Here is a 70,485-nt window from a genome sequence, read left to right on the forward strand (position 1 = left end):
GCGAGTAATTTATGGGCACGCTGTGCAAAAAAAAAACCATGTGTGGAAAAAAAAAAAAATGCCCGCGTGCGCATGAGGATGCGTGTGCGCTCACATAAGAATGGCAGCATTTACAGCTCCTCCGACAAACGCCACGACCTCGAACGGGCGTCCTTCGGCTCGCTTATCTGCCGTCTCCATCTTATCTGTCTGACGCTGCGCGCACATGTGTCTTATTTAATTCTTAAATGGAAAGTCCCGCTCTTGCGGTTGATGACATTTGATCTCCTCGGTTTTAACGAGAGAATAAGAGACAGACGAGCCTCGGCTCTTTACGACATCCTCATCCTCCCTTCTCATCAATTAGTTTCTCCACTTAGTCTTCCTACGACGGCGGCCATCAATTTATGAAAATGTTGGGCTCCAGGGACTCCTCTCCTCTCCTCTCTTCTCGTCTCTTCTCGTCCTCTCTGCTGGTCTCGCCCACTCAGTCCTTGAAATGTATATCCAAAATAACTGCCCATCACCACAACAGCACTCTGCCTCTTCATGTCCTCTGGCTCTTTCAACTCTTCCGGCTCGGTGAGCGCTCCATTTACCCCCGGTGTGCCGGGGCTTTATTTTAATTTATTTTAACCTGACTGTTGTATTTGTAAGGGCTCGAGCTGAAGCTGACAAATGACTGCATCGGTTCATTTTGGGTGAGGGGGCGGAAGCCACATTTCATACTTGGGTGTCCAGCATTCAACAAACTTCAGTTCTCCACTTGAAGAACTGTTCAAATGCGTCACAAAGATTAACAATCAGCCCAATTTAATAGCAAAATGATATTGAAAACATAGTTTAAGGCTGCACACTTTTTCTAAAAGCGTTTATGACCCCAGTATCGTCGTGAAGAATTTTCATCTCACAAAGAGGTTTTAATGGAAATGTATTCACTTCGGTGCCTCGCGAGCGTAATAGGACACAGGGTCAGATTCAAGCAGCACAGAAGAGAGTCTGAGAGGAAGCCATCGGAGGACAGAGGAGGAGCGTGAAGTATCTGGTGGCGGCGAGGGGTATAGAAATTACATAAAAAGCAACAATGGCATGGCTGAGGGAAAATGATTTATGGAGATGTGGCGCTGCAGCAGGAGTAGGGAGTAGTGGGCTGTCTCGCGTTGGAGATAAGGAGGCAGATAGGCCGTTTCCCTGACAGACAAGGTGACAATCCGGCCTCAGTGTGTGTAAACAACCACGCCGCTATCTCTCCCTGCCCGACGATGGGGTTAACACCTCTGTCCATCAGCCGGGGCCTCCCGTCATCGCTCACGGGGCGCTCTTCTCCCCGTCCGCTTGTCAACATGCAGACGGGAAAGTCGCACCTTCTGCCAACGTGGCTGGCAGAGAGCGAGAGAGAGGGAGGAGAGGAGATGGGGGGGGGGGGGGGGGGGGGTGGCACAGGCTGCCAGAGTTTTATTAGTTCCCTTCACAGCCTCACTTGGCCCCAGAAAAGAATAATAAAAATAATAAAATAAAATCAGACAAGGCCAACAATCCTCTTTGTCTGCGTGGTAAACACAGCAGTCGTCAGGAGTCAGAAAACCCCCTCGAGTAAGACTGAGCGTCGGGGATGATACAGTAGTTTGGATTAACATCCCACCAGCAGCTCCGCTTCTTGTGTCAGCAGCGCTGGTGTCAGACCGATGCTGTGGAGTCCCCGTTTAGATGTTCACGGGGCATTAGATGAAATACATCTTTACTTTGGTCTAGTATGGTTCAGATTCAGTAGTTATTATTATCCAATGGGCATATGTCCGTAAGTTTAATTAAAGAGGGGTTAAGACTGAAAACAGTGCTGTGCTGGGGCGTGGAGACCACGGGCCCGGAAGAACGGACCGGTACGTGGGCTTGAAGGCTGTGAACAATAGTATAATAATAATAATCATATTACATGATGTATTTTACAAGTCACGTGGCAAAGTAATGCAAGTAAACGTCTTCGATTGGTCCACGCAGACGTCGGTGTTAATTCCATTAAATAATCGTCCACAATTTTCCCACGATAGAAAAGAGAGAGAGACTAACGTTTCATTAAAAGAAACCTTTGATGACGAGAAATGTGCCAAAATGTTTTACATTTTTCGTCGACGAATAAAAACTAAACAATAAAAGGTGAAAGACAGACATCGGAAACTAATAACTTAATTCCGTAGCGACAAGCACGAGATGTGGACGTGTTAAAGGTGTAGCGACGCATTCATCCAGCCTTTTTTCATGAGCGACGCCTGTAACCATGGTAATTGAAGATGGCGACGGCTGGAGCCTCGAAATGCTTCGCAGACATGAAAATTAAAAACAGAAATGAGGCTCAAAGATATTTAGTTTCTGTTAACTTAAACTAACAAAAATCTAATGACTAACAATTTTGACGAAAACTAAAACATATTTACGGCCAAAGACTCTAAATGAAATCAGATGAACATGCTGCATCGTTCCAGGGCATTGTTTCCCTCCAATAATAAATGTTTCCAGATAATGTGGAATTTATTACAAGTCATCCTGCGGGGATGACATATCAAATATCATGGAAATCCAATTAAAAGTTGTAGAGACACATCACTCAAAACTACAAAATGTCAACCCCATGGAGACGCTGAGAGAAAAGTCAGGCAATCTCCAAAGCCGGTAGGATCCATCGTCTTGGAATTTGACTTGTTTTAAGATCGGAAAAGATATTCCCCGTGTCCGTGTTTGTCCTGTTGAACGATGTCAGCATGTTCCTCAATCTCAGAAAGGATTTTTGATGAGCAAATAACAAAACACCCAAGTTGGAATTAACCAGAATTAACCTTTAACATTTGCATTAGGATCCACCGATAAGTCTCCGGGAAATAGCCGGATCCAGTATCTCTTTGAACTGTGAGAAACATTTCTCCCTCTTGGGGCCACTAGCGGGGGCTTCAGGCCCCTGGAAATGGTTCATTGAGTACTACAGGGAGTGAAAGTAGAAGTGAAGATGGCCGATGAAACCTATTGGCAGCCGCTCCAGCCATCACTGCTGCTCTGTAATTGGCACTTATAGGACTAATAAGAAAGGTTTAAATCATGCTTAGTTAAGCTTTAAAGAGCTGCTTGTTCATTAAAAAGGGCCTGCAGGTTACAAGCCACGGGTGTTTTTATGGTTTGAATTACAGCCGCAAATAATCATTATCATTAATCTCTATCTGAAGGTAATTTCTCATCTCACGAGTTGCTTCATCTCTGAGATGTTAGAGCAAGTTCCTAAAGTGGGCGTGACTCCCTCCGATTGCTTGTTTTTAGCTGATCGACAAGCCCGGTTTACTAACTAACGTTATTAGTGGATTATATGTCTTGTTTTTCTTTCATCGTGTTCTTTCTCTCTTAGTTCATTAATTGAGTAGTTTCAAGTCTTTTTTTTTTTTTTTTTGGGACAACTGGTTCGCATCCCCAAATTCAAAAGCTATGCATAACATCAACTTAAATATATTGGTACTGAAGAGTCACTTTATATTCAAAAGTTGTACCTATGTCCAAACATGAAAAAAATGTTAATATCAAATTTTAAAAAAAGACCTGTTCCAATTAAAAAATTAGGGCAAAAGAGCAGACAAATTATAATGTTAGTTTACCTTTTAATTACACCGTTCACCGTGAATACCGACATCAGCGCTTCCTCTGCATCTGCCATCGTCAACACGGGATGCACGAGGTGAAGAGGTTCAGATCTGGTTTGATCTGGTACCGAGCGTGGCATTGACGCACGGCACAAGAGGGGAGCAAATAGCAGGCGCACCAGTACCAAAGGAAAACAACGCTTTTTGCCTGGCAACACGTCTCACGTGTCATCGGGGGCCAGACTCTCCAACCAAAAGCCAACCCAAGAGAGTGACGTCTCTCTTTGGACACACACACACACACACACACGCTTATGAGACAACGCTTCCTGAGTCCAAATGTCATCTTAGTTTGAAACAGGCCGAGCTCGTAATGCCCTCATAATGATGGGCCTAACAATCGAAGTTCATTAGCAGGCTGGTTTACGGTCAATGAAGGAACCAGCTGAAACACTTGATTTATCTCGGGGTCTGTCACTTAATTTACATGTCAAGCGTACGGTTTTTTTAATCTTCTGGAGTACGTTGTCAGAGTGTGTTTATGAGCCCGCCCCCCCCCGCCCCCACCCACCCCCTGCGATGCTAAAGATAGTTCTGAGCGGTCCTTCGCGAAAGATACACTGACAACAAAGATGTCACGCTTGTGTCTCTATTCTCAGCTCAACCTGCCATCTCCAAGGCGAGACTGTCAGAACGTCAGCCCCGTCGGCCCCTCTTTTTCAACCCCTCCGAGACACGTTTTTTTTCCGACGTGGAACAAATGGTTCTGCCCGCTCCTGTTTTTTCTTTGTCCATGTGCACACACACACACCATGTGGTGGGGGAAACCAATCCACAGCCCCATGGCACACCTCTGTAATTTACTCGGGACGGCACATCCTCTCTCCGCCCCCCCTCCCCCACCCCTCCCTCTAGGCCACACAATGACCCCCACGGTTAAGTTTCTCAACCTCTTAGCCTTCACCTGGCCCCCATGCGGCTTCCCATTCAGCCGCGGATGTTTTCCTTTTGTGCTCAACCCACCTGCAATCAGTTCATCGAGGGGTCTATTTCAGCCCTCTGGTTTGTGTACGTGTCTGTTTTTGTGCTTGTATAACCACAACCCCCCCCCCCCCCCCTCCCATACAGCCTGTCTGGGCGTATTAGGGGCTACAAGGAGAGGGAGATATAATAACCAGCAGGCCCTGGTGCCCCGTCGGCACGGCTCAGCCTCCAGAAAGGCCTGCCCATCACGGACAGCACCCATGACGGTGCAGATTACGCCGTGCACACTGCAATAAGCCTGACGCGTGGAGAAGTCAGAGATTACAGCAGCAGAGCATTTTCCAACCATCTTATTTCATGCGCCCTCGTCTCCAGTTTCAGCCCCGTGGTGCAGTGAGCACACAGCGCTCTCTGGTGGTGAAACACTGACACAACCACTCAACTTTTCTTTTTTCATTTTTTCATTTTTAATCTGGTATTAAAACACATTACAAAGTCAGTTTGCGAATACCCCTCATTTGTTAAATTAAATTATTGGAAAAGTCTCAAATACGTTTTTGTTGATAAATTAATCCATGTTTGCACCTTAAAACAGAGAGGAGTGTATGTCTTCAGTCTGGAAACTAATAAATATGACACTACTTTACAACTGTAAAATACAGGCATACCAAGTTTAACATTAAGTATATATATATATGTTTTTATATATTGACTTAAACAATCAGCCCAGCAGCTCACACTATCTATCATACTGAGATAAAGCCATCGATGATCACAATAAAACAAAAATAATCCAATAAAATAATCCATATTATATGGAGCTCGCGAATGAAATCAGGCAGTAAGAGACCACTGAGAGAATAAGTGCCATTCCAATGAGAGGAGTTCAGTCTGTTAGCATTTAACGATGCACTTTTAAAAAAAAAACACACTGCCACGCGTTGTGGCCGAATTAGAAAAAGAAATGTTTTGTCCTCTTGTAGCACCTTAAAGGACGCCGCGCAGTGCAAAAACAATACAGCTTGGATGCCGCGAAACGACAAGTGCAATTAATCCCAGCCTTCTCGTCTCCGGGGTTGTTCATGGCGGCTCAAAGGATCATTCCAGGTGATTACAACTCAGGGTATTTTTGTTTGACGTTTTGGCCATTCTTTCATTTGTTTGGTTTTGATGTCAGAGTGACGTAACCAGGGGGCTACCAATGTTTTTTTGGGCTCGGAGATGTGTTTTTTTTTTTTTGTATATTGACAACAAACGTGAGACCAAAATTAAGGTTAGAACATCAGGGCCGAGAAAACTGCACACCTCTTTAAGCTCTCGATGATTTGTTTTTTGTGTGTTTATTTTCTGTTATCTCGTTGGTAAACTAGCTACTAGACTAGTCTAAACAGTCATATGAGCACAACACCCACAAATCAAATAAGGTTTAGCCAACCTGGAGATTTGTTAAAAACATGTCCAATTCTCGTGTTTGCTCTACCTCTCTCCTGTTTAGAAATACTGACACATTCCCCACATGTCAGACTTGGGTGAGCACAACATTATTGTTACAGCTAGAAATTACAGCCAAAATTACAAATATTTGACCAGAGTTGTAAGAAACCAGAATCATACTTTAAATACATATCAAAACAGAAGTATACAGTATGTTCTTTGTTGTGATTCCTCTTTGTTTCAATAAAAAAAATTGAGAGGAGCATGTACACACACACACACACACACACACAAACACACGCACGCACACACACACATACCAAAAAAAAAGGAGAAATGGCTACCCTTAAAGCTTGGTCTTAGGCCAAGGCAAATTGTGGATTTGGAAATTCTGTGTATTTACAGATTCACAAGTCTGTGAGAGCTCAGTACGAGTCCATTCCTGCTCAGTTGGATAAAATAGGAGGCGTGTCTCATTGGACCTTGTTTTCTTCCTGAGTGTTTTCTTCTAGCACCACTATCTGTACACCTGACAACTGTCCACTGGCGTCCAGCTGCAGCCCATGAACCCCCTCAGTCTGCGCCTCCTGCATTTGGCACTGCGTCTCCTCCCCCCCTGCGCCCACCGTCACCTCCATCTCGCTCTGGACCATCACGGTGTCCCCATCTCCGCCCGACTCCCCGGTCAGCTGCAGATCCATCACCCCTACCGCCTGCTCCATCGGAGCCGGGTTGATCTCGATGACCGTGTGCTCCTGGCCGGCCTCCACCTCCTGCATCACCTCCTGCTGCACCAGCATGGTGCCGTCCACCACCTGCCCTTCTAAGGGCACCATCTCTGCGCCGCCGGCCTGCTGGCTCAGGTGCAGCAGCTCTACGGGGCTAATCACCGTGCCCAACTGGCTAGAGTCTTGCATGGTGGTGCCCACCAGCGTGAGGCCCGAGGACGGGTGCAAGGTGATGGTGTCCGCCTTTCCGTCTCCGGTCACCATGTAGCGGGTGAAGAGCTGCGAGCCGGCGGGGAGCAGGGTGACCGTGTTGGACGACTGGCCCAGGGAGGTGATGGGCAGGCCCGCCATGGTAAACGGCTGACCCACGGAGGACAGCGAGATGGGGGAGAGAACGGTGTACTGCTGGGGCTGCATGGCAGCCTGTTGATTGATGGGGGAGGTCAGGAGGGTCGTCGTGGAGGTGGGCCTCTGGAGGCGAGGTCGTTTGGTCTGGCGCTTGGTGGGAGTTTTGTTTTTGGCCGGCTGCGGGCAGGAAAAGAGAGCTCGCACATGCTGCTGCTTCCTCTGTTCTTCCAACTGCACCTCCAGCTCTACACAGAGCACAGAATAAAACGTTATTTTCTTTTCACTATGAAAAATGTTATTCTGCATGTCCAAATATTGATATTCAATATCAATATTATTATTAGTTATTATTATATATAGTGTTATTTTTGTATTCTTTTAAGATTCATTTCAGGCCATTTGAATTGTTTAGCAAATAACCAGGTATTTACACCTTGTAAGTTTTTTTTTTTGGATAAAACTTTATTATTATTTACTGCTTCAGATGCTGAGATTTTAAACAGTTTGGCACGGTTTCTTCACACTTACAAAAAGGAAAGGGAATACCATGCTAAATGCTAAATGCCATGCTAAATGCATCTCACCTCCTCTCTCTGCCTCACATACACAGAGGGAACCAGAGAGCTTGTTTTACCACTCAAGAGGTTGAGTTTCCTTTGGTGAACACGATGCATAAAGAGCACGCGTACCAAGAGAATCAGCGTTTACGTGCACACGAATATTCAGATATTATTCCGGATGTGACAATTCTCCAAATTTGATTTGGGTCGTGTAAACAGCATATTCCATACGGATGTATTAGGCCTTATTCAGAATGGAGACATGTGGGATTTGCCGTTCTTATTCTGGTTTTAGGAGTATTCTTTGGACATGTTTAAAAGTGCATTCGGAATAATGTGCATCTCTTGCATAGCCGGAAAAACGAATAGCTTGAAGAAACATTTTGCATAACCTGCAACGAGGGTAAATCTCTGGAGCCATTGGTCCTGCAGAGGGACATTCAAGTCATGTTAAGTGCGTACCTGGTGATATGGGCAATTTGATGTTAATTGGAGTATGCAGAGCTGCATGTAAACGGAAATATTAGAGGAGTATTCTTTTTCATTAGCCATGTAAAAAACTGCTTAGTAGGTATATTGTCTTTTTCGAAAATAAGGGGCAAAAACCAGAATAATGTGTGCACGTAAACATGGTCAATGTGGCAGCTGCCAAAGAGGAACCGTGTTCTTGGTTCTGTACTCACTGGTGAGCGTGCTGAGGACGTGCTCCTGGCTGGGATCCGTCTGGTGCCTCCTCTTCTCCAGCGTGTTCTTGACCGAGTCGAGCAGGCCGAACACTTGGGCGAGGTTACTGAGCACCGCCACCTCCACCAGACAGGAATCTGGGACGGGTGCGGCAATCAATCAAAGGGTCACTTGGTCAGTTAGAAAAGAGGAACCAATTCAGCTCTTGTAAAACAATGAATCATTAAGTACTGTCAGAAGTCAGAACAACAGTCTCCCTTCTAAAAGCTTTCTGATGTTTGGGTTTTTTCCATCCGTCCACTTCCAACTGCACCTGAATCTGCTCCTTCTTTCTATTCGTTTCTCGTTCGTTTCACATTCATGCATATGGTCCTGCATATGGTCTGTTTTGGATGATGCTGTCCCTGCAGCCAGCGCACATTAGCGTTGTTTCCGTACCTGTGTCCTGCAGGGTGGCGGGCTCCCTGCGCTGCTGCACGCCGTTCAGCAGCTCCACCAGCTCCGTACTGATGTTGGTCACCACTTCACCCAGCAAGCCCACATCAGCGATGCCCTTCCAGAAGTTCAGCGTGTCCTCTGTGGATCAACAGACAACACACGCAAGTCTCAGTCGCTGGCGTGCCCTGCGTTTGATCTCCAACTGCAGTTATCGTGAAGTGAAGTGAATTGTGTGCTCTTTGTGACCTGAGATCTCATTCGATTCCTTCTTCTCTGCAGCCTCCAGCGAGCTTGAAATCCAGTCCATCTTCCCACTGAGAACCTCTGCTCTGTCCTCGCCCACTGTTCCGCCGTTACCCAGGACAACCTGAGCTGCAATTTACACAAAATAGCGCACAGAAATGTAAGGAAAAGGACGTAGTTGTGCAGGTAGGTTTAATCGATGCGTTACGGGAAGGACGTCAGTCTAACATGCTTTCAATATGTGTTTTTTAAAATTTTTATTTACTCATAATAAAACTGATAAACAGAAAATAGTCTGGTATTGGTAAAGCCATGACCACGGTGTGTTCTCACCTTGAGAGGATGTGGGCGTGGTCAGTCCAGAGCCGTCAGGGGGGAACCGCGTGTTGTTGATTAGAAGGTCAAACTTGGTGCTGCGACATGTGTTGGTGCACAGGGTGCTGTGCTGGTAGAAGTCCAGCTGACCTGAATCCATCATTTTTCTGGAGAGCAGAAACCATGAAGGGGTTCAAACAGTTAAAAAAAATAAAATCTAGTATCTGGTAAAGGAATCTTAAGTCAAGGGTGACTTATGAGCTTGTAAAGTTTGTTACATTAGTGAACTATGCACAAATCCAACAGACACATAGCAGCAATATCATATATTTAGAGTAGGGATGCACCGCATTGGGTATTAGGCTGATAATGACTCAAACAGCTAGATCGTGTATCCATAACAATGGGTACAATCTATTTAATCAGGTCTACGTTTATATACTATATCATCTATGTTTATATACTATATACATAGAAGACTGGAATTTTAATTCCTGTTTTAAGTTTTGACCAATTTGTTGCTACGTCAAAAAGGTTTACACTCGAATTGCACTTCTGTAAATTATGAGGATTTCTTTTACCAGGTTAAATGGTGTACAATTTATTATCTTAATAATAAATAAGAATTCAGTACATTACTATCCATGTATTTATTTGTAACATTTTCTGATGATTCTTTGTGAGTTCAACACTTCATATGATACCTTTCGTATTAGCTATGGTCATTTTAAGTAAAAGAGGACCATGTTAGCTGTAATACAGCTGTAATCAGTGTCTTTAATAGCTCCATTTCCATTTGTAGAACATCCTGGTTCCTAAAGTATGCCGTAAGTCTGCAATCCAGAATGATCTTTTTCAGTCACCAGTCAACGAGTAATGGAAAGTGTATTCAAAAGCCACGGTGGTTATTTTCATTTTTAATTTACAGCTCAGAAGTGATGAACTGACATTGAGTTAATTCACTCGTACTAAGTCACACGGAATATAGTCATTAATTTTTATATTTATTCAAGATGTATGAGTCACATCTCTGCTCGTCACTTCAGCGAAAATAACTTCTGTGAAGGTTTGCAAGCAGGCTGTAATAAATTATAATTTTGTGTAGCGTGCAACCAACCAGAACTGAGAATATTTATATATGGATTTTGGTTCACTGATCCAAATACAAGCCCCCCTCACCTTAGCATGACTCCACCCATCCTGATGGCCCTCTTCCAGTCTTTCAGAGTGGCTTTTCCAGAAATGTGCACAAACTGCTTCGGGCTGATCAGCTGGTTTTCATACTAGTGGAGAGAGCAATATGAAAACCATATTAATGTGCAGTGGAGAGGTCGCCGCAGAGACGATAAAACACCAGAAAAAAATGTACGCAAAACGACACTGCATGTATGTTGTGTTCATATTGCTTTGCTGATACTGCACTTTACATGAAGAACAAAATCAATGCGCATACTGTTGGTATTTTGAATACCAGCATGCATAAACCTCCTATGCTGAGTGTATGTGGTGTAGAACTGTGCACAACATAATAATGATAAAGTGAATCTATCACTATGGATACTATCCACTATCGCTGTAAAATATGTTCTACGTAATAATGGTGACAGTTGGGATACAGGTACATCTTTTTTTTTCTTGGTTGTTGCCCAAGTTGCAGAAAAACCTTTTTTTCCTGTTATAAATGAATCTCTCTCTCTCTAATATTTAAATATGTGACACCACTCATAATTTACTGTTTATTTCACCATCGTTTCCTAAATCTAACTAAGTATTTAATCGTCTTTCATTAAAACATAGTATTTAACCGTCTTTTCATGAACCTCACTAAGTACTTCACAATCTTTTATTAAACCTGAGTAAGTATTTCACAATCTTTTATTAAACCTGAGTAAGTATTTCACAATCTTTTATTAAACATAACTAAGTATTTCACAATCTTTTCCTCAACCTAAGTATTTATCAAGTTGGACACAAATCTAACCAGTCCGTGATTTTAGTGTTTTAACTTAAGAGCCGATGTGCCCATTGTGACCCATTTCCACTCAAATATAAGAGCATATGGATAATCGTTTAAAGCCCAATAACGAAACCCCTGCTGCAGTTGTAGACTTTATAAAACAAAAATTAAAAATGGAGATGAACACCCACCTTCACACATTTTACATTGATTCCTGGGCATACGAATTTCTTCACCAGCAACACGGCTTTACTGTCACCACACGTTATGGGACAGCCAATTTCAACGTCGTCTGCATCAGCTAGTTCTAAAAGAACGAGAAGACACACACGCATGCGCTTGAACTTGAGGAGGCCGGTGGGAATCTCGCTTTTTGTAATGCGAGCATCACTAAATCTTTCAAATATTATTCTGTTACCTGGATGTGCTTCAACGGTCATGACAGCTGCATCGGTTTCAGCAGATTCGTCCCTGTAGAGAAAACAGTTAGCATTTTCACATTTCTTTCTTGGTGATTTAGAGGTGAACTGTCTATCTTTTATGAATATCTACTTAAGCCACGTGTATGTGTGATGTGTATTCATGCAAACATCCAATACCCCAGATGCAACAACAACATCTATTGTTACAGGCGTCCCCCTCAACCTGTGTCTTGCGCTCTGATTGGCTGTCGCTCCCTAACAGACTTCCAGACAGGTCCAGATGTTTAGCACGCCTGATATCTGGAATGAGTCGGCGACGCACTGACCAGATGTGCTTGTTGAGTGTGTGAGGTCACACCTGGGCTTCGGTACATACCCAGTGGTGATTGGCTGGAGCTGCAGGATGACCTGAGTCTTGTTAGGGTCATCGGGGTCTCCTTCGCCCTCGGCCTTCACCATCACCACCTCCGCCATGGACACCGTGACCTCTTCGGTGGTCGCCATCACACTAGATTACGGAGGGCGGCTGCTTTCATAATACAGCTATCCAGGAGTTTGTTCATCTGAAATGAAGGATGCATGTATAAAATCTTATTTTAATAGCATCGCATTAAGAACCCAAGTGTGCTACGTGTGCATGTAAAATAATTTAAATAAAACGTAATACAGTAAGAGGTGTTCGCTGACGATGAAGAAAACCATAAACCAATCTTGAGTTAGAAATATGTCATGTTAATGTTTATGCTGAGAAACAGTGACAACCACTTGATCAATACCTTTAAAAAAAATTGTAATTAATATCACCGAACATAACTTTATATCCTCCAATTTCTACAAAACATTGAGCCATTTGGTTTCAATAACATTTCGTATTTCAGAAATGCTACGACCGAACTAGCGCTAGCTAAACTAACTTACATTAAGTTATTTATCTATTTATCTGTTCGTGGTGTGTGCACATTGTGATCTAAGTTACAATAATCAGAATACCGACTGGTATATTATCACAAGCCCGTTAACGTTAACTATTTATGAAAATTAAAGACAGTCCCAGATTTAATAAATAATAATTTTTTAATCAGTTTTAAAGCTGTCAGATTTCTGAGCTAATTGTAACGGTTAACGTTTGTTTTCGCCTCGCGCGTTAGTGGCCACAACCCGCCGTTTTGCGTGTTTCAGATAGACGCTAACTGACTGCGGGGGGTTAGTGGGCCGTTCACGGTCACACTTGAGCTCATTTCACCCGTGTAGCTGCGGGTAGAAAGACTCCCATTCTGCTAAAAGTTCAACCTAATTACGGCCGCCGTTGAGAAACGGACTGCTTTTTTTTCTGTCTGTAGATGATCCACAACAGCGAGTCAAGACTCGGCTCGGCGGTGGCCATTGTGGCTCAAGCAAGGGCGTAACTTAATATGTGGCAACCCGGACAATAGTGTGAACCATGCCGCCTCGAGACGGGGTAAAGCTTTGCATTTACAGTGTGACGGTTACGTGCCGCTTGTCTCTGAACCTTACGTCCCTTCGTAACTCTGCATTTTAACTCTCCGCTCCCCCTCAAAATGACGTCTCCCTGTGCGGCGGCACGTACGGCAAACAACGGCACGGCGGCGGCGTTGCCCCTCCATTCTGTGCGAGTCCGGCCCGGCTGAGCCCCCTTATCCCGCAATACACCCGAAACCCCCGGCCAAAAACGACCGCCGGTGCCGTGGGATCGTCGGGGCGATTCGCGGACGAGTTTATTTACAGTCACGTAGCGATAAAATAGCTCGTCCTTACCGTTTTATGGAGAGAAACGCAGCCCTAGATTGAGGAGAGCTGGGGCGCATGCGCACTTCGCAGATGTAGCTTGACTTCCTGCAGAACAGCGCTCGCCTTGTTATCGCGCTCCTGTAAAACCCGACAAAATGCACCCACGACTCATTTAAGTATCTCCGTTACATGTAAGAGAGTGCGAAGCGCTTCACAGTTAGCCACACTTTCTGTCCGCGCGCGCGTGTTGTTTACGGGGATGCATCTCTGCTTGTACGCCGCAGTGGTGTCACGGTGAAGTATTGTCTGAAAGCCTTGTAAATAAACTGTTTTTGGGATACTTGGGGGGGGGGCATATTTGGTGTAGTCGTGTGAATCGGCTGCGTGTGAATCATCACCACAACCGATGGCGATGAATAAATGGACATAAAGTTCCATAACATCCCGCAGCTCGGTGATCTCCCGCCTGCTTTCACAAACGTGAGAATCACCACCGAGCTCGTGTATCGTCACGGTCGGAGGGATATTCTCGATCGCTCCAACAAAACATAGTTGGAGACTCTACGACTGGTTTTATAATGTTTATAATAATATATTTTTCTTTGAACACATGAAGACGGGGCGCCAGGACAAGTGGTCACTAGCAGCCCCTGGGTTAAAAATTATGCTTCCGAAATCTCTTGATGGCGATTCCGCAGAAGGAGTGGTTATCCCCACCCCTCCTGTGCCAAACATAGCAGAAGCCCTTTTTAACAAGTTCATTGAACATCCCACCTACTCACCTGTGGCAACACGTACCTCACTCAGAGGTTTGAGAGCTGGGATGTTACCTCGGTGTACATGTGTTTTTGTGGGTTGCGCAGTGTCCAAGCACAAAAGCTATTCTTATTTTAGATGTATAGACAATGGTATATTATTGTCTTGATTTTAACGCAGTTGAATTTGTAAAATGGGCCATCGAAGAGCATGATGGGTAATATAAAGGCGGGGCTAACTAAAATGGTTGACTCTCATTTGCTAAGCGCTCTTCGAGCTGGTGTTGCGTTCAGTAAATGTGGGGAAATGAGCACCTAGAAACCCATGTAAATGTTTATTGTAGGTTGATCACGAAAGAACTCTCTTAATCAGTCTTAATCCACATACAATATAATATAATAGAAAAACAGATGTAGGGCTGTAGACAGGATTTTAGAAATAATAAAGTTGTAGCTCACATCTGAATCTCCAGGGTTACTAACTGTTAAAACATGTAATCATATTTTGTTCTATATAAGGAGATATTCCTTTATTACCATTACCATTCTGTTGTCAAATTTTATTTTATGTTTTCGTCTAAAATAATGTCAGAGTTAGCCTTCACAGTTGTTTTTGTGGAATGTGTTGTAGTTATAAGTATACACTTTTTTTGTGTGGAGAAAAAAACCACATTCTGAAATACAACCCTGAACACCTACTATGGAGACACAGCAGCAAGGAATTAATGCTGCTAAAGAAATAATGTCATATTGCAAATATCATCAATTATAGGCATCATAGACTCATCATAAACTTGATATATCATATACTGGATACAGGCTACACTGGCATCAAAGATATGAAACACATTTAATTTAGATGACATTAATTGCCAAACTATAGGGCTGATATGGACAACCTATTTAAATTGTGTTTGTATATTTTCTTTTCTTCCCATTGAACCTGATTATAGCAATATCTCACTATCAGGAACTACACCTAATCATGCCTATAATGTAACTATTGTTTTGGATAATAGGTGATAAGGTGGACTTGGTTTGGTAACAATGTGCAAATCTTTATCACCATTAATATATCAGAATAATGAATCCAGGTCGGGATAATCCTGTCAGTCAGAAGAGGGTAACAAACCCTATAGTTAAAATAAACCACCACAAACAAACATTAAGACCAAACATCATTCATTGTACATCTATTTATTTTTTTAACCAATCAATAAAATCACATTAAATATAAAATAAATAACATTTATTCAGTAAAGCTGTGAAATGTGACCATAGGGATCAAGAGCTGAACAGTTTTGTGTACCATCTGGTACAGAAGCCCCATCACGTTGGTTTAATCATTCCTGTGAACATTAAAAAAATGCACCATTAAAGACACAGTCCAACATTTTTGGGAAATTCACTCATATGTTTTTTCTAGAGACTAAATATGTGGTTGGAGTTGAAGATGTGTCAACGAGAGTGGTATCCATCTTCTCATCTAATTCCTTGAAAGAAAGCAAATAAATGTATTTCCCAAAACGTCGAACTCCTCCTTTAAGATTACAGTGAGAAAAATCTGGACTGTAGGTTGGCCCCCATCATCCTGTGGTCATCACACAGGATGGTCACGGTTTGTTATACTACTAACGCTGTCATAAATGTAGTTTTAACATACAAATTCAAACAATTAATGTACAATTTAACCCCTTTCAGATGAGATGCTTTAAGATTGTAGCAATAAACACAGTCAGGCTGGTTGTCAAATGCGGATTATGGATGTTAGAAGGACATTTAGTTAGATTTCAATGCATAGTGCCCTTCTAATGAAGTCCTCACTAGCATTTTGATAGCTTTAAGGACTTATTTCAACATTTCTGTAAATACGCTGAGTTGCTGTCTTTGAGAAAGTTAGATGAGAAGATTGACACGAGTCTCATGTCTGTGCATTAAGTTACAGAGGAAGAAATAGGAAGGGGACTAGCCTATAGCTTAGCATGAAGACTGGAAGCAGAGAGAAAAAGGGGAGATTTAAACACATTTATAAAAAACCTCTAACGATCATTAAATACCACGCTGTATCCCGTTTGTTTAACACTACCACACTCGGCACTTGGCAACCTCACTCAAGTCACTGAGGAAGTCCCCACAGCACCATACGTTGTTTTTATATTTCTGTTTGTGTCCAGAGTAAAAAACTCAGGATACAATGTGTTTATTCTCGAGCTTCAGAGCAAGCTGTTCACCCGTCTTCAGTCCTAATGCTAAGCTAGGCTAATGACACTTAACGCACAAATATTAGACAGATATCAATTTTCTTATCCACCTCTTGGAAAGACGGTGTAAATGCCTATACCTCCCAAAATGTTGAGCTATTCTTCAAAGGCCCTAAAAACATTTTCTCAGTCAGGAAATATGAGTGAGCAACGACGTACGGCAACAGTTCCTGCAGAACTGTAGTGGGTTTGAGGGATGCAATAATCATTGCTATAAGAAATGCAAACTAGTTTTAGCAGTGTATGCTGCCATGTTAACGTGACACCCTAAGGTTGTTCATTTTGCAGATAGGTTTTGTACTTTTAGGGCTGACCTTTCTCCAAAATTCCCTTCTGACGCCTCTGGATCACAGCATCAAGTACAGGCCCGCAAAAGCAGCACACGTATCCACATTGAATGAGTTGGCATCCGTCATCCGCTCAGGGCTGATTGGAATATTTATTATTTTTGTGAATTTAAGCTTTAAACAAAAGAAGCAGCTGTTCGCCCTAAGCCACAAACAGCCGCAGGTGAAGTTCAAACTTCCTTCTTTTTTTTGTCATATTTCCTGCTGTTGATGAAGTCATTAAAGATTTGATGACTGAGAGTTCAAACACTTGATGTCCTGTTGATGCTATGATACAAATGCCTAAAAGCCACCTACTCTAATTACAATGGGCGGTCTTTATATCCACATCTTAATCTATTTTTATTTTTTTGACAGAAGCATTATTCATCTATTCACAGACAGGTGTTTAAGTCAGTTTGGCCTTAGTGCACATACAGCTTACAGTAACAGGAGGAGACACGCTGATAAAATATGGTCACACTTATTGAAGAGTGCACATGTCTCCATTCACACTATCAATTAAATACCTTTCAGTGACGTTATAGCTTTCATCTCTATAGATTTCACTATTATTTACAATAGTACAGTCACAAATGATTGCAGACAAAGCATCGCACAAACTTGGACAGACAGAAACCCACAATAGTGCTCTGTGAAATGAATCCGTGTCTTCAGTATAATCAGCAGCCCACTGGCTCCAGGGCTGTGAAAAGCAGTATTGGCAAAAACTCTTAAGAACTATGATCTGATCACCTCGTGTCATTCGAACCTAACAAGGCCCAAAACAGTTTAGCTCATGCTGCACCACATGGCTTTAGAGAGAACAACAAAAATAAACGTGCCTGTTAAGATTACACATCGGGATATACAATGCCCCCCCCCCCCCCCCCCCCCCCCCCCACCCCACCCCCCACCCCCCGGTTAGAAAAGAACCCCAGTTGTGAGAAGAACCCACACACAGAGAGAGCACGACGCACAAGGTGAGGAAGTGATGGATGGTGATATCACGGGGTGCGGAGCCTGAGTGACTTGGTTTCGATGGACAACTGTGAGACGGGGGGGGATGGTGAACTCTTGGTGTGACGGGACAGTGTTTGGACACAGAGAGTTCACAGTCAGCAGTGGCAGCCCCTTTCGGGGACGGCGGTCGCCAGCTCCTCTTCGTCGTCGGCCGGGTAGAGGACCTTCGCGGTGAGGCCGCTCTTGACCCCGTCCCAGCCGTCGCGGGTGACGATCTCCCCCATCTTCATCAGCTCGTAGATGTCCTTCGTCAGCAGCTCGAAGGCCCGGTCCACGTTGATGTTGCACTTGGCCGACGTCTCCACGTAGCGGATGCCCAGCTCGGCCGCCAGATCCTCCGCCTCGTCCCGGCTCACCTTGCGGTCCTTGTTGAGGTCGCTCTTGTGGCCAATGAGGATGTAGACCATGTGGTGGGGCAGGATGTGCTCACTCACCTCCTTGTGCCACTCCCTCACATGGTCAAAGGTCTTGCGAATGGTGAGGTCGAAGACGAGTAGCCCGCCCACGGAGTTACGGTAGTAGGATGTTGTGATGGACCTGGTGGGTACATAGATTAATGACATGTTAGGGGTACAAAGCAAAATCATCTTGATTAAGACACTTTTGAACATCTTGGACAGCTCTGATGAACACACAACTGTGACCTGCCAGCGAAGGCTTTTCCACTATCCTGACTGTATGTATTGCCTCAGGCTGTCAAGTCTGTTTTTTTTTGTCAAAGCAGGTTTCAAGTCAGTATAAAGAAGTCTGAAGTGATATAAGAACAGTCAAGTCTCCTCTAGCTGACTATGTGTGGATGGTTTAGTTACTGCACCCTCAACTCACAGAAGAAGTCTTTCAGGTCACTGAATGCTGACCACTGAAATGACACAGCATTTGAAAAGGTTCCCTTCAATTCAGTCACGGCATATTTAGGCCATACACAGAATGCCTGTCCCTGTCCGTCGTTATTGTTCTGCAATGAAATATCAGGTTTGTCGAGTGCCCGTTTGTATTTTCTAATGTATTTAGGCATTTGCATTGATTAAATAAGCTAATAAAGGTATATTTTTGACACACGGTACCTTTATAAGGACCTCAACATGTGATAATGACCCGGCTGGGGATGATTGGCGGTATTGAATTGAGCTAAATTTAATTAAAATTAATCAAATGACCTCAAACCCCCTAATGGTCTCTGGCCCAGAGCCGTTGCCCCCCCCCTCCCCCCCTGCACCAGCCTTACCAAGATTCACACAAATCCTAATCTGTGCACATGTGCGGTTTAAACATTGCTGATTGATTCCACAAAACACTTCTCAGAGTCAGTTATAAGACAGAAGTGAAAGTATGGTGAAGCCTGAAGGAAAACACCCTCTGAAGATGTGCCTTCAAAAGGGAAAGCAGATCTAAGAGCGGAGCTGCTTCTCCACACACACACACACACACACACACACACACACACACACACACACACACACACACACACACACACACACACACACACACACACACACACACACACACACACACACACACACACACACACACACACACACACACACACACAGAGAAGGGCTTTAAAGAGAAAATTATCCCTGACAGCAAGAACACACGAAACAGAACAAGCAACAGAACAGATGAATGTGGGAAAAAAAGAAGAAAAAAACTAGATTTGAGAATGGAGTTGACATCCTTGTGTGGGAGACTGTGGAGTCAGTATCTCATTGAATCAAACCGGGGCCTAAATATGAGGAGGCTGCCCATCATCCGTGAATCAATGCAATGATGCAGCTCCATTTTCAGTGTTATTATATAGGCCAGGACATCATAGGATCGAGGCCAATATAATCTCCGCCTGACCCTTTTCTCCACTCACTTCATTACATCACAAAGAGCGACGGAAAAGCCCTCATTTAATTTAAAGGGGGGTCATGTTTTACAATAGCAGGAGAAACACGCGACAGCGAACCCAAGGCCTCTCCGTTATTCAACCACAAATATCTCCTCAGTGAAGACTGGGTGGCTGTATTCAACACCAGGATACACACTGTGTGTGTGTGTGTGTGTGTGTGTGTGTGTGAGAGCTATGCATTTTGATTTTCCGTTACGTGTACCTGAATCGTTCCTGACCAGCCGTGTCCCAGAGCTGGAGCTTTATCTTCACCCCGGGTTCGATGTCGAGCGAGCGGGCATAGAAATCCACCCCGACCGTCGGATCCGCCACATCGCTGTAGATTCCGTCCGTGAAGCGTTTCAGCAGCGACGACTTCCCCACCGTCGAGTCCCCGAGTAAAATGATCCTGAACTGGTATTGCCACAAAATATCCATGGCATGACTAGAGAAAAGGGGATACCGGGCGGACTGCGTGTTCGTGCGCGTGTGCGTGTGTGTGTGTGTGTGTGAAACAAAGCCCTGTGCGCGGCGTGTTTACATGGAGCCCCGGCTGCTGCTGCTGCTGCTGCCTTGCCTTCTGCTCAGGAAGAAGAGACCCGCGGTGCACAGAGCGCAGCAATCATGTGATAGATTCACCTGCTTTGCTCCACGGCAGCAATAAACCCTCGTGCACTCGTGAATTGGGCAATTGTGTGTTTTCAATGGTAGATAAACCGAAAAGGAATTTTAAGACGACGCACAAGACCTAATTTAGCCATAAATCAGCTTTTTTTTTTTTTTTGCTGTAGGAATGTCACGTATACAAACATGTAGGAGCAATATTTAGTATGATAGAGTTGTTATCTCAAGAGATGAGTTGTGGAAGGCAGGTTTGCTGTCCGTGGTTCTGAAGTAGGTTCAAAGATATCAGGCTATGACCGGACTGTACAGTATATTTATCTCTTTATACATAATTATTCACGTGTATCTCTTTCTGTGAAAACGTAAAATGTAAAAAAAAATCTTGGTATTAATGTGTCTAAGTCACAACAAATCTAAAAAGATAGGAAGGATTCCCTAAAAACGCGTAGTAGTAAACTACATATCCCGTCATGCAAAGCGCGCCCCGTGTGAGCTCCGGCGGACGAATCAGCGGGCTGCTGCTCCAGCGTATATAAGGCCACGGCAGCCTCTCCTCAGTCTCTTCCTCTTCAAAGCTTCCGCGAGGAGAAGACCACGGCGATCCTCTGGTAAGGCTTCAACTATTCAGCTTTACGTACACTTAAGTTGTATTTAGATAAACGATAAGTTGGCTTACTCGTGTTTGTCTTACACATGAGTATAGTTAATATATTGATGTTATTGGCCAGATACGTAAGCTAACTAACGTTAGCTTCTGTAGCCAAGGTAAGTTACTGATGGCACGCGGAGCAAGTAACATGTCTATGGTGACAGCATAGTTACTTTTATCAAGTCCACATTGTGCCTGCTTTATTTTTATTTTGATGACTTATAATGCTAGATGTGTTGGGACCATAGCTTTATGACTCAGTTAATCTTAGCTTGATGCTAACTTGTGAACCACGTGGCAAGTTCCCCCTCCAAACCGTCCTTCAGACAAATGTTGAGAAGAATTGGCATGAAACACCATTGTGCTTAACGTCACATTTAAACTGGAAACCCACATTTTTAAATATGCAACCCTACAAAGCAATAAAAGTGCTGACTAGATGTTTAACTTTCTACAGCACTGGAATATGCATTAACGTACCATTTTTGTTTCTCGACAGGTTCCTCAAACGGCAGCTCGACGTGACTGTTCACGGCTCTCTGTGGAGGATGCAGGTATGTTTATTTCCGTCACACCGTTCCTCCACAACCGGCTCCTATCGAAGCCGTTCGTGCTCTCCCGTAGCAGTGATCGGTCAACAGTGAGCCAAGAGGAAGACTTTCACCGACGGTCGCTGTTCAGTTTGAAGTAACTGTTTTAGCAACATTTTGGGAAAGGACATCCGGACTAAATGATCTGAATGAGTGAACGAGCCTGTATGCAAAGTGCTAAAACTGAACTCCTTTCTGCAGGAACTGGAGCATGTTGAACGTGGAAGAGTGGGACGTGAAGATGACGTCACCTACAGGTACTTTCTAAACTACATCTTGAATATAACGTTCTGGCTGTGATTACAAACTTGCCCTCACTGATAATTCATGATTGAGACATTTTTTACTGAGCCACTCTTGTCCATACTTTTCATGAAGTAGCCTATGATTTACAAAACTGACTGAATGCTTTGTTTGTTTCAGGTGACCCTAATGGCTGACTCACATGTGACTGGATGAGAACGTCTCACTGAAAGGTAACTTTTCATTACCGTCTGGAGAACATCAAAGCGTGCTATCCTAAGGACCGGGGCTTGTTTGTAGCTCTAGGTTCTCCAAGTGCATGCAAGAGAAAAAGGGTCGTCTTTGACTGCTGTGGCCTTTTCATGCCGTTTGCAACCACTCAACGATCCTACAGATTGGTTTCTCAGCTTTCATGTTTAATAATTCTAAATACTTTGTTCTACTATAGGAATCAATCTGGGCTTGAATCTGGAGGCCTTGCCCAATGGACTGTAATGGCTCCCTGGTTGGAAGGTATGTAGACCGTAATATAATGATAGATAATGCACATTCTGATCCATGATGACGACTATATGCAAGGGACTGTTGGATGAAGCTAGCGGATATGGGACTGAGATCAACTGTTGACTACGTTCAGGAAAAAAAGAACTGTTTCATTGGGCTAAAACTTCATTCATGTATTCTTTCCAGTGACTCTTGGAGCTCAGCCTAAAGTCAAACGCGTCGGTCCACCTGTGCAGAAAGTGATGCAGCAGTTCGTCAGACCGACTTCACTGTGCAGTATGACGATGGTGTGGACACGCTGCACCACGATTAAGTTGATAACTCTCATGTGGTCAGAGTTGAGATTGCTTGTGTGATGTCATAGGAATGAAATAAAACACCTGGCAACTATTTTGAGATCCTGGTATTTATTCAATATTGCATTCACATTCTTAAAAGGACATGAACAAGAGTGAGCGAGTTTCATAAACCAAGACCCATCTGTCACATGTTCTTAGCAGCTCACCATTATTTGGACCAGAGTTATGTCCTCACCTGAAGAGAAAAAAAATTCTTGCATATGTTTGCTTTTATATAAATGAATGTACAATATGTTTACACTTTAATAAACGATCAAATGCAAAGACGGTTATTTAACTATGTTCAGGAGTAGTTACAAGTGGCCCTTTTGAGGCCAACATGTTGACGATATGGCCCAAAATTAGTTTGCCACGCCTGCTTTACGGCCTTAAATGTAGTTGCAATTTGGACTTCAAACTACAGAGAATTGTTTCTCAGACTATTTTAGTCCGTACGGCTTGAACCTAGTAAATATGTACTGTAAAACGATGTTCCTTATCAAGCCGTGTTATAAGTAAGCTCAAACTATTTTATATATTCTGTTGACAGTGCGTATTTTCCCCCAGAAATGCTTTGCGCTGGTTGGGGGGTACTGCTTTAGACCCTGTGGGCTCATACAGCCCAGTGACTCAATTTGGTGTAAACGCTTCCATATTTTCTGCTGTAGATCACTTTTAACCCACTAATTGACCTCGTTGCGAGCTTCAAGTTGTAGCTCAGTCAACTTACTGAATGGCGACATTAGATTCTTTGTTCAAATCCCTCAAAGCATCATGGGAATTGAGCACAATAATTTGTACGTTAGTCTGCAGTGTAGCTCCTCTTTTTGAAGACTAGGAAAATGTGATTACACCGTGTGCATACCATAACCTCCAATTTATGGCTAATGGCCAGGGCCGTGCTCCAGTGCCTTGAGAGAAGCATCGGAGTCGGAAGACATGGTGTGCTTTCCGAGCAGGGCTATTGAGCAGTTTGTCTTACCTGTGGAGACAAATGCCTGCATTAGTAAAACATTTGAAACATGATCTCATCCCATAAAACCATCAAGTCAGAGTTTACGGTCCCCTGTTGAAGACTAAACTTTTTCCTTTGGTCAATGTGTCCCCCTGTCTGAATAACACTGGCCATGAAGACAACTCTACTTGATTCAAACTGGTAAAATGTGTATTCAGAATTATAGCTGAGTTATAACAATAGAGAGATGTGTTCATTGTGTTATTTCCTGCTCCGGAAGAAGACGCACGGTTCACCTGCTATGCACTAAGACGGCAATAAACCCTCATGCACTTGTGAATTAGGCAATTGTGTGTTTTCAATGGCAGATCAGACAAAGTGGAATTTTAAGCCGATGTACAAGCCCTAATTTAGCCATAAATCAGTATATTTTTGTTGTAGGAATGTCATGCTCAAGCATGTAATATAAGAGCAATTTTTATTCTGAAATAGTTATCTCAAAACGACAAGATCTGTGATGGAAATGAACCTTTCCAATCTCCCTTAGAGAAAACAAGTGTAATGTCGAAACACTTAAATGTCTTTAAGTAGTTATTAAACAGAAACGTAGAATAATTCAATTGAATGATCAGATCTCCATCCCACAAATGGTTTGGAGGTCTGACCCAGAAAAGATAATGCAACATCGTATTATACTGTCATAATTATTGAGTGTTTGCCCCTCATCCCTCCTCCCCGTCCTGCTCCTTCCTCCTTCCCACGGCCTCCATGTGAACAGGTTATGTCTGCTTTCCCAGATGGTGTTGTGGTGTGTTCCTGAGAGGAGAAAGATAGGAAGAAACACAAACTACAAGAGAACTATACAATAATAAGATGAGCTTAACTGTGCACTCTGAGTTCAGTAACACAGTTGCATTAAGAAAAAAACACTAATGATACTTTTTCCACCACAGAAAGGCAGGTTGCTGTCTGTGGTTCTGAAAGGTTAAAAGAGATCATGCTCTGACTGGACTGTACAGTATATTTCTATCTTTATACACAATCTGTATACCTAATTATTCACGTGTATCTCTTTCTGTGAAGAAGTTTAAAATTATTTTTTTTAAACTCTGTTTCCCTTGGTATCAATATGTCAAAGTCACAACAAATCTAAAAAATAAAGTAAGGATTCCCTAAAACGCGTATAAAAAAACTACATATCCCATCATGCAATGGGTGAGCTGCTCCGCCCCAGCGTATATAAGGGCACCTCACCCTCTCTTTCCCAAGCTTCCGGGAGGAGAGAAGCATGGCTCGGTTACCGCTAGCTTGACGCTAACGTGTGAACCACGTGTCGAGGTCTCCCTCAAAACCGTCGTGTTTCTCGACAGGTTCCTCCTGAAGCAGCAGCTCGACATGACGTGACTGTTCACGGCTTTCTGTGGAGGATGCAGGTATGTTTATTTCCGTCTCACCGTTTCTCCACAACCGGCTCCTATCGAAGCCGTTCGTGCTCTCCCGTAGCAGTGATCGGTCAACAGTGAGCCAAGAGGAAGACTTTCACCGACGGTCGCTGTTCAGTTTGAAGTAACTGTTTTAGCAACATTTTGGGAAAGGACATCCGGACTAAATGATCTGAATGAGTGAACGAGCCTGTATGCAAAGTGCTAAAACTGAACTCCTTTCTGCAGGAACTGGAGCACGTGGAAGAGTGGGACGTGAAGATGACGTCACCTACAGGTACTTTCTAAACTACATCTTGAATATAACGAGTTCTGGCTGTGATTACAAACTTGCCCTCACTGATAATTCATGATTGAGACATTTTTTACTGAGCCACCCTTGTCCATACTTACTTTTTCATGAACTCTTTTTGGATTTACATAACTGACTAAATGCTTTGTTTGTTTTCAGGTGACCCTCATTGCTGACTCTCACGTGACTGGATGAGAACGTCTCACTGAAAGGTAACTTGAGGGGAGGTCCTAATGCAGTTGCTGCATTTCTATTGTGCGTTTGTCTGCAGTGTAGCTCTGCTTTTTGAAGACTTTAGTAAAATGTGATGACAGTGTGCAGACCATAACCTCCAATTTATGGCTAATTGCCACGGCCGAGTGCTCCAGCGCCTTGACATCTTCATGCACAATCTTTTAAACATAATTATTCATGTGTACTCTTTCTGTGAACACGTACAACAATCAGTTCTCCTTGGTATCAATGTCTATAAGTCACAACAAATCTAAAATAAAGTAAGGATTCCCTAAAATGTGTACAAACTACATATCCCATCATGCAATGGGTGAGCTGCTCGGCGCCAGCGTATATAAGGAACCTTCTTTTTTTCCCAAGCTTCCGGGAGGAGAAAAGCATGGCGTCATTGCTCGGTTAAAGCTAGCTTGATGCTAAAGTGTGAACCACGTGTCGAGGTCTCTCAAAGCCATTTTGTTTCTCGACAGGTTCCTCCTGAAGCAGCAGCTCGACCTGACGTCATGGCTCTGTGGAGGATGCAGGTATGTTTGTTTCCGTCACACCGTTCCTCTACAACCGGCTCCTATCGAAGCCGTTCGTGCTCTCCCGTAGCAGTGATCGGTCAACAGTGAGCCAAGAGGAAGACTTTCACCGACGGTCGCTGTTCAGTTTGAAGTAACTGTTTTAGCAACATTTTGGGAAAGGACATCTGGACTAAATGATATGAGTGCATGCGAGGAAGAAAAAAAAGGTGGCCTTACAACCACTAAAGTATCCTACAGATTGGTTTCTAAGCTTTTATGTTTTAATAACTCTAAATATTTTGTTCACTATAGGAATAAGTCTGGGCTTTAATCTGGTTGCCTTGCCCATTGGACTGTAATGGCTCCCCGGTTGGAAGGTATGTAGACTGCAATACGCTATTCATAAAAATACACATTCTGATCCATGATGACTACTATATGCAAGAGACTGTTGGATGAAGCTAGCGGATATGGGACTGAGATCAACTGACTATGTTCAGGAAAAAAGAACTTGCATTGGGCTAAAACTTTATTTATTCTTTCCAGTGACTCTTTGACCCCAGCCTAAAGTCTTCAGTCAAAGTGTCTGGGTCCACCTGTGCAGGAAGTTGCAATGCTGTCAGTTCAGACTGACTTCACTGTGCAGTATGACGTCTGATGGTGTGGACACGCTGCACCACGATGACGTAAGATCAAAAGAAGTGATACAAACGATATGCAGTAAACTGTAAATAATCTACGGTAACTGAGTAGGGTTGCATGGTGTACCGATACTAAAACGGTACCCCGGTACATTCAAAATGATACGGTTTTGCATATTATGCAGGTATGTTTATTTCCGTCACACCGTTCCTCCACAACCGGCTCCTATCGAAGCCGTTCGTGCTCTCCCGTAGCAGTGATCGGTCAACAGTGAGCCAAGAGGAAGACTTTCACCGACGGTCGCTGTTCAGTTTGAAGTAACTGTTTTAGCAACATTTTGGGAAAGGACATCCGGACTAAATGATCTGAATGAGTGAACGAGCCTGTATGCAAAGTGCTAAAACTGAACTCCTTTCTGCAGGAACTGGAGCACGTTGAACGTGGAAGAGTGGGACGTGAAGATGACGTCACCTACAGGTACTTTCTAAACTACATCTTGAATATAACGAGTTCTGGCTGTGATTACAAACTTGCCCTCACTGATAATTCATGATTGAGACATTTTTTACTGAGCCACCCTTGTCCATACTTACTTTTCATGAAGTAGCCTATGATTTACAAAACTGACTAAATGGTTTATTTCAGATGACCCTCATGAGAACGTCTCACTGAAAGGTAACTTCATTACCTTTGTAGCTCTAGGTCTTTGACTGCTGTGGCCTTTTCATGCACATTGCAACGATCCTACAGATTGGTTTCTCAGCTTTCATGTTTAATAATTCTAAATCTTTTCCTCTACTTTAGGAATCGTCTTGGTTTGAATCTGGAGTCCACGCTGATGCAGCAGTTTGTCAGACTGTCGTTGATTACTCCAGAGTTGAGATTGTTTGTGTGATGTCATTGGAATGAAATAAAACACTTGGCAACTATTTTGAGATCCTGGTATTTATTCACATAAGCACATTTAGATAGGAAACGGCAATCTTATAAGCCTCCAATGTCTTACACAACACACTCATTAAAATGAGATTTCCCTTCTCGATAAAAGGAAAAATCAAATTGCTTAGTTCATACACCTTCAAAATAAGGCCACACTGGTACAACGCAAAAAAAATTTCAGCAAAGTGCTTTAAACTAGAGAATTGTTTCTCAGATTTACTGTGAAACGATCTGATTTCATAAACTTATTGGTACTTGATTGAGAACCAGTACTTTGGTGTAAATGTTTCCATATTTTCTGCTGTAGATAACTTTAACCAACTAATTGTAAAGCCCTGAGGCACATTTGATATTGGGCAAACTAATTCAAAAAGCACCAAGTGACAACATTGAGACTTTGGTATCTGGCGGTAAATGAAACAGCCTTGTGAAACTCATTTCTACAAGTATTGTGTAACTCAAGTCATTCATTGGAGATGGAAAGCAATTTCAACTCTGATATCTCCAAGTCTGGGGTGCTGCTGCCACTCCGATCGCTGTATGTATCCCTGTGTCAAAGAGAACGTAATCATTGATCTGATAAAACAGAGTCTGTACTTGTAGTTTATTGAGTAGAAACACTTAATCAGATGCAGCGTGTTACCGTGGAGACAGACGGCAGCCCTTCTGTAAGTAGCTCTGCAGCTTGCCGGCTGCAGCCAGCAGCAAACCAAGGTAAGGGGGTGATGGCTTAATGGGGCGAGAGGTGAACTCGGGGTGATACTGCACTCCGACAAAGTATGGATGATCTGAAAAAACGTTGGAGTGGAATTATTAACCTTTAAAAACCTGAAAATAACAAGTCAGTGACTTTTTAAATCTGTACCGTCGAGCTCTATGACCTCCATCCTCTCCCCTTCCACGTCTTGACCTACAAAGCGGAAGCCCTTCTCTTCAAAGTGACTCTTGAGCTCCGGATTGACCTGTACAAGGACAACAAAGTTACACACACGACACACACACACACACACACACCACTGTCGGCAGGTCGGCTTATACCGAGAGGTCAACATACTTCAAAGCGATGCCGGTGCCTTTCATCCACATATTCTGCATCTCCATAAAGTTTCCCTAGAATACAGAACAGCTGTCAGCACGGCGCAGACACAACAACAACATCATCAACATCATCATCATCATTGGGCTGAATGCAGACTTTAAAACTGTTTTCTCACGTAGTACGCTGTTGTTAGTCTTGAAAATGGTCCGTCTCTTCCCGAGCCTCATAGTGCCGCCCATCTGCCCGGGGTTGTGTTCTGGCATGTCGATCACCTGCAGAGGTTCCACGCGACAGTCTCAACTCAATGCACACATCTAGATTAAAACTAGGTTAGTTCTGAGAAGAAGAAAAAATAACTTACCACAGGGTGCTTTGATTCTGGGTCAAACTCAGTTGAGTTGGCATCTAAAAAAACAAAAAAAAACAGGCAAAGACATGAAAACATCAATTAAAGTATTTTTAAAAATCGACGGCTGCTGCGAGCTATCGTTCATATCGCAAACAATTATGAGGCGTCACCTCGGATATATTTATTTCTTTGTCCGAGACAGCCCAGAATCACACAGTGTGTGTGTATATACACACACACATGCATATATGGGCCTTTAGCCTCATTTCTTTTCAGTTTGACAAAATAATCAATAGTTTTTCCCGGCATCACACAGCCTTCATCAGTGGAGTTTAAACTACTAAAGTGACCAATTTGTACTAATTTATTTTACAGATAAATGAGGAAGTAACTTAAGAGCCCGTTTGACTAACGTGATGAATCTCTCAAAAGCCTGAACACGTTCTCGCTCCGCTACCTGGGAGACTTTAGCGTACCTGTCCAGCCGAGTATGTTCCTGGCAAATTCACAAACCGCCAACTGCATTCCAAGACACACACCTGCAGAAACATAGGCATCAGTCAGGCAGCCGTGTCCACGGTTACGGATGCAGGCTACTCATCTAGAGCTTAAATCTGAATAAAACAGCTCTCACAGAATTAGGTCTGATGCAAGATATTTTAAAATCAAAGCTATTCGGACAGTTTACCTAGGAAGGGTTTTTTCTGTTTCCTGGCCCAGTTGATGGCATGAATCTTTCCTTCGGTTCCTCGGACACCGAAACCTCCCGGCACCAGGATGCCACTGAGAGCAGAGCGAAAACGGTTGATGAGACAAATGTCGATGTCGAGGTCGTATTACTTAAAATAAAATAAAAAACGGCGTCTCGGCACTCACTCTGCGCTGCAGAGCTTCTGCCACGCCTCGTGGTATTTCACCGGCTCATCCTGCAGCGTGCTGGGCTCCAACGACGCAGAGTCTATATACTGGAGGAGAGGAGACGCGTAAACTCTAGGTCCTCTCTAAATATTCAATGTAGAAAAACACTTGACCTCTGTAGGGTCAAAGGTTAAAGTTGCAATTCTAACCACACTCAAAGTTGATGATGACGGCTACTAATATTAGTTGATGCAGTGACTATGGAGGACCACTCATACAAAACATCCAAACTTTCCCTTTGTTGAGTGGTAGGAAGCACTGTAACTACAAGCATATTAGTAGTAGAAGTTGAAAACACTCAATTTCTATGTTTTTTTTCTTCATATTACTCTGTACCCAGTTGATTTATGCATTTTTATATCCGAGGGAGTGGGACCAATTGATAGTGTAATAAAGTGACTGCACACACACACATTCAGACATGATGCACACATTCTTTCCATAAACCCTATTAGAAAAACAGGGCATCTTATAACTTTAAGTAATCCAGCATTTCTATTGTGCCTTTGTCTGCAGTGTAGCTCTTCTTTTTGAAGACTTAAGGAAAATGTGATAACACCACCGTGTACATACCATAACCTCCAATTTATGGCTAATGGCCAGGGCCGAGTGCTCCAGCGCCTTGATGACAGAAGCATAGGAGTCGGAAAACTTTGTGTACTTCCCGACCAGAGCTATCGAGCAGTGCTCCAGCAGTCTGTCTGACCTATGGAGACAAACGTCTGCATCAGTAAAACATTTGAAACATGACCTCATCCCATAAAACCATCGAGTCAGAGAGTTTACGGTCCCCTGTTGAAGACTCACCTGTCTGACATCTCCTTCCACTTGGTCAGCATTCTCCTGGGCCGAGTCCCTATGGGCATGTCCAGCCTCCTGCTGAGGTAGCCCACCACACCCTGTTTCTCCAGCAGCAACGGCACTTTGTAGATGGACGACACGTCGTGCACACAGATGACCTGCGACGAGACGGCGAGTTTAAAGTACCCGTGGGAGCCGAGATGCTCTCCTTTGTCCAACAGAGCGACAAGACAAAATGTGTTTCGGTGTCGGTGACGCACCTGTTCAGGTTCTACGTGGCAGAACATGGAGATCTTCTCTTTGACCGAGTTCTCCAGAGCGGTGGAGCAGCGACACATGATCTGTCGGCAAGGACGAGAAACTTTATAAAAAGTGACATAGGGGCGACATCATGACGCGGCCGTATCTTTGTGGCACACACAACCAAACACAGTAAGTTTCACATGTAAAGGAGCTCCTGGTGACATCACAAGGATCTGTTGTGAGCCAAGTGGTTTTGTAGGTTTCGTTCATATTAATTTGGCAATAAACAAATAAAATTAAACATTTTCCTAAAATCTTGCATATTGAACCTTTTTCAAATTCAAATTTCTCAATTTGAAAAAGGTTCAATGTGCAAGATCTTTAACACAATATACTATATTCCTTATTTGGGGCAAATAATTAAATTAGCGGCTTACACAGAAGTATTTGATTATTTTTTTTTACACTGTGTGAAAAGCTACATTTATACAAAGCAAAATATGATGGCTCACATCAGTGCCATCAATACCAACGGAGCACCATTTGAATGCCACTGCATCGATGTCACAGACCGTGTCAACTCAAACTGTCACCACGACTTGGTCGAGGGAATTTCAAACCTCTTGTTGAACTCATGCTTTCAAAAAGGTTTCACACTCTTTTGGGGGGTAAAAATCTGGTCTACCAAACTAAATGCATCCAACAGGAAGTGCAGACATACATAGACGGACGCTGTGCCGATGACTCACCAGATCAGGGGACAAACCCAGTCCTCTCAGCTCTCTGACGCTGTTCTGTGTTGGTTTGGTCTTTTGCTCCCCCGTTGCACTGGGCTGGAAAGGACAATGGGAGACATTACAACATACATGTTAAACTGACCGTTTAGATGTCCTCAGGGATGTGCATCTGCAACATCGAACATGCCCAAAGATATTCAATTTATGTGGATAGAAAAATTACAATTGCAATTTTAGAAGCGGAGAATGTTTAAACAACGCATCAAGTAAATATAAAAATCAGACTCTACTCTATAAGCCCCTGATGTATTATCATTGACACAAGGAGATCCCCAATCTACATCCTGCTTCACAGAGGAGCGTCTCTGTCTTCGCTCACGATACTCAACTATACCTAAACAATGCTAGAAATGTCCATGCAGGACATTTGTGTCATTTCTGGGCCGGTATATCTGAAGTCGGAAATCAGTCCTAACTGGTAAAAATGCTCAGAATGAGGTATTACTGGTTCTACTTCCTCTCTCCTGTCTGCAGTGAGGAGTAAAGGCATTTGATCAACTTTCTTAAATCAGAAGACGACTCCCATATGGGCCGATATTCATCAGAGCATGACTCAGTTATTCAGTAGGGACAACAACTTTTCCTTTTGGTCAATGTGTCCTTAAAATTCAAACTGGTCAAATCTGTGTATTCAGAATTAAACCAATAGAGAGATGTGTTCATTTAGTTATTTCCAAAAATGGGCAGATTTCTTTTGTGCTCAAATATTGGTACCCCACACTTGTCTTATGAATAAGTGCGAGAGTGTGTGTGTGTGTGTGTGTGTGTGTGTGTGTGTGTGTGTGTGTGTGTGTGTGTGTGTGTGTGTGTGTGTGTGTGTGTGTGTGTGTGTGTGTGTGTGTGTGTGTGTGTGTGTGTGTGTGTGTGCGCGAGTGCATTTAAAGCAAGTTGTTCTGCAAGACCAGCCGACACGTTTGTCCCCCCCAGATAAAAACCAGTGGAAGGGTTGCTCTCTCACCTGTGGTATCAAACTGACGTGAATGTTGCAGAAGTTCTCCCTCTTCACTTTGAACTGGAACTGCCTGAAGGCCTCGATGAAAGGCATACTCTCGATGTCGCCAACAGTGCCTCCTAACTGCACACACACACGCACACACAGACAAATATTAGCAGTGAAAACATGCAAAATAACTTGAATGCAAGCCGGTTGGTGCAAATTATGTTGTCATAACACGAGCTGCTCCGCTGACCTCTATTACACACACTTGAGGTTCTACATCGTCGTCATCAACTGGCACTTTGGCCTGTTTCACAACCCATTCCTGGATGGCATCTGTAATGTGTGGCACCACTGGAGAAGAGAGAAAAAAAAATAAAAATACTATTAAAATACAATTTCTCTTACGCATGGCACCCTCTACCAAACTCAAACAGCGGTTGTTTACCCTGCACAGTCTTCCCCAGGTAGTCTCCCCTCCTCTCTTTGTTGATGACCGACTGATAGATCTTGCCGGTGGTCAAGTTGTTGTCTCTGGTCAGCCGGATGTCGAGGAAGCGTTCGTAGTTCCCCAGATCCAAGTCCACCTCACCACCGTCATCCAGCACAAACACTTCCCCTGGACAAAAAGGAGGGCGCGACACAATCGTAAAAAACAAACAAACATGCGGTCTGTTTAACTCCCAACGCGTTTAAACCGGACCGGTCGTTTCCTCTCGCATACCGTGCTCATAGGGTGAAAATGTGCCCGCGTCTATGTTGATGTACGGGTCGATCTTGATGGCGGTCACATGCAGGCCGCAGGACTTCAGGATTGTGCCCACGCTGCTCGCAATGATGCCTTTGCCGATGCCCGAGATGACTCCTCCGGTTACCAGGATGTACTTCATCATTCTGCTCTGGTGTCTGGGGACAAGATGACGGATTCAAATCAAAGTGGACACCAATGAAGGTGTAAAAGCCGACATGAACTTTGTTTTTGTATTTGAGGATTTTTTAAACTATACCTCCAAAGAATATGAAACATTAAAAAAAAAAACAGCTTACAATGACAAAATAACAACCAATATTTTAATAATGTAAGCCTTTAGGTTAATTGGAAACAGGTGGTCAAGTATGGGAGTAAATCTGCTGATGAAGGCCTTGAGTTTATGATTTATTGATGGGCCGTACACTACTTTATATAATTTATTGATATACTTTATACAAATATTTTGTCAGCTTTTTATATTTTTAATATACCTCATATTTTACAATACGGTCCGATAACGTTTCTGTTCAGCGAAAAATTAACCAAAAACTATTTATGATATATTTAACACAAAGCATGGCACACATGTGAAGCGCTGGATTACACACACCGTATCGACCGAGCGGGTGGGAACCTCCTGATTCCTCTTTTCATGCTTAAGAGGACAAGAGCGCACCGCCCGCCCAGGTTACGCCCGTCCTCAAAGTGAACGAGACCAATGTAAAACCGCCAGCTTTAAGCTAGCTGTGTTCGATCATCACAACAAGACACACAAAACAAAAAAGGCCTTCGTTGGTGCACGCGCACAAACTCAAACTTCTACTAAACTAAAAGTTACTGTCTGTAAATACGAAGAGCAGCGAACTGTACTTCATAAATCCATTTCACCAGCCCGACAACTTCAATGTAGCCAGAACACCCGGAACTGCCTTCAAAAGAAAAGCGGTTCGCTTTATATATCAACTTTCATAATAAAAGCATAACAAAAGCTGAGAAATAGTATAAATATACAATCTATAGGAGCATATTACGACCCGGTTTATTTGTCACGAGAAATGTAATCAGTAGTCATATGAAACTGCTGCCACGGTATTTCGAACAGTTAACGTTATATATTGAGCCTTTTATTTATTTTTTACCGGATGTCCTACTTTGTGTTATATTTGCAACTTAACAGTGTATGCTAGCTAGCCAAGCACCTCTCTCAACAGTTTCCAATTTCAACTCACCAAAATATTCTTCAGCCAGAGCTACTCTCCAAAACAGATAGTCGACGACAAAAACAGTCCACGATACTTTTTTTTTTTTTTTTTTTTAAACCAGATTTTTTTTTTTGTTCGATCCTAATAGCGACGCGTTTGCTTGTGGCCGTGCCTCGCTAAAGACCCATCTATTCTCCTATCGCCTCTACACGTGTTGTCGGGGCTGCAGTACATAATTCATCACACGCTTTTCTTCTTCTTCTTCTTCTTCTTTTGAGGCTTTATGGCGGATGGCATCCAACAAAAGGTGCATTACCGCCACCTACTGTATTGGGGGTGTGGACCTAACCTATATCCTTCCACTCAATCCTGTTTCTTTCTAATATTGCAGTACATTTCCTGCCCCAAAGGGTAATGCATCTCTTAATTGTATTTCTTCTACTTCCAGTCCTTAAAGAGAAAATGTATAAGTCTAAAAAGCTGAATTTAATTGCTTCTACTATAATGAACTATATTGCTGTGTGCAGAGTTTCTATTGGCCCAAAGGATTACCTTTCTGTATGTGGGTAGGATTACACTTTTTTTTTGCTAAAACAGCATCATTTTATAATTTATAGCATTTTTAGAGTGCCTTGGAAATATTTCAATAGTATTGTTTTTCATTTTAAACTTGATATTTGGGTGCCATCATCAAACCCTTCTGTGGAAATAAATTTGATCATATGCAATCTGTTACATATAAGAACATTAACCAAAAGCTGCTAAGAATATTTTTTTAATGTTTTTTTTTTGGTACCTCACTTCTTATTTTTCTGATCCGAAGTGAGGTCCTGCAGGGATGTCGTATGTGTACAGATTGTAAAGCCCTCTGAGGCAAATTTGTAATTTGTGATTTTACAAAATAAACCGAATTGAATTGAATTATTCATATTTTTTGTTTGTAAAAATCTTAATCTGCAAAGTGACTTATGAAGTAAAAGAATAAGGGGAGGTAGAAGCACAGTATTTGCTTTTGCATTTGCAGTGGGAATAGAAATATAGCATAATATGAATAAGCCTGTCAAGTCCATGTACCTCAAAACTACACTACAGTACTGTACTTATTTACTTTCTACCACTGTCTACATGTATGTTGGCTATCATTAAAATCCCTAACGCTTCATGAATTTCCATGAGCACCTGAAGGCAGCACACTATCCATCTTTGAACCAGCAGGGGGAGCTCATGTCTCACGTTTGAAGGTTCACGTTTGACTAGAGAAGGGAAGAAAAAAAAAAAGTTGCATTTCCCTCATGTGGAAAGAAAGGCCCTTTAGCCAGCTGTTTACAGATCGTACAAGATATTTATCAGCGTTACAGTTTTTGCTCGGAGCTCCTTGAATTGTTCACATCTCACTTCCAAGACAAACAAAAATACCACAAATCTTGCACATTTGATCTGTGTGACAATCCATGTGATCACGTGTTTTATTTTTCTCAAAGCCACAGAGAACAACACACATGAGTGTTGTGAGAATAGAGCACGCTTTAATGCCACCGTGTCCTGACGTAACGATAGATGTAACAGTGAGCTGCTGCTCAGGAGCGACAAAGCAAGGCTGAATGGTAGAAACATTTGAGTGCTCAGAGGCTACAGAGATGTTTTCCTGTGTGCTTACAACACACAGGTTCCTCTTTCTCTGCCTGACACAAAACAACACTTTCTGCTGCTTTGCCCCGTGTAATAAACAGCCCCAGTCCAAAGTGGTTAGTTACAGTGTACCGTGGAAAGGTCAGTGATCTTGTGATGTAGATCGCGGCGTATTATCCTCCTTGTGCTCAGTGAGATATGAAGTCCAGGCAAGGAGCACTGCTGTCTCAATTACGTCAAACTGTGACTTGTTCGTACCGAAACAACAAGACGTCCACAAAGCCCACTGTCAGATCGTCTGCAGCCGGGTTCATCGGGCCCACCGTGTGTGGGTGAGCGCAAGCGCTGCAAATTAAAATAACACAAATGATGGAGTTAGTGACTGATGGCTGACTCACATGACGGATAACTGCAAGGCTTACTGATGCATCTGTGTAACACCCAAATATCTACTTGTGAGCCGGAGCAGCCAACTTGGTCTCTGGAACACAGGAGGGGGGGGCTTAATGAGAGTTTTAATTCATTTTTGACCAGAGCTGCAATTGAATTAAACTCCCACAGAAGGGCTGGATGCTCTCCCCACCACAAGCCATTTCCTCCTATTAGACGTGTAACAGAAACAGCAGGCAAGGCGGCAGGTCAGTCTGAGATTAAACTGACTGTTCTCCCTTCATGTTGTGGAAACATATACTCTTACAGGCTGTGTCTGCCACCGGTGCTCCCCTGTACATCTTTAAAAGACATCAACATTTGGGGAAACTTGCTCATTTGTTGGAAGAAGATGGATACCATTTGATATCAGTCATCTCATCTCAGGAACATGTTTTTTTTTCAATGTTGAATCCTTAAACCTGATTTATTTGACCAATGCTGTTGGTGTGTGTGTGTGTGTGTGTGTATGTATGTGTGTGTGTGTGTGTGTGTGTGTGTGTGTGTGTGTGTGTGTGTGTGTGTGTGTGTGTGTGTGTGGAGGGGGGTGGGGGGGCAGCAGAGATAAGTGAATGCAACTTAAAAGGTGCTAAAGATGTCATCTGTGAGCCGCAGGCTCAGGTGCGCCACGTTGAGAGCCGCCGCGAGGCAATCAAACTGCTTCCAGTCTCTTATCTGTGACTATAACGTACAAACAACTTATTTACAACCGTTTTTTTTAAATGTTCCATGTGGTTGATTGATTTTTCTTCTTCTTTGGAAAATCCTCAAAATTTCCTTCAGGGTGCGCAATTAGAGCGAGTGTAGTGTAATTGAAGGGGAGTCGGTTGGCGTTGTGTTTTCTTTTAAGACGACACAAGCAGAAACTTGTACGGGTGGAAGACTATTCAAAAAGGGCTTTTACAGAATCTACTACATTTTGCTGACATGGCTGATACGTGAGACGGACCTCTGAAGGAAAACAACATTGTATTTCTCGGTTGAAGTATGACTCATCCGTCGAGAGCAGAGAAAGAGGTGAAGTGGTTGTTCTTTTAACCATGACCATAACCAAGTGGTTATTGTTGTCACCATGATGAAGGTCCCTTAGTCTCAACGATATAGTAATTTCAACCAATTCAAGAGGTTTTCTAACTTTAGCAAAGTACATATTTTTTGAAATCACACCATAATATGTTCCTAACATACCTTAATTAACCATAGTATTGTTCTATCATCATTCCTTTTTTTTGTTGGAGAATTTGAACTTTTTGCCGACAGCTTTTAAAACATAAAAAAGCCACATAACTGAAATTATTTTAGTGCCTATGAGCAGCTCTTTAAAACAAATAGTTACATAAAACAAATACTCATGAGAGGATTAACAATCCTGCGTTGGAGTCAGGACGTGGTTAGCCTAGCTTAGCATAAGGCACAGGGAAACAGGGAGCCTCACTCTGTCCAAAGTAAAAGACACGGACCTACCAACGACTCTAAAGCTCACTAATCAGGTTTTTCTCATTCTCTTAATCGGTAAATAAAATGATGGAACTAATTCTTGGCCGGTTGTTTGGTACCAGAAACTAAAACCAGAACCTCATTGACAGTATCTGGCAAATCTGCATAGTATCCGGGGACGCTATACTGGATGGACGTAAACTGTTTGTCAAGTGTGAGCATGCAAGTCCTCTTTCTCTCCATGCACGGGTTAGACGAGCTTCATGCACAGAAGCAGCCTATAGCCGTTTGCCCTTGCCTGTTGTCTCTACGCTAAGCTAGGCTCAACACATCCCAGGGCTCTATCCTTAAGAAAATAAAAGCCAATAAGCGTTGACATTTTTTTTAGCTAGAAGAAGAATCTGTCCAGTGATGCTGTCTCACGCATCACATTTCTAGTGCGCGGTACAATCCTTATAATGTAGATCTGTCTTATTACAGCTTTAGTAATAACGTGGGGGTTCAACACCACGCTGGAGCGGCTCAGCGCTGACTGACTACTGCCGCTACACGAGAGCCGCGAAGGGGGGATGGGCCGATTACTTTGCTTTACATCGTGGCGATGAAGTCTCTCTCTGACGCTCACTCTCTCTTTTTTTCCCCTACAGTAGGGTTGTTACTGTAATGGGCTGATAGCAGATACTATCAGGTCATATAATACATCTCTGATATGAACGAGGGCCTTCAGTTATACTTATTAGGCTTTCTTTGGGATTAAACATATTTTAATGGCAGGTAACGCCATTTCCTCTATACAGTGAACTCTTAAATTGCAGTTTATCACACAGCTTCTCCTCACTATGCATTCCTTAAGACACCATGAATTAATCCTGCACAGTTTGAAAACATGTGGTTTTGTGCGATTCTCAGAAAGCCTTTAGTTTGAAAAGGTGAACACAATTGAATCATTTTTAAATTTCAAAAGCCTTAAATGAATTAAACGAATGACAATTTAAAGGGTTCCATGAAAGTTAAAATGTGTTTTGAAAGGCGTTCCCAACAGTGTTCAGGGATCAAGGGGACATAATTAATACTATTACGTGGAACCCTATAAAAGGTCCTTCGTTAAAGGATGTCAGAGGTTAAATGGACAACAAAAAAACACGGTAAAAAATGAAAGCTTCCTCCAGCTGTTTATCCTTCAGACCGACGTTTTTGTTACGTCGTGTTTGTTTCCGCTTCATGCTGACAGGACCGTGCAGAGTGTCTTCTGTTCCCTCTCAGGCTGCATCACGAGCGAACTATAAAACTCATTTTACAATTCAAGTCTTCATATTAATGACCATTGAGAGCGTGACGGACGCCCCACCTCTCTTCTCACCGTGTGTAGATTTCCTCACCGACGTCAATAATTTAATGAAAAGGCATTAACATATTCCTAATAAAAACCTTTTTATAGACTGATCCGACTTGATGCGAATCTCCCATCTGCTGTTTCTTTTTTTTGAGCGGAGGAGATGATAATTGATCCTCGTGGCCTAAAGAGTGCTCTCGCGGAAGCAGAACATGACTTGCATTTAATGTCTCTCTCTGCGTGTTTAACCTTGTGCTGCTGCAGTCGTTACATCGATCGGTCGGCATTCAATTCAGACTTGCGTCTACAGAAATGTTACTCGGTCCGACCTCGGAGAGATTGCTGCTGGGACTTTTACTCTAAGTGAGTGAGGCGCGCTTATTAACCGAGTCATGAGCGAGACCAAGAGTGCATCGAGAGTCCGAGACGAGACAAAGACTTTGAGAAATTGAGACAATTGAGTCGAGACCCCGAGAAACGGGAGCAGTGACAGCTTCCACGCTGCACGACACACTTCGGATGAAATGTGGCGCATAAACACCTGTCACTTCTCAAATGAATCTCAAAGAGCCACGTTGCCATGACAACACCCACAGAAAACAAATGAGGATACCCCTTCCATTTCATGAGAAATGTCTTGAATTTTGAGCCATCACAGTAATAATGTCCACAAATACGTCGGATAATACACAGGCAGTCGTGGTTTTGTAATAAAAGAGAGCGACCGAGGCCAAATTAAAATGCGATCAATTCAAGATCTTTAAAACGTGGTTCTTGAAAGCGATCTGGAGGACAGCACCGTTAACAGTTGCAACAAAGACAACAAGATGGCCAGGAAGAAGACAATCAAGCGCCCAGTGAAGAGGTCTAATCAGGCAAAGATAATTCATTTCACTTAGTTTACCTCATGCAGGGCATCTAAGTGATGACTTTCATGTTACCCCGCAGTTTTAAGTAGTTTTTAATGCCTAAACCGTGCAGATAATACTTTGGCATAATTACATCCATTATTTGTTTATTAGCTATAGCTAAATGAATGGCATTTGAAGATAGACATATCAAGGTGTTCAGTTTCACATTGTTTTTGTAGCTGCAGTGCGTCAGCTACTAATCGACCCAAAGGAATTTCCTTTTTTTTGGGGTGTTTTTTTACCTCAAGTGAGATCAACGTTGGTGTCCACACACACACACACACACACACACACACACACACACACACACACACACACACACGTGTCTGTCGAGTTACCGTTGAGAGCGCGGTTCCTTTGGCGACGTCCTCTCCAGACTGAAGGGCATGTTCATTACGTGACACCATTAACCACTTAATGGGCAACAGTGTGTTGAGTGGCGGTGAGAAGGCTGCATGTGCACATGCGGTGTCAATGGCGGCGGCTGTAGCTCATGTCAAAATTTTCCTTGAGCAAGACACTGAACACCTAGTTGCTCCCCGGGCGCTTCACTGCAGCCTAAGGATGGGTTAAATGCACAGAACAAATTTCATATATGCATGTAACTATATAAAATAAAATACGGTTTGACGTCTGCTCCGTGTGGCGGCACGATGCTGCAGGCCTTTGGACACTGATAAGAGGGCAGGTCACATTTCATCCGATATTTAAATAGCCAGTTGCCGTGAATGAATAATGATGAATATATCATGTAATATTCATCAACATTGTGGGAAGCCTTGAAACAAATAACTGGGGCATTTACGGCAGTTGAAGATTTCCTTCACACTCTGCTACAAGCAGCTGATTGGTTTGGTAGAGTCACATGTTACCTGGTTGGTGGACGATCGACCGACAACCAGGTTTAACGACGCAAACACGAGCCGCTTTGCCCTGTTTGATGCTCTTCAAACGGACACGGACACATGATGAGCCTTACTGTGCTTAGTTATGCTTCGATCGCTCAATTGACGCCGTTCAACTTTGGGTAAAACGATGCGCATCGCCATCGTCACTTCTTAACCCCGATTGTCCAATCACAGTGGAGGAAAGGGGGGTCGGGGGCGGGACAAATTAAGACGTGATCCAATGTGTCCCGTTACGAGTATGTGTTGTGGTCTCATTATGGTTTTTAAATGTTTTTACATTGGACTTCATAGTGACCTCATGTCCGGAACACTGGTTCCAAAAGATGTTTTCCTTGTGAGAGAAATAAAAAAAAAATGTCAAACTTACACGCTGTCGGTGGCATCTTTCAAACCCCTCCGTTTTTAGGAGTTTAAAACTCCAGAGTAGTGTAAATGTAGCAAAAGGTATGCGTTTTAAAATGGAAACGCATTAGTGGGGATGTAGCAGAAATTCAACTCTTCTGTCCCATATTTTGAACGTTTGCATCGGGCCCTAATTAGGCTGCAACTGTAAATTGTTTCTGCCCTCTCAGCCAATAAAAAGCTATGTTTAAGTTTTGTTTCATCTACAAATGTTGAAACCTACTGTTCCTTTTACCTTTTCTAATATTTTTTTTGCCAGTTGCTGTACCAATCTATCAGTATTGGTTCCACCCTGTATCGGTCTCGTCTACTCCACCATTAATTCTTCAGCGTGTGCGCGAGCTGCCCGAGCCGCCCCAGAAGAGATGTAACCGAGCATGTTGATATCACAGAAACATGAACCGACACGACGGAGCAGCGCCACACTGATGCAGTCGTTAGGCTTTAAGGCTCACTCCTCCACTGTGACTTTTATCTCATTTAATTATGCTGAGAGGATGACACCGGAGCAGGGCTTTTGTACACGCTGAGATATGGCTCTGTCGTGAGGGAACATCAGCGGGCAACTGTACCCCCCGCCCCCCCTAAGGCAGACCGATCTCTCCATCTTCCTCATTTCATTCATTGGCTAATTATATTACTCATCTCGCTCCTGGCCTCAGCTGTGTCAATGGCAACAGCTGGGGTTGTTCCTGGAGCACAGATCCTGGGAAACATAAATCAAAAACTCCTCCTGCCTCCATTGATTAAGACAGAGGAAAGCGAAGGGCAAACCCTCCTTTCGTCCTCTTCTGTATTCTTTACGATCTCATTCATGTGAATACGTACTGAACGGGTCACACACACACACACACACACACACACACACACACACACACTTTCCTCGGTTGGATTATTCCTACATGGACTCGACCTCGAGAAAGGTCTTTGTCGGTGTCCTTCTTGGTGACAGATGTTTCTCTCCCTTTTGGAATCTCCTGACCATGACCATTCTTTGCACATCCAGAGGTCGTCGCCTTGTTGTGCAGCTGGTGGGGAAAAGACTCTGAAGATGTCTGGAAACAGCTCTCCCAACCGCAGCCAACGAGCGGACAATCAAATACGAAAATATCTTTCATTTTTTTCGGCTATATACTTTTAACATTTCAGCTCACTGTGTGGAAGCTAAAATACTGTCAACATTCACAAGGATTAAGTGTGCTCTACTGAAATTAAAACAGCGGAGACTCTTTGTGTGCTGACGGCGCCTCAAGGCAAGTAGAGGCTTTCAGTGCATTTAGTTTGACACACTTGTTTAAGCTGAAGGTGACCCATACTCCCTGTATGATACACTTCATATTCAGATAGATGCAGATAGGAGGACGTTTGTGCAGGCAGCAACTACAGAGAAGAGTGCTACATCTTTACTAATTTATGGCTCACACACGTTTTCCCCTGGGCAGCTATATTATCCAATCATAGCAGCTTGGCAAGGCAGGTCTTGTTAACTCTTTGGAGCATCATATCTTTTCTTAAAATGGCCTTTCCATAACCTAAAACGCATGAGCAGAGAAAGCTTTGCAGGCGCAGCGACAGTTGCTCAGTTATCAGGGTTAGGTAACAGTGAGTGAAATGTTAAATGTTCATTTCTATCCTGAAAAGGATTTTTCTTTTCCATCTTGGTCCACAACGTGCTGATCTGCCCATAAGTCCTCATCCAATATAATCCATCACCACCTTCGGGAAAACAAAACGTTGTAGAAAATATGTTAAAGTGTGTGTTGTTGACTCCACAATACTCCACTTTGACCTTGGCCTGCATCGCAGTGGCCGTAAATCAACAAGGTTCTCGTGTCTTCATTTTCAAGTTATCCCACAAGTGGGCTGGTGTATGATTTATTTTGTCTTTTCTTCTTTTTTTTCCTCAAAAGAAGCAGAAATGTGTCCACGTTTTAACAGCTGGCCCGGTGACCTTCTTGGATATGGTGGCCAGTACATGATGAGTGTGGTGCACCGCAGCTGTTTCATTTTTGGCTACGAGTGATGCAGACTGCCCATAACCCATCCAGCAATCCTTACATCCATCTGGACACATGGCCTCCAGTTGTTATTGTGTTTTGTTTCTATTTTGTAGCAGTGGAAATGACATGGTAACGGCAGCAATACTAGAAGGGCAGTCCCACCAGTAGCCATAGCAATACTGATAGTAGTATTATTAGCAGCAGACATAGTAGCAGTAATCGAATGACAAGTAGGGATGCCGATTCAAACCTTGTTAACCGATCGTTAACCGTTAACAGGCTAAATGAATTTCAAGCAGGCGGGCTGCGGTTAAAGAGCCCAACAAGCTGCGCAGCTGCAACCGCAACGCCATTAAATCCTTCGCCGCCAAAACAGGAAGTCCCGCGAGTTCATCCGTCCGGCAGAGGTTAGCCCCCATGACGTCACGTCATGGAAACACGCGGCCACGTAAGGCGGCTGTGTGTGTACGTGACGGTCAGTTGTTTTTTTACGCCAGCCGGCGCGACGTTAGCCAGCGTCCCGTAGAGAGATGGTATGTGTGATGGCGAGTATGATACCATCAGTAACGTCATAGCTGTGAACGTAGCAGTTTAGTTGTTATACCAGTCACATCAAATAATTGAAGATATAACAAGTGGGACTTTTATTAAGCAACAGCGTACAGCACATCTCAGCTGCCTGACGATGACAACAATGCAGCCGGAGCGTTACCCATAATACCAGATTCCATCTTTCTATACAGTCTGTGGTACAGCAGCAACACTAAAGTAGCAGCCTGGAGTCGTACAGGAATGACTCAAAATCAATGTGTTTTTTTCCTCTTCTTTTTTGGTTAGATGACTGGAATAGGGCTTAAGAGATGTTTATGTTTGTAAATACCTCTCTTGTGACTTCTGAAGCTGTTCAGTGCCTTTTTAAAAAGGCAGTTGCTGACAACTAGTGGCAGAAATACTAGCAGCAGCTACATCAGGGATAGTTTTAGTATTTTAGTATCGGGAGCAGCCGCAGGAGTAGAAGTAGAAGAACTATAGTAGTTGCTGCAGTGATGGCGGTAACATCAATAGCAGCATCATATTGTTATCAGAAGTCTCTCTCTCTCTCTCTCTCTCTCTCTCTCTGCAGTTGCTGGCCTCCTCCTGTAGCCGCCTGCTCGGGCTGTTTTCCAGGGAGTAACAGCCTTGTGGTCACGTGTCCGGGTGGTCAGGGTGGATGGTGGGGGGGGCAGTGAAGAGAAGCACAGGGGGGGAAGTCACATGTTCCCAGGAATGTTATGCTCTGTTGTGGGTGAGCAGTGGGAAGCTGATGGCCATCAGCATGAAAACAGTGGAGGAGCTCAGTTAATTTCAGGATGATGTGGAGCACACCGTGGTTACAAGGGAGCAGCGACAGATAATATGTTAATTCCTTTTGATTTTCATTCCTTAAAAAGGTCAAAACTAAAACCGATAAGTCCTCCAACACAAATAACCAAATGGGTCATGTAATAATATATTAATATGTGACAAGGGAGCAAACTCGAAGACAAAGTCGATAAAAAGGAAGTCTGACTTGGAGTCAAGAATATTTTTCAGACAAAATTGGTTGAAGACACATCAGTTTTATTTCATTTAGTAGCTGTGGACTGGAGTGATATAGGTAGAAGGGTCCGCTGCAAATGTTGTATTATATGAATACAGTTAACGACTGTAAATACAAAAAGGAAATTATTCACAAATATTGCGCCTGAATCACGCTTGAAACTCTTAGAGAAATAGAAATGTCGCAGGTCAGAAAAAGTTGTCGGCAACATATATTTAATATACGAGACAATTTGGATGTGATCTGCAAAAGACACACACACGAAAAAAAGTAGTGTTAAATATATGCAGAGGTGGATGACACCAACTGGATAATAACATTTTTTTTTTTAAAAAGCCTCCACGACCGCTCCACGGAATTAATTAAAGCTGATCTTATAATCTGCAGTTTTGCCTTTTAGCTCGTAGAGTTTCAGCTCACACAGAGAGGGAGACGCGGGCCTCATAGAAGTGGCTTGCTTCTGCCTCTGGCTTATTGAATTCCCTCTAGTTGCCACAGGAAGACAAATCCTAATTGACAATTTCACACCGGCTCCTTCCCTCCCCGTTATTCATTTCCTATCATTAGTCCATGATGGGTCGTAACTGTATTTCATCTCTTTATTAAAATGACTTACACATTTCCTCCTCTTCCCCCCTGTCACCATTGCCCTGCTCACCACTGCGCTTGGAGTGCCCTTGTGAGGCTCGTCTTTGAGGAGCACGCTGGATTGGTTGTATAATTGTCCGTTGCGTAACTGAGTGAGATATGTTTAAAATGAGGGCACGGATTGGTGGCAGCGAAGAATGGTGTTTTAGCTTTTTTTCTTTTTGCCTCGCAGAATAAAGGGGGAGGAGTGTGTGTGTGTGTGTGTGTGTGTGTGTGTGTGTGTGTGTGTGTGAGTGTATGTGAGACAACAGCAGTGAGGGATAGAAAGGGAAAGACAGACACAGATAAAGCCGGTGTACAGCAGAGGGATGGATAGATGCGGAGGCATGGTGTAACAGCGTGACTCATCCCAGCCGATGGACGTGTGGCCTGAATCCGGAAGAGGCCCCTTTCTTTCTGGATATACTACATATCTAAAATGTTTCCCATTTAACCAGATTTGAAGTATAGAAGTCCCAACTGAGGAGATTGATACCGCTCATGTCTGTAACACCAGAAGCCTGTTGGAACCGGGCCAAACAGCTGGCTTGGTTCTGTTTGATGGTAACCATATACCAGTACACCAGTATACAGTATAGCTCTATTTTAATGTTTTTTATATTTGCACAAAACCAATATAACGAGTTGAGTTCCTGTATCAATAAGGACCTCAATAAATGCGTGTTTCATGATTCACATTTGAAAAACAGGATGTAAAAAACGTACGTGATTATTTGTGAGTAATTTATGATGTTCACATTATGTATGTTTCGATCCATATATACTAACCAATTTGAACAAATGTAAAGATATTTCCCAATATATGCATGTAAATGTAAAATCGTCCTCGATGGACTGGCGGCCTGTCCAGGGTGTCCCCTGCCTTCGCCCTATGTCAGCTGGGATAGGCTCCAGCGCCCCCGCGACCCTAATGAGGATAAGCGGTATTGAAAATGGATGGATGGATGTAAAATCGTCTGACCATTGGGTTACAATGTAGAGGCTCTTTTCAACAAAATGGTAAACATATCCTCATATAATTCTGGTTTCATTCAAACTTTTACATCAAAGTCTCTTGTTGATGCTACCTCAAAAAAGGTCCAGCAAAGACATTTATTCTGGGAATAATTAACTCTGAGAGGATGACTCTCTTTTTCTCTTTGTCCAACAAGAATAGACTCGGGAGGGAGGCGTCGGGATGTGTTCTTGGACATTTATAACAGGCAGGTTCTTAGAAGAGCTAATACTACATAGAACTGCCAGGACCATCAGCTAAAGGAGTTTAAGCTTTTGCCCTCAGGACGTCATTTCAGGGAGGGGTAACGTTAAGGAGGACGAAGAGAAACCCTGTCTCCTTCATCCCAAGTACTATCAATGTGTTCAATGGCATACGGCACTCTGACTGCACTCATTTCACTCCTCTCGCGCACTTGCACTTTATGTATTGGTATCAATCTTCATTTCCCCGCTCTAGCTCTGAGTGTTGATGGTGTTGTATCCTGTTTTTAAGTGGGAAAAAAAAATCAATCTATCATCTGTGTGCATGCGTGTGTCCGTGAGCGAGTGGTCTGTCCACAGCTAATCTCTCATTGGGCTCAACATTTTGGACGGGCAGTTGTGGCTGCATGCTGAAGGACCTCTCGTGGTTGCAGTGATTCACGCTTTCTCAAAAACGCCTGTTTTATACTGCCATTGACTGCCTGCTGACTCCCCACTCACTACTCTTATCGGACCCCCGACAGGTAGGGGCCGCTAGTGATAACACAGCTGAGTGCACCGTAAACCCCTCTGCAGCCACAGTAAGTGGGCGTGTGTGCGTGTGTGTGTAAGACTTTGCGGTGTGTAACAGCTCACTGAAAAGGACTATCAGCACACACACTGCTGCTTACCTCTCGGCCGCAGCAGATCTCTTTTTATTGTTCTGGACCATACGCTTGGCTAACAGCTAATGGAAATACCCGTACACACACACACACACACACACACCGCTCTACCTCACCACAATTTAGCCACTGCTAAGCGGGCAGACAGCTTGGTGGGTTCAATTGAATTTGGCAAGACTTCATTCACAGCCACTTGTTTACTTAGTTTAAATGGGGTTTTATGTCTTACAGCCCACTGGTGTTGGACAGGAGGGGGTGGGGGGGTGGGTTGGGGGGTGTTAGCCAATCATTGCGGACACACCTGGAGATCATGTATTCTACTGAGTGCAACTAACTTAACTTGACCATAGCGTTGTCCTAAAACTGATTTGTAACTGTTTTGTAAGACACAAACATACATGATGTTGTCCTGACGACAATAATATAATTAAGATGCTATTAGACTGTATATTTTCCCAAGGAAACCAGGATGTGTAAGGTAAATAAACCACAAAGAGCATACACAGCCCCTTCTTTCTTCATCGCAGGGAACTTTCCACCTTTCCTCCCATTCCCAGTCGCAGCCTATTATTATGACGGCTATAACTTCTATGAAACATGTGTATTCGTCAACACAACATGCTCCATCCGCTAAAATCCTCCCAGTGTTATTATGCAAACCGTCTCTCCTCTTATTTCTTTTTCGATGCCCTCGCGTGTGTGCGAGCGTCCACGCGTTCGCGCTCGGCAGGCGGTTTCCTTTGTTTTGCTTGCCTGAGCACTTCGGGTGCTCAGAACTGTTATTTTTCTCAGGTGAGGACGAAAGAAGTGATGCTGAGGCATCAGACATGCTGCTGCTGCTGCTGTTATTGTCACGGCGTCGGTGAGAACAAACCTGGGCAGATGTACACAGAGCGCAATTTGACGATTCAGAACAGAATCTTCTGTTTTTTCTATATTACTTCAACCGGTGAACATTAAGGACCACGGCCACCTTCCTTTCCGCCTCCTGACATGCACATTTCTCTCTAATCCAAACCAACGCCTGTTGATACACAACACACTTTAAAAGGGCATCTTACGACAACAACATCGCTCAGTTAACATGAAAACACGCTGCATCACACACACACACACACACACTGGACATTTCCCTTTCCCCTCACACATCTCTCCCCCTCACTAATGAGCCCATTAGCAATTACACATGGAATCAGGCTTCTATGGCAACGCAGCATGAGCACACCATTTGAGGTGGAAAAATGTACACAGCATCCACTCTCACTGCTGTCCTTTACTTGTTTGAAAAAAAAACCTTGTGTATCACACACACACACACACACACACACACACACACACACACACACACAATACCGTGTGTTAACGTAAGATGTGAATTTGTGATAACAGAAAATATATGTATGTTGAGTAATTTGTCAATTCTTTAATTACCCCAGACCGAGAGAGCCCTTTATTTGGAACAATATTACATTCATGACAGAACCTTTTATTTCCGATGTTTCATGTTTAAAAAAAACAGAGTTTTCAGGGCGCAGCGCTCAAAAATTACCACCGAGCGCAAAGTTAAAATGAATTCCACTTTGACCTTGATTGCCGCCGACCTTTCAAACGCAGCCAATGAGATAACAGCTGGACGTGACGTTTACCTGCACTGTGCTTTTCCTCTGCCAGCGTCTGCGCTCCGCTCTGTGCCCTACTTACAGTGAGCGATGAGCACATTTCGGATCATTCGAAAGGAAGCTTCAGCGTTCCAAAAAAAAAACAGTTCGTAGAAAGTGACGTCTGAGCAATGGCTGCCCTCGAAAAGGCAAGCAAAAAGCCTGCAGTCGTAGGCAAGGGAAAATATTATTAAAAGGGGGAAACAGTGCACATTGTCAGACTGTCACTTCTTAAAGTGTTGCACACACACTTATCAATGTGTGTCTTTCGTTCTTTTACCCAGCCTTTGTTTCTTTGTGTTGCCCTTTTTATATGAGAATATGACGACAATTATGTAAATACTGAAAATGTTACAGGGATAATTTTTTGCATCGTTGATTAACGCACGCCAGAAGATGAGAGAAGGTGACATTGGGATGAATTTGATCAATATCTAAGCTTTTTTTTTAATTAACGAGCGTTATTATAATCGTATTTTCTGTCACCGAGCAACCGATGTACTTCCTGCGTGCCCAGTTGTGCGCGAATGGTCATGTGATATTCGTTTTTTTTAGGCGAGCTAGTGTGGACGGAAATCATTTAAATGTGTGAATGTGGACTTCATCATGAGCGCGGTTGTTCCCTAACCGAGTGGTTTTCAGTGTAACCACGACAACAAACATCCCCTAACCTTGATGAAAAAACCCAATAAAACCGTCACCATGAATTAAAAAGATAACGGAAGCATGACAAATATCCATTCTATGAAAACAAAGATTATTATTACTGCCCGCCAAGGAGGAGCACTTCACATTTGATTGCTGGAAGAAGAGTCTTACAACACATACCAATAGCATGTCAGCAGTGATGTGAGGATTTTAGTCGAAATTTCCCGATGTGGGAGTTGTGGCGGAGAGGTGGGCTCCCTTTCATCCTGATCCTCCACTGATTGCAGGGCCATGGGGGGAAATCAGTAAGTGCTCTTCACAGCCTAATCAGGACCAAGCATGGGTTTCTGTCACACAACTCGGTACAGCCTAATGAATAAAGGAATTGTTCAGCCAAATGAAATCTGTTGATTGCTCCGAAAACACCTCGCAGGGCAATTAAATCCTGCGTGGATGTGCTCGACAGCTCCGATGCATCACCAGATGTACGGCGCCGTATGAGCGAGCGGTTGACTCATCTGTGCGTCTCCTGGCTGCCTCGGTGGGGGAAGTAATGACGGAGGTGATGCAGTTGCAGAGAGTTGTTGTGAATGAGCCCAGAGGCCTAGACAGTGACCTCAATGGAGGAATGTAGATCATTTCCACGGCAGCACTTTGAGTTAAGATGCTCTAGTGTTTAGTCATTCTGGTTTGGGGATTAGGCTCCAAAGGAGAGGAGAGACAGGGGAAGTGAAGATAACTGAATATTTTGGGTTAAATCAGATCGGTGATGCTGCTTTGCCCCTCATTGTTCTTTCCGTGAAGTCTCCTGGAAGTGATGAAATTCAGCCTCGGTGCGTTTTTATTTGAGCTCTGTGCCGGACTCCATTTTTGAAAACATAGCCTTTTAAATGCTACATTGTTGGTCAGCAACCCGTCATATTTTAGCCTAATTTAAGAGGCAATATGGCCTGCATCCGTGAGCTCTCTCTTAAACTATCATACATTTATTTGTTATGAAAACTCTTGGTTTTCTTCATCGCCGTTTTGCAAGAAGGACATGAAACGATTTTTTTTTGCATGGATGCTATCAGTTGACAAACAATCACCATCCTGCGGCTCTGTGCAAATTATTTGATTCCCACGGCTTATTAAAGACTTAATGATCTGGTTTCCACGCGTTCTTGCAATATTTATTTCCAACAAGTGCCACTAAAAAGGTCCTGCATGTTAAATAAACGCTGGTGTAACGGGGCTTTTAATAGAAATACTGACTGATATCCTCAAAGAGGCGTCAAGGCGATACCAGCAGAGGAGCTTTTAAAGAATATTTATTCACAGATTACAAGAGAATAAAAATAAAAGCCATCTCATTACCAAATGCACAGGGACAATTGAGGGATTCAGATTCAATGTAATTAAAAAGACAGGAAAACAATTATTGTGTTTTGTGCCCTTGTGACAGCACTGTTACCTGGGCAAGACACTTAACCCCAAATTGCCTCCCGAAAGCTGTGCCTTCCAGGTATGTGTGGGCATGAATGGGTTAGTTGGTCCTGATGGGCAGGTGGCACCTTGCATGGTAGCCCCTGCCATCAGTGTGTGAATGGGTGAACGGCATGTAGTGTTAAAGAGCTGTGAGTGGTCAAAAGACGAGAAAGGCGCGATACAAAACAAGTTAATTTACCTTTTTACCATGAGATGAATGTAACATTAGGTGTTTATTCAGGCTTCAAGTCTATTTTCTTCGTGTGAGTTTGATGCCCAGTAAAAAGCCCGGAATAACTCTCCGGCTGAGAAAACACAGCGGTGATGCGCTCAGTTGTCTGGTCACTTGCAGCCCCCGACTGGCCTGGAATGAGCCTTGGAAGTGCCCTAAACGTGCATTCTTTCTAATGCCCAGCAGGGGGCGACTCTTCTGGTTGCAAAATGAAGACAGATTAGATAGAACTTGATTCATTCCTGCAGTAAAAATGAGTTTACGGTCTCAATAACTTGTTTCAAGTCTTTGTCAATAGACCTCGATGTTCATTTAGTAAATCATGGTCCCAATTAGACTAAACTAGAGGATAAAACCGGGTATGCTTCAGGGCGTGGCTACCTAAACCAATAGGTGATGTCACGGTGACTATGTCAACTAATATACAGTCTTTGCAAATACATTTTAAGTTCTCTATTCGATGGAGGAGTCATCAGTCTATCAATGGCAGTATCAAGAAGACAATCAGAGGTGTTTTGAGAACGTGTTTGGTGCAGCAGTATGTGAGACAATACAAAAATAACATGTAGAAAAAAGGTTTGCAATGTGTTCTGTGAGGTGAAGAATCCATTTGATGGCCCTTTGGAGGTTTACATTGTGTTATTCATCAAAACACGCGCACCCTTCAGGTCTAACAAATGTGTTAAATGTATTTACTGCATTTATTTTGCTTCATGGCACATTACTGTCCACCTTTAGATCAGTAGAATAGTGTTCAAACAATTAGGTGTGTCAAATGCAACAAAAATCTAATGGTGACCCGCCCATGAAAACATTGCTAGGCTTACTACCGCGGTACCTCTAAGGGGAAACGCGTTTAGGTGAGAAGTGTTGAATTTATTTAGTCTTTAACAATGAAAACCCTCTGAATTTAGTACGAGTGCAGGACGCGTCAAAGCCAGCTGCTAAAATGTCGCATTTTGATAACCTTTTTTCCACATCTGTGAGGTTTATTGGTTGCTGAACCTCCAACAAATCGACCATCCCATGAATATCTATACGCACAACCCACCACCCAAACCTCTGCATCCTTATCTTCTGCCTCGTAAGGGACACAATCTTTCCCACTTTGCTACTGAATGTTGGCATCGGACGTAAATCGCCGCAGCGTCATCCAACACAGCTGATTGGCTGGTGGTGATGAATGTTGAAAATTAGTGGGCGACAGGAGCCTTTCCTTATCCCTCTTTGGGACTGGATACTTACTTCAATCTGAGATAGATGCCTAGTGTGGTAAGCCACTGGATGGGGAAGCTGGTATTCCTTGGCAGATTTAAGACTCTGCCTGCGTGGCGAATCCCAATTTCACACATAATTTCAGTGAAGCAAGGAAGGCACCCCTTAAAACCTCTGTACCTTTATGAGACGGCCCATGACTTCTAGTAACCTATTCAGAAATAGCACAATGTCACTGGCAAAATCCCTCTGAAGGCACAATATCTTAAATAGTTACTAAGATAGTGACACGTTGTTTCTTCCACCATAAGAACAACATGTGCCACACTGACTGGGAACGGACACGCAGGGCTTGCTGATAAGGCTTCGGCTCTGTAAAAACACTCATCACCCCGGCCCATTACTGCTCCTACAAATTCCTGTCAATCTCGTGTCGTCGGGAACAGGGAAAAAGAAAAACAAGTACACAGCTTTAACTCAGCAGAGCAGAACGCACACTGATGTGGAAAGTGTCATCACTTAGACGACTGTAATACTTCTATACGCGTATACACTGTATCGAGTGTCATTAATGTCTTATCCAGCATTTGGTTGCACTTAGCTCACATCGGCAGGCTTTGACATCATTGTTTGTTATGTTCGACCTCGCCACTTTGACCTGGATACAACAAACTCAATGCAAAATGTGATAGAGAGGAACATGGTTAATTTACTCAAGTACTGTAAAGCCCAATATCGAGCACTTGTACTTTGCTTTAGTATAATACTTCTGTACTCTTACACCGTTGTATTAAATAAAATATATGAAAATATAGTAGAAGTAATGAAGCTCTGTAGGTTCAGTTAGGAACACTATGACACTGTGGAGGCCTGTAGTTTATTAATTATACATCCGGCATTCACTTCTCTCACTCATAATTTTCCTTGCTCTCATTGTTTGGGGGTGTCAATCAGACGCCCCTCGATAACCAAATCTCCCTGTGGAGTCTTAACGCCGAAGCTCTTCTGTCAAAAAACTTTATCATCGCATCATCGGTGATAATAAAACATTATCTTGTTCTCATTCACTTGCCCCTTGCGGATTTAAATAAAGTAGTAGTTGTTGTGGAGGAGGTTTGAATGCATTTATTAGAACGTAAAAACCGGTTGTGAGAATGGTTCTGAAACGTCCGAAGACTCTTCCTTGAAAGCCGAGGTCAGCCTGTGTCTTTACTGTGGACATCTTGAAAAGTGAAGGCTCAGCATCTCGAGGATATGCACCTCCATCTGATGGTTCGCTGCAACATTCTGGGACTGATCACGTTCCAGCGATAAACCCTTGTGGAGGACGACGATCATCATTAAATCCACCTTCAGGCAGTCCAGATAACTTTGTTGCGATCTGTCCGCCTTCTCTCGCTGACATAAAGCTTCACGGCAATAATGAATGTTGTCCATTGTAATAACACGTGCATTCGATTGATGGCTTAAAATGATGGTGTGTATTTTGGCGGTTGCTTTTCAGGAATATAATTACTGACTGAAGGTCATAGTTTACCCACCTTTTGATTTAATACTACATGGCTGCTTAGTGCCATAATCTAAAATGATCCTTTTACATGCTCTTCTTCCCTCCCCTCCACAGCCTTTCCTCTCTCTCTCTCTCTCTCTCTCCCTCCGTCTCCATTTGTGTCGGTGATCAGACATAATTGGTTTTGATCCACAGTACGTCGATGGCTTGAATCTGCCGTGCGGGGAGCAGCGAGATTGTTGGAATGCTGACCGAGAGTAAATTGCGATTAGGTACAGAGCACTGCTATGTAGTCGTGCAATGAATACATAACACGCAAACCGAAACACACACTTTCTTCGCTATACAGAATCGCCACAAATTGCGTTTTCACAGCCCAAGGACATTGTTACTCACTGTTTCCATCCTCTTTACTCTGTTTCTTTCAAGTGTGTGCTGTTTGCAGTTATAATCTGGTTCTGGAGGCTTTTATTGTGGTCATGAACAAAAAAAACCACCATAAATAACACTGGTGTGGTGCTGCACACACACGGGGGAGCTTGCTCGTGTCATTATCCTTACTGGGGGTTGGCCGATCGTTTCTATTTTCACGTTGTCCAAACGTGGTGACTGGAGATCACCGGTCCGCCCGCTACAGGGCAGCAGGGGGCTCAGCGTCTGACAGAGCTTTGAATCTTTAATTAGGCGTAGCTTTCTGCAGTTCATAAAGGAGTGTGAACATTGTATTTGAATTATTTAAACACTACTTTTAAAAGCGTGCGACTGCATCGCACCGTGGTCCGTTGACTTTAATACGGTGTCTTTGAAATCCCAATCCACAACATATCCATAACTAGGGCTGTATCGAATATATATATATATATATATATATAGTTTAAAAGCTTCAATCGTATCATTGAAATTTGAGTTGTTGTTATTAACAGTGGTCCTTCTCCTCCTCGCTCTCGCGCTCCCTCACGCACACAGCGATCAACGTGGCGCTCAGCGTCTAAAAGTCAACCTTTATTGATAAAAGATAAGACGCAATCATTTGCCGAAATTCACAAAATGTTTGTTTTTTTAAATCATAAAAAAATTAGCCATTCAAAAACAACATTTTCCCCATTGTCAATAAACTGTTTTCTCCCCCATTATCTCCCCCGTTACATTTATATAACCACAATAACACAAAATCACTTTTCCCATTTTTTTAGTGTGAAAAAACCCCCCCAATAACTCAATTTAAGCTTCTAATGTTGACCAAAAAAACCCATTCATTCGATACAGCCCTATTCATAACATTCAATACTTATGGAGCGCATGGCAACGTTTTGTTGAGCAGGCACAAGGAGGACGTAGACGGAAACAAGGATTCAAAATTCACCTTCCCAGTACATTCTGCCGTTTGAAAGGTGTGGCAGCAGGAGTTTTGCAGGCGGTGTTTGCAGTGCACTTCATTTGAAGCGTGCCGAGGCCCTAAGTCAACCAGCACCCTCACGTTGTCCTCCTAAAACAAGCTCGCACTCCATCATCGAAGATCCTTACATTCATCGAAAAAAAGGGCTGCCACAGAATCCACGTTGCTGGCCACGGTGCCGACACTCGTCCAGGTCAAACTGACCTTTTCCCACTGTGTCCCGCACTCATCTCATCGCGGCATACAGCGGAGTCCACTGACGCACAGGTTCAGGGTGCTTCAGGGAAAAAAAAAGAAAAAGAGGAGAAATAATCCTGCGTCCCCATGGGAGCAGATGTCACGGGCACAAACAAGGGACAGATTGCCTCAGCCCACGGCCAGGCTGAAGGTGCTCCGCAGAGCGGAGGGAGGTCATTACTGCGGGCCCTTCTGCACAGGAGGAAACCAGAGAGAGGGGAGTGAAGAGGCTGCAGGGTTCAACACAGCACTCGCACACTCTTCTCCGCTGGCCTTTTCTTTTTTTCTTTCTTCTGCTAAAATGCAGCAGGTCACATTTGAACTGAAACCACTTACGTCGTTTTCTTTTCTTCTTTTTGTTAACCTGCAGCAGGTGAACTGCGTGCCATTTAGTTATTGCAGCATGAAGTAACACGAACAGAGAACTCAAGGGGGAGGGATTTTTGGCAAATTGGGAGGAAAAGATGACCAGCTTGACCCCGCGCAGTGAATGCCTGAACAGAGACGGTATCAGCCCATGCAGATTCCTGTGTGTCTCCATTTATTATCGACTTATTACAATAGTCTTGGGGAAGTAAGAGGAGGTGACACGTTCTTGAGAATCCCCACAATGCTCGCCGATAAGGTTACGCAACGGCCACCAATTTTAATTATGTTTGACGTTGTCGTTTCTATTTAAGTCTACATACTTATTTTACAGTGAGCAGCACTGTGCCGTGTCCTCATCTTCATCATCATCTGACATTTATCTGGACCGACGTTCTGACAAAAGGTGGAAGTATTTTTACACACGTAAGAAAATGAGGGAAGACTTTGTGACCGTACAACTGCAGTGTCCTTAAATGTGTTCTTGAATGATTTAGTGGATGTTTTTGCGTTGTGAGACTCTCAGCTTGTCAAGACTAAATAAAGGGTGGCTGACCACAGAACCGTGGCAGGTTAATTAACAGCTTTTTACTTCACTGTTTTCATTCTGCAGTTCTCGTAGATAAGCTAGCAAGGCTTCTGAAAACCAGCCAACTGACCCCTTTTGACGGTCTTCTTCGTAGGGCGAGTCGATAGAGGCGTCTGCGTACTTGGTGTTTCTTCCCTTATTCGAATTCAAATATCATATCATATCCATTCATCCATCCATCGCGGATCACTCCAACCTCCGGTTACCTAGAAGATTGTCTCGGCATATAAAATATACGTTTACTTCCTTCACCTGTCGGCTCAAAATAGCTCCTCCCACTTTGCTATTCTGTGACCTTTAAACCAATGAGCTGCCGAAATAGCTTTTAGATAGTGCACACAACTTTAAACATATAACATCCACACACAGAATCACTCTGATTATACCGTGGTGAGGTGTGTTGAATAAATAAGTACCGTCTCCAGCAAATGAGAAAAGGATCAGTACTGCAGGTGTAACGCTGGATTCCAGATAGTACTGGGAAGCAGACTCAGGGGGCAGAACAGCTGTGGTACAAACCGTGTATAACTAGGTCAGAAGGCAAAAACAGAGTACAAAAAGGGAGGAGTCAGAACAGGCAAACAAAACCACGAGGCTAAAGCAGGCAGGCAACATTCAAAAGGCAGGAAGATGGTCTTTAAAACAGAAGAGAATAAAACAAGCAAAACAATGTGGCGGAAAGTGACCTATAACTGTCCTTCACAGTCATCTCGCTGCACCGGATGACTCCATCAGGTGATAACGGAGGCGGCACACTCAACTGGCGGCTGGTGGGGGACATTTACAAAAGCAATAATTAATCAATGATGACAAAAGAGGAAAGCCAGAAGGACGAGTGGCCTTAATGGAGCACCTGCACGCCGTAACGGTGCTCAATACAAATGCATTTCACGCAGCTCTCAACATGGTGACGGCTGAGCGGCGGCTCGCAGCGCGGATTGTAGCTACAGGCCAGCGGGGCACACTCACATGCACCGGAAAAAAAAGGCACGCTCGACCAGCCGGATAACAAAACACACAGTCAGAGTCAGTGACTTCATTCTCTGCTCAGGTAGAGCCATCCATCACGCGCAGGTCAATTTGTACATGAGACCAACTTTTTTTTTTTAAAAAGGCACATAATCCTGCTAATTGCTCATTTTCTTCCCCTTAATTCATTCAGCCTGACGGTTGTGTTACCGATGTCAGTGTGTTTTTGTCAAGAGGGATGGTTGTTTTTCCCCCCGAAACCAAAAATAAAGTCGTTTCCCCCCCTCCTTTTAAAGTCATGTGTACCAAGCATTGCAGTATTTCAATTATAAAATCAAAGCGCTAGTGAAACATTGTGCCTTCGAGGTATTGGATCCTTTATTCTTAAGATATATAAAATCAAGCACTGTGACTAAGCTAGCAGTGAAAACGACTGATGAAAAAACTCACCTAGAGGGCCGTGTGGTTTTAAGTGAGAATACTTTTTTTTAAAAACTACTTTGGGTGTCAATGGCTTCGAGAAGATGCTCTCGCTGCAGCCCCAGTGACAACCCAGCAGGACATGGTCCACTGGCCCTAAACCTTCCCAACATCAAAAAGTATGGAGCAAGAGGCTCAGGACATGAAAAGAAAACTGTCACACATTCATTTGGGTCAAGTGATATTAAAGGGTGGCCGTCCTTAAGGGGAATTTATATATCAGCTACAGTACGGTTAAGTGTTGAAAGAAGAAAAAAAAGAAAAGGAGAATGTGTTTGTCGCCATTCGAGCTCGGGTTGTGGTTTGGCTGAGATCCAACGGAGGATAAGGGCAACACATTAGCCTGCCAGACAACGTTGTCCTTCTTGTGTTGTATTTCAACGACAATTAAAATTGTGCCATAACATTTTGACGTCAATGAATCATTCTTAATGCACATTTGACAGATGACTGCAAGGAGAAAAGAGCGGCGCTGAGCGGGCAAGTAGCTTTTTGTTTTCCTCCACACTGGATCGGAAAGTCTGACAGATTAGTTTTTTTGATCCCGTTTGTGGAGGTCGAGGTAGGCTGCAGTATTTGTGTTAAAAAAACTAAAAAACAGAACTCGTGCTTGTTCGTGTGTGTTCTGCATTAATGTGCTTGTGTCAAGCTCAAGTTGTTCATGGTTGAGTGAGAAGACCAATGTCCTGTAATGTAAACAAAATGAATACACCGACGAGAAGATCGAGGGAATTAAACAGACTGTCGAAGCATCTTTCAGCCATTCAGGCCGTGCTCCAAAAAAATGACTTCTGTTTATGTACAAGTGACAAACGCCGCTTAGGGCACGTTGTAATTATGACTCATCAGTTGCACACATCGCAACAAACATGTGACACGTGTAGAAACATATTAATCCTGCATATCCACATAACAGGAAGAAGCTCGGCTTAAAGCTCACGTTAACCATTTTAACCCGCGGAAAAAAACCCACACAATTCCAAACACAAGGCAACTAAATGAGCTCACAGCAAAGACATACCATGTGACCTAGTGGTGCTATTGATTCCGCTACTTCATGCTACCTGCACAAACGAGGACACACTGGCCTCGGCAGCCATATCAACAGCTTGTGCTTTTATTATGAAAGTGTTGTGGAAAATGCAGGGACTTCATGGCCCCATGAATAAATAAAAGCGCCCGAGTTCCCTCTAAAGCGGGCCCGAGCCCACCTGTTCAAGCGATCTAGGTCCTGTTGTTTGGTCCCTAACAGTGGAACCCGGTTTAATGGCAAATTTGGTCTTTGAAATACTACTAACCTCGACAATCGTATCCTTTTTTTTACCGTAATCATCTTTAAATATCACAATTATTTGTTTAATAGACCTCTAATGACCGAGAACACAGACGATAAGCAGCTATACCCTCTCCGTCTCACACAAGGCACACACACCGAGCACAGTGAGTACAGTAGCCCCGGGCCCAGATGGTGCTCCTTCTCCACCAATGACGATGTTACATAAGTGGTTTGAGCCCAGGGACAGACGCCTGCATGCCTGCTTTACTGAGCCACAGCGATGCATGGGATGTTTTCTGTGGAAAAAATAAAAATAAAAAAAGAGAGAAGGAGGGGGAGAGAACGTATCTGGTGCTTGAGCCTGGAGAGACAGACGCGTACGGCTTTAAATAGCTCTAATCCCACCCCCATCCTCGCACATGCATTCGGCCACTTTCCTGCCACTGGGTCTCTGACAGAGCACAGCGAGGTTTCAGGCATCCGCAGCCCTTCTCTGCTCGGCTCTGGAAGGTGTGTGGGTGGGGGAGGCGCGTCCGCGTACGGGATCGTGCACACAGCCCCGCGTGTGCGCGATCGGGTAGAAGCTGTGAGTGTGATGTGAATGTTGAGGCGATCTGAGCCGGAGAGGCTGGGAGTTCAAAGTGAAGGACGAATTGCAGGGTTTTGGTCAGTACAAGGACACGTTAATGACCTTGGGCTGCGCGATAAAGACCAGAAATAAAAAGGCAACTCTGGTGGTGGTCACGTCCATGGCTTTTTACAAATGCTGTTTATGCACAAGCCCCCATTCCCTGATTTAAAAAGATGCATGCAAGTGACCTAATGCATATCCCATTCTTGTGCTGCACACTAATATCCCCCCACGCCACCACCAACACAATAACACACCGACATGTGGCTCGTGGTTCAATGCCATACACATCAGCACTTGCTCATCCAGTCGTCGCCCCATTTCACGGCCTGCCTTCACCTTTCCATCACAACAACGCCACCTCTGTTCTCTTTTTTTTCCGTCCTCCATCTCTACTTCTTTCATTTATTGCCTCCCTCAGAGGCAGCCAGCTCCTCCTCTCATTGTCCCGGTGTCTTTTGTTGCCCTTCTTAACAAAAGAGAACACTTGAGGTTGTGATGTGTGTTTGTGTGCTCGCGTATGACAATGATGCTTCATTTCCTCCAGACTGGCTGGTCGGGTATAATAGCTGGTATGCAACTGGGTGTGTGTGCGTACGTGTGTGTGTGTGTGTGTGTGTGTGTGTGTGTGTGTGTGTGTGTGTGTGCAGAGCTAGCACACTGCCTCTTTAAGTCAGAGAGAGAATGACAGCTTGCAGCTATGCTCCATTCTTGCCCCCTGCCATTACTACAACACACTGCTGTTTGCTGCCACACACACACTCGCTTTGAGAGCATTATGTTATGCACAATGACACATTGTAGCACATAAAACAGGCCCACCAAGAGTGCTTTTTTTTGTTATCTTTGCAGCACAAAAAAATGAATTTGCAGCTGTTTTATTTGTTTATTTTGTGACGCGCCGTGGTAATTTGAAGGAAGAATATTACAGCTATTCATATAGATATTACAGCTCATCATAATGCGTTGAATCAATTTTGAGGAAGCTGGTATTCTTAAGATAACTGAACATTTAGGGAACTAGATGAGAATGTGGAAAACGTGGGACATGGCGGTAAGGGGTGGGCGTGGCCGAAGTGGGCGTGTCCTCCAGCACAATACATCCGCGGCAACGCAAAGAAGTAATAATATTTTTTCCTGCACACTTTACAAAACGCTTTGTTTAGATGTCGTAAGGCAGCAATGATCCACAGTTACTTCCCTCCGCACAGTAACAGCTTCCCGGGACACCGAACTGCATGTCTGCAAAGGGGGGTTTAATGTCCCTCTGTAAATGTTTTAATTCAACAACATCATAGCTATACGTTGCTGCTATGCATAGTTGTTTATCAATTCCACAGCTGTACAAGGCTGAAAGAAAGCAGCCGTAATTCATAAAGGCTGCGGACATAACAGTCCCCGCCTGTGGGCAACACAAACAATGTTTCACAAGGATCAGTATTTAATGATTCATTGGACCATAAATCAAAACTCTAGTTTAGCCTAATTTCCGGGACAAACGGGACAGGATTTGGGTTTCAAGACAACTGCTCATCCACTCACTTCATTTTCCTCTCGTCTTTCCACCGTATCAAAGCTACAGATGATGGCTGGAAGAAAAAAAAACAGTCACAAAGCTGCATGGCTCCAGGTCTTGGGATCTTCTCACAGTCGAGATGGTCCTGTGGTCGGTCCACTACTTTGGTACACATATTCATGCTCCCCTCAGAATTAATTGTATTGACTTTTTTTAAGTACATACATTACAATTTTCCTCTGCATTTATTTAACCCATCATGAGCTGTGTACACACTGACTTCAGTGTTGAACAGAGGGTGTGGCCGGGCTCTGAGCCAGAGAAATGGTCACCTAAACCTGCTTCGCAAATTTAACTCACTCTGCAGCTCAATTTGAACTCTCCTTGAGTCTGGAAGTAATTGGATCCTATGCGATAATTACATAAAGTTAGTTAGATACACCTGTACAATCTACAACTGCGCTGGAATAATCCACACCTTGCTTATAATTACTTTAATTTTTGGTTGACAATGGAAAAGAGGTGTCTACATGCTAACCGCACATTACTGATTGTATACGGATTGCTGCCTTTCATTTTACTTTGTAATAGCTTTCCTGAGCACCCATTAAGAAATCAATAAAATACTTTTACTGCCATGCATTCATATAAAGGGAACATGTCAGTACTCCTTGGCAGGGCTCAACGGTGCTCCACTGGCTATTATGGTTTGAGACAATGACACAATAAAGAGTAATATATATGATTTATAGCATTTGTCATGGCTGCCATGCGGCTCTCTGAGTCAACACTTTATTTTATATTTGTACCTATTAATTCAGGTTGTAGTACTTTTACTTTTGTTTTTTCTTCACAATCACACACATTCAATTAATCCAGGAAATTGCAAATAGAGGCGTTGAGTACTGCACCATCACCGTGACTGACTAAAATCAGTAGCTTTGTGCTTTGAAACCACACTCACTTGCAACTGAAAGTGCCATTGTCAGCCCAGCCACGACACACTCAATGCACCGTATGCTACTTCCTGGTTAAAAGCTTATTGAAAGGACTGTGAAAGGTACATGAACACATATCTGACGCACAAGTCCAGTTGCACATTGTTAACCCTTCTACAAAAGTGGTATGGCAGGTTTTGTAGTGAACAGGCACGGGTGCATTTTTACATTAATGCATAACTAAGAATCTAATTTCTGTGATGATGGACTGGCTAAAGCGCTCACGGTGATAATGTTAGCGTGTTCATGTTTGACCGGTATAATGTTAATCATGTTCACTATCTTTATTTAGCTTGTTAGCATGCTAACGTTTGCAAATTAGCACTCACTCAACACAAAGCCCAGCTGAGGCCGATGGGAATGTCATCAGTTTTACAATTATTTACCATGAAGGTAAAAATGAGACTAGACGAAAAGTCGAGGGATCTTTCAAAGTCATTAGGATTCGTCCTCTGGGAACCCTGAATGTTTGTGCCGAGTCTGTGCCAATTCATATTGTAAATGTGAAGATAGTTCACAGGATAGGTGAACAATGTGAACTGCTTGAGGAGCTGGACGAGGATCACCAAAATATTTATGATTCATCCTCTGGGGACCTCAGACAGCCGTACAAAATGTCATGGCAATCCATGTTGTTAAGATACTCCAGTCATGATTCTCCAAAAGATAGTAAATTAAAAAATATCAATGTCATGAACAGCCTCTCCTAACCACCATAAGTACTGGACTGTTCTTGTCTGCTTTAAACACCACCCCCTTATCATCCCAATCTTCCCATCATGCTGCAGGGCAACTAAACAGATCTTTTGTTTTGGGTCTTAGTGAAGCCATAAAAAAAGCAGACTTTGTTCTATGCGCTCTCTTTCTCTCTGTTATCCTCCTCCCCCCCTTCCTCCCTCCCTCCCTCCCTCGTTCCAGCCAACCAGCAGATGGTTAATGATTCATGGACCGGGTGCACACGTGCTATAGTGAGCGTAGCATTACTCTATGGACGTGCAGAGAACAGGCTGACATATGTGTGTTGTTTAGGGTCGATATGGTTCTTTTGTGTTGGAGTTGACAGTTGCAGATAATTTGCACCAACATTTAGTAATAATGTGCAACCCGATCATAATGCTTACTTAAGAGTTAGAGAGATACAATACAAATTGGATTTGTTTTTGTACATATAACGGTCAATATCGACGCAATATCATGCAAGACGTGCATGAGCGAGCGTGTTATGAGTGTGCCTCGGCATGTGTTTATGTTTTTATGTATGTGTGTGAGAGAGAGACAGAGAGATATGTGTTTATTAAAGTCAAAGCAGTAATCATTGACTTAGGCCCAACCTTTTCAGTCTAGACTTGCTGAGCAGCTCTTTTCTGTCCTCGTTTCTTGTTGTCATTAAAACTCAATCAGATAATCTTCTCCTCGCCCCTCCTCAGCTGCACTATCTCTGCTTGCATCTCATCCTCTCTTTTTACGCTCTGCCTCTCCCAGCTCCTGTGCTCTTTCTTAAACTTAACACCCTGGGGATGCACCTCTCCTCAGGTTACAAATCTCCCTCCTGCCACCACCACCACCACTACAACCATTGACTCAAAAAGAAAAGAAGAAGAAAAAAAAAAACACCAGCAGCTGTCCATTAGCCTACTGAAAGCACTTCTGCTCAACAGAAAAACCCACAAGGTGACAGTTTGCTGAAAGGAAATGCAATCTTTCTCCATCCATTCCTTCCTGCAGCCGGGGACAGACAATGAGGGGAAATGATTAAACTGGGGTCCATCGCAGTGGCAAGCTTCACAGCCACTTTACAACAGTATGATGGATTCTTGCAAGACGAGACACACACACACACACACACACACACACACAGTCGCACTCTCACGCAAACACTTCACTTTGTGGACTTAATCTAAAAACACTAATGTAAAGCCGAGGATCTCGTGCGCATTAAGAAACAACAGTAAAGCCGCGAAAGGAGGTCACATCCAACACTCCACTTTGTCTCCCCACAGGGAGTGCACCGACTTCCACCAATGCACGGCGACTTCACACCCACAGGCAGCTGATATTTACTCTCATTCCATGCATTTGGGAGTAGAGCCCCCCGAACAGGACGTTTAAAGAATTCACTTTCAACATTAACCCGGGCGCCATTTCAGCGTCAAAGATTTCATCCAGAGGAATCGGAGGAGGGCCTGCGATCTCGTAGTCCGACTGATATCCTGTTTGTTTTGGTGCACTGCAGACAAACTTGCTTGAGAAAACGAAAAAACACTCGAGATGAAAGCTGCGAAAGTCGGCTTCTGTGGGACATGTTTACGTCTGAGACGGCATCAAAAAAGCCAAAAGGGTCAAGAAATAGGTCAACCTTTTGTGAGGAATGTCTCTGACACCTTCTTCTCAGGAGTTAGATGGGAAGAGCGAATTGAATTGAATTGAAAAACATGGACAAAAAAACAAGGCAACAGTTTGTTCATCCACCTGGTTCTCTGGGAATTCACTGAGAAAACAAGACTACAGGAATTTACTGCAACCGGCTGTTGGTTGTCAAGATAATTCCTCATGCCACTGGAGAACTACAACTTGTACTTAAATATTATACATACATATAGTGGAAATGCATCAAATTGAAGAGAAGACCAAATATAGTGTGAAAGACAAGATAACAAAAAGAAAATCTCTGGAGGAATTTTACTTGATGACTGCTCCTCTTTTTCTTTTTTTTTTAAAATCTAGACATTTTGAAACCACTTAAACTTGGGTGTGGCGAGTACCGCGCCATCCCGGACTGCCATAAACCACAGATGTGTTCACAATGTAATTTGAGCCCATCCCAAGAGCTGCTCCCCGATTACGCGATACATCTCATCTCGTAACATCTCGACATCATTAGGCTGTTTGGAATGAATGACAGGGATTACTCCTTCGGTCATATTATGCAATGTGTTGCTGGCAATATATAGAAGAAGAAGACTTGAATTTACTCGTGTTTTGGAAGTGAAAAAAAAGAAGAAGAAGACTTTGAGACTTGGGCTTTCTGGACTAGACATGCTTGAGACTTGAGCTGCCTGTAAACCTGAAAAGCAACAACTTGCTGAATTCTGACCTGACAGCAGCTGGCGGATTCTCAAGCACATTGTAACCTCTGGGCCTTATAATTAAGAACATCATGAAACAGAATGATTCCCTTTTGTCAATCATGTTTTCAAGAATGTTGCAGGAGTGCTTGCATCACTACAGCAGACTAATTGCAGCGCACATGTATAGGCGCCCTGGTAGCTCACTGGGTGGAGCGCATGCCATTGGGGCTGGGTGCTTGCCACAGTGGACCTGGTTCGAGGGGCTCTATTTTGTCATCCACTCTCTCTCTCCCCCCTGCCTTTCATGTATAACAAAAAAGATAAAAGCAGAAATGCACCAAAAAATAATAATCCTGAAAGCACACGTCCTTCTTCCTGCCTTCCTGAGAACCTTCCCCACTTAATCATATAACCAGAAACTGTGTATCACTCATGGCCATTTCCGTTCAAATGAACCACAAATTTCGACTGCTATTTTCCAGAAACTTTCAGAAAATATTGATCAATGTGCATTTCCGTCCTATTACCTTTAGGTGAATATTTAGAGTTGGCTCATCAAAATACACAGCTGGTGGCGCTAACTCTCCAGATGGATGTCATTAAACTATTAAAGAGTGTGCAATGAGATGGTGTCTGTCATTACAAAAAAAAAACACGTTCTCAAAAAACATCCATGATCTCTTTAAAGTGCAAAGAAAAAATTGAGAACATTTAAATAAATAAATGCCCCCAGTGGATGATACAATTTGTGACTATGTATATATTATATATTGTCAATCAAACCAGCCATGATGGAAATCCTTAGGTTAACGACTCAGTGAGAAGAGCTGTGGTAACCATACTATGCAGTGATGCATTCTTCCTTCTTCAACAAAACAACACTCATCTGGAAAGACATACTTTGCACATGATTAAAAAAAAAGAAACCTCCATAGCAGCCCAGTATGCCCTCATCAGTAGTCACAGAGTAATTGAGAACTGCCTGTTGGGACTGCAAGGTTAGCTATTACCTGGCAGTCATGATTATAAAGTCATGACTATAAAAAAAAAAGTATTAATGTGATTTTCTTGCACACCTGTGATACAGTTGACCGCTGTCATGTCACGTGTTATATGTCTTATTTGGGTTTTGCATCAGCGATCTAGAGAATGACTCAAAGGGAAATCAATCTTGGGTTTGACTGGATGAAATTCATGCTTGATTCAATTCTGTGAGAGAGAAAAACACAGCTTGCGAGTCCTGAGACGCAATACCAAATGCACCTTCTCAACGGGAGCTCCCAGTAACTTTGCACCACGTCAGTTGGGTTTGCAGAAGACAAGGGACTTTCTGCTGTCAAATTGGATCAACAGCTGTCGACTCGCGGGCGTCAGTAGTTAAAGGTACAGGCGCACAGTGACGCACAGATTCACTCTTTTGCAGAGTTGAGTATCACTACAGACCACCTGCTGCCTCTTTTGAGCTGACCTGACGTCTGCCACCGACAGATGACGAGGAAGAGGCTGCGTTGCTGGAGGGCTCTCAGAATGCACAGAAAGGGCCCCAGAAGAAAGGACAGACTGTCTGAGACCGCTGGTCTTGACAGAGCTTTCATTCAACAGCATCTGCTCCATCGCTGCAGTCTGTGTCGAGCCAGACTCAATAGGCCGATAGATTCAAGAGACACTTACAGGAAAACAAGCCTTTTCTTTATGTGTAAGTCAATTAACTTCAAACGGCATCAAGCAGTATATGCGAGTACATTCACATCGTAGAGTATGACATGACGAAACGATCGTGTCATACTCGGGGAGTCGAGGGGGTAACTTTTTTAAATTATGTTCGTCAAATCCCGTACATACATGAAATCTGACCTCTGCATTTTACCCATCCTATGCATTTCAGGAGCAGTTGGCTGCCATAAGACGGGGCCCACTTGGGGTTCAGTGTCTCGCTCAAGGACACTTCAAGAAACAGACAGGGGTTGAACCACCAACTGTATGGTTAAAGGACGACCCCTCACCAACCCCGCCCCCCCGCCCGAGCTGCTGCCACCTTGGTATTATGCAACCGTTTAAATAAGTGTGTACCTTTTCGAGTTATAGTTACATACTGTGAGCATCCTGTGCTTCAGCATGTTGCAGAAATCCATAAATCCAGCGAAAGAATTAGGTTTGTCTTGTAAAGAAATTGTTAAATATTCTAGGAAATATGCTTATTTGGTTTAGAGTTAGATCAGAAGATCAATACCACACTAATGTGTGTACATTACGTGTTTAGCTCAATCGAGTAGATGATTAGCCTAGCTTAGTGTAAAGAGTAGGGGCTTAGCTCTATCAACAGTTTAAAAGTACACCTGCTAGCACATTTAAACCTCACAAATTAAAATGTTGCATGGTTGTTTAATACATTCATGGACACAAATGTAAAAACTATTCAGTATTCTAGCATGAGTTGTGTGCTGGGGCTATTTCCCCCTGCTAACTATTCGACATGCTTCTGGTGTTTAAGCTAGGCTAGGCTAGTTAACATTTAGTGTCATGGTTCAAGGAGGACAGGTTGAATTAAACTAAAGGCAAGCTTTGAGAACAAAACCTGGTTCCAAAACTAACTAAAACAAAGACAACAAACTGAGGACAAATGGGTAGGTATGCCATGAGGAACATCAGTAACAAACGATGACCTGCAGACTGAAAGAAGGAAAGCACGCTGACTAATTACGCGAGGCGAGCAGGCTGATTAGCCCCAGGGGGAACCAATCCGAGTGGGGCAGATAATCACAAAGACAGGAAGTAAACAAGACAAGACATAAAAAGAGAGACTTTTACAACTTAAACAGAAAACAACAAAAAAACAAAGATTTATATTTTTGCTGAAAAATGTATTGCAACAATTTTTAAGACGGAGCTTCGAACTTCGAGCGTCGAGTTACGACCGTCCAGGACATCATTTAAATTAATTTTACATAATTTCCTTGATTTGAGTTTAATAGAATCTTCATTTAATCTATCTGAGCAAATTGTATTTTTGAGTACTTTACGCACACTGGACATCTCAACTATTGTTGGGTTTGTCTTTTCAACACAGAAAACTTTATCGACACTAACTGCCTGTGAATGGTGCTTCACTTGGCACGACAGCTGTAGCCATTCAAGTTGAACCTACTCTCAAGGAATTGTAAGGTCCAGCCTTCGAATACCTGTCTTCGATGTAATCAGAATTTGCTGAAAATAAAATGCAATTTTAAAGATTCTCTGAGTTTTTCCACTGATGTATTTTATTACTGTGCACAAACAGGATGCACTAGCAGCAGCTGCTGTGCAGGCGAAGGAAGTCTTGCTTACCCGAACACATTTCTCTTTTTAAGAGCTATATTATTGCTGAAGCTGTTACAATCCATTGTACAATGTCCGGGGCAAATTGCTGTCTTTGCTGCCAGATGTGTCGGGTGTAATAGGGCCATGAACTTCCAGCAGGAAAAAAAAAAGAATGTACTATCAAGTGGGCCAGAATCCCTGCACATTGATTATTTTTCCAGCACAGAACTTTTATTGCAGGAGCGGCGAGAAAATGCCTGGCCACAGTCCCATGAAATCAACGATTTCCGCACCTCATCTGACCACCTCTAAAGTCCACTCAGTCTTCACCCCACCACTCCGCACCTCCAGTTAGTTACAGACATATAGAGGAGATAGATACATCATGAGAGACAGAGAAAAAGAGTGAGACAGAATCTTTCACATATCAGTTTAATTAATTTAAAAACAGCATTGCAAAAATTGAAGATTGAAATTAAGGTCTAACCAGAAGATATTCCAGTGCACTCCTTGTTTTCCCTTAACTCATTCGTATCTGGACTGGACTGAACTCATGGACATAAAGTTACGATACTACTGTATATGTGCTGTTAGCTGCACTGGAAATAGTATTAATAATGTATTTCTGATAGTAGGAAGTGATCTACCTTGTTGAGACAGGCAGACTCAGACTCAAAGTCTATCTTACGATGCACATTTTACCAGATTTTTCACAGTTTAGCTTTTTGCAGTGTGTTGCAGAGGCTCCGTAGGGTTTCTTAATTTTATTTTTAGCCCCGCTAGCTAACGCCATGTCGTTCCACAACGTTGGTCTAAACTGGATTCTCAACGATTTGATGGATGGTCATTGATGAATTGTTTTAACTTTGGTGATCCTATCACTTTTCATCTCCATGGTGGAATTAAAACTTGAATTTGTCAGTCAAATACTTTGGTTTGTTAATACTTTCAAATAACAATCCCATCAGCCCCAGCTGTACTCCGCATGCTATCAGGGTTTCTAAACTAAGATGACAAACATGATAAAGAGCCCCCTGTTACGTAATAAGAGACATTTTTTATATTTTCTTCAAGGAAAACTAATTTTCAGTGCAAACCTTTCTCTC

General features: G+C 43.2%; 3 protein-coding genes, 2 long non-coding RNA genes and 8 other non-coding genes across 17 annotated transcripts; 9 read left to right on the forward strand and 4 right to left on the reverse strand.

The window, feature by feature from the left end:
- Window positions 1–5,784: 5,784 nt before the first annotated feature.
- Window positions 5,785–14,366, reverse strand: gmeb1 (glucocorticoid modulatory element binding protein 1). 3 transcript variants are annotated; one of them, XM_034545380.1, is made up of 10 exons: window positions 14,241–14,366; window positions 12,086–12,272; window positions 11,706–11,758; window positions 11,479–11,594; window positions 10,510–10,613; window positions 9,349–9,497; window positions 9,019–9,144; window positions 8,773–8,910; window positions 8,334–8,471; window positions 5,785–7,335 (listed from the first exon to the last, which is right to left on the reverse strand). In XM_034545380.1, exons 2-10 carry the CDS (start codon window positions 12,211–12,213, stop codon window positions 6,488–6,490), a joined length of 1,800 nt encoding a protein of 599 aa, XP_034401271.1. In that variant the 5' UTR covers window positions 12,214–12,272; window positions 14,241–14,366; the 3' UTR covers window positions 5,785–6,487. The 3 variants fall into 3 exon arrangements, with proteins under 3 accessions (XP_034401271.1, XP_034401270.1, XP_034401272.1); XM_034545379.1 differs by lacking the exon at window positions 14,241–14,366 and adding an exon at window positions 13,486–13,684; XM_034545381.1 differs by lacking the exon at window positions 14,241–14,366 and adding an exon at window positions 13,298–13,471.
- On the reverse strand, window positions 14,076–14,209 carry LOC117739922. The gene has a single exon (XR_004610485.1). It is a non-coding gene; the product is annotated as a U11 spliceosomal RNA (small nuclear RNA).
- A 3,552-nt stretch (window positions 14,367–17,918) lies between the features above and the next one.
- Window positions 17,919–20,134, reverse strand: rab42a (RAB42, member RAS oncogene family a). Its single transcript, XM_034545388.1, has 2 exons — window positions 19,920–20,134; window positions 17,919–18,360 (listed from the first exon to the last, which is right to left on the reverse strand). Exons 1-2 carry the CDS (start codon window positions 20,132–20,134, stop codon window positions 17,919–17,921), a joined length of 657 nt encoding a protein of 218 aa, XP_034401279.1.
- Window positions 20,135–20,879: 745 nt separating this feature from the next.
- On the forward strand, window positions 20,880–22,696 carry LOC117738992. Its single transcript, XR_004610147.1, has 6 exons — window positions 20,880–20,928; window positions 21,469–21,523; window positions 21,761–21,816; window positions 21,983–22,035; window positions 22,251–22,315; window positions 22,493–22,696. It is a non-coding gene; the product is annotated as an uncharacterized LOC117738992 (long non-coding RNA).
- Window positions 21,557–21,692, forward strand: LOC117739905. The gene has a single exon (XR_004610468.1). It is a non-coding gene; the product is annotated as a small nucleolar RNA SNORA16B/SNORA16A family (small nucleolar RNA).
- Window positions 22,067–22,198, forward strand: LOC117739917. The gene has a single exon (XR_004610479.1). It is a non-coding gene; the product is annotated as a small nucleolar RNA SNORA44 (small nucleolar RNA).
- LOC117739927 lies at window positions 22,353–22,424 on the forward strand. The gene has a single exon (XR_004610489.1). It is a non-coding gene; the product is annotated as a small nucleolar RNA SNORD99 (small nucleolar RNA).
- A 2,166-nt stretch (window positions 22,697–24,862) lies between the features above and the next one.
- On the forward strand, window positions 24,863–27,641 carry LOC117739096. Of its 2 annotated transcripts, XR_004610151.1 has the most exons (9): window positions 24,863–25,032; window positions 25,270–25,318; window positions 25,493–25,545; window positions 26,035–26,088; window positions 26,383–26,447; window positions 26,617–26,756; window positions 27,134–27,189; window positions 27,358–27,387; window positions 27,517–27,641. It is a non-coding gene; the product is annotated as an uncharacterized LOC117739096 (long non-coding RNA). The 2 variants fall into 2 exon arrangements; XR_004610150.1 differs by having other exon boundaries at window positions 26,617–27,189.
- On the forward strand, window positions 25,066–25,201 carry LOC117739906. Its single transcript, XR_004610469.1, has one exon. It is a non-coding gene; the product is annotated as a small nucleolar RNA SNORA16B/SNORA16A family (small nucleolar RNA).
- Window positions 26,122–26,257, forward strand: LOC117739903. Its single transcript, XR_004610467.1, has one exon. It is a non-coding gene; the product is annotated as a small nucleolar RNA SNORA16B/SNORA16A family (small nucleolar RNA).
- LOC117739928 lies at window positions 26,487–26,558 on the forward strand. Its single transcript, XR_004610490.1, has one exon. It is a non-coding gene; the product is annotated as a small nucleolar RNA SNORD99 (small nucleolar RNA).
- LOC117739907 lies at window positions 26,930–27,065 on the forward strand. Its single transcript, XR_004610470.1, has one exon. It is a non-coding gene; the product is annotated as a small nucleolar RNA SNORA16B/SNORA16A family (small nucleolar RNA).
- ctps1a (CTP synthase 1a) lies at window positions 27,642–34,963 on the reverse strand. 2 transcript variants are annotated; one of them, XM_034545384.1, is made up of 18 exons: window positions 34,716–34,963; window positions 33,460–33,641; window positions 33,184–33,354; window positions 32,989–33,089; window positions 32,757–32,873; window positions 31,751–31,834; window positions 31,019–31,099; window positions 30,765–30,916; window positions 30,531–30,663; window positions 29,916–30,004; window positions 29,728–29,822; window positions 29,516–29,578; window positions 29,052–29,095; window positions 28,866–28,962; window positions 28,706–28,761; window positions 28,517–28,613; window positions 28,295–28,439; window positions 27,642–28,199 (listed from the first exon to the last, which is right to left on the reverse strand). In XM_034545384.1, exons 2-18 carry the CDS (start codon window positions 33,626–33,628, stop codon window positions 28,115–28,117), a joined length of 1,779 nt encoding a protein of 592 aa, XP_034401275.1. In that variant the 5' UTR covers window positions 33,629–33,641; window positions 34,716–34,963; the 3' UTR covers window positions 27,642–28,114. The 2 variants fall into 2 exon arrangements, with proteins under 2 accessions (XP_034401275.1, XP_034401274.1); XM_034545383.1 differs by lacking the exon at window positions 34,716–34,963 and adding an exon at window positions 34,097–34,414.
- Between the last annotated feature and the right edge of the window lie 35,522 nt (window positions 34,964–70,485).

This window comes from Cyclopterus lumpus, chromosome 11, assembly GCF_009769545.1.
Source record: "Cyclopterus lumpus isolate fCycLum1 chromosome 11, fCycLum1.pri, whole genome shotgun sequence".
In the NCBI taxonomy this organism is placed as follows: domain Eukaryota; kingdom Metazoa; phylum Chordata; class Actinopteri; order Perciformes; family Cyclopteridae; genus Cyclopterus; species Cyclopterus lumpus.

Coding starts and splice junctions, on each gene's coding strand:
- gmeb1 (XM_034545380.1), bottom strand. CDS start 12,213: ATGGCGACCACCGAAGAGGTCACGGTGTCCATGGCGGAGGTGGTGATG. Junction 10,614..11,478: donor TCAATGTAAAATGTGTGAAG/GTGGGTGTTCAT, acceptor TCTCTCCACTAG/TATGAAAACCAGCTGATCAG. Junction 9,498..10,509: donor ATGGGTGGAGTCATGCTAAG/GTGAGGGGGGCT, acceptor TCTGCTCTCCAG/AAAAATGATGGATTCAGGTC.
- rab42a (XM_034545388.1), bottom strand. CDS start 20,134: ATGGATATTTTGTGGCAATACCAGTTCAGGATCATTTTACTCGGGGAC. Junction 18,361..19,919: donor GCTGGTCAGGAACGATTCAG/GTACACGTAACG, acceptor TGTACCCACCAG/GTCCATCACAACATCCTACT.
- ctps1a (XM_034545383.1), bottom strand. CDS start 34,140: ATGAAAAGAGGAATCAGGAGGTTCCCACCCGCTCGGTCGATACG. Junction 28,963..29,051: donor CAGAATCAAAGCACCCTGTG/GTAAGTTATTTT, acceptor GAACCTCTGCAG/GTGATCGACATGCCAGAACA. Junction 28,614..28,705: donor GGCACCGGCATCGCTTTGAA/GTATGTTGACCT, acceptor GTCCTTGTACAG/GTCAATCCGGAGCTCAAGAG.